Genomic DNA, 72,089 nt, shown 5'->3' with positions numbered 1-72,089 from the left:
CAAATGTATGCCACTCACTGTGATATCAGAAGATCACCTACACTTGCCACAAAGAAAACAGGAAGCACATTTGGGATGCCTTTTCAGAACAGATGCTTTTACGCCTGCCCATCAGGAGCCCATGACGATGGTTTGAACGTTTGAGCCTTATGGCCAATAACTGCAAGCGGCACCGGTTCCAGTAAAAGCGTCAAACATTCGGCCCGAATGGGGAGCCTCAGGATCCGCTATTCAGCGCATGCGCCGCAGCCTTTCTCTTTTAGTTTAGTTCTCATTTTAGTGCTTCTGGTGTCGTTTAAGCCATTAATAGACTTATTTATATGGACATATTAATGGTGCTTGCTTTCTAATTTTTTATCAAATATATTTATTTCGTTTTTAACAGCACTTGTCACTTTATAGATTTATTATCATTTTATACACTTATTTGTTTGCACAGGATCATTATGGACTCTATTTTTATTTTGGTATTATGTGAATACTATTAGATCCAGCTGCAATTTTTTAGTACTTTGTTTACAATTTGCACATGTATACATTTTATTTTTATTGCTGTTAGTGTACATTTAGTTCATGAGGATTTTCTATAGTACTTCATATAAGCACTTGTTTGCTATTTTTAGTTTTTGTATATGAGATTTACCACTATTTATTTACCACATTCGTAGTTTTCCCTTTTAGGTAGTAGCGCGAAGGCTATTTTTATATTATTTAATTGTTAACTAGGTTAATTGTATATAGGAGTATTTACATATACACGGCCAGTTCTGAAGATTCTTGAACAAAAGTAAGTTTGATCTGCAATATACATTTATTGATGGGTTTGCATAATATATACAAAATCACCTTTGCAAAATAATGTACAGTAAAAGTATAAAGTTAGTTTACCTCTCAGCTTCAGATCTGTTCATACTGAGTACATGTGTGTCCCCAGAACAAAGAGAGGGCACAGCTTTGTAACAATTCATTATATCCTCTCTCCTTTCTGTACAGTGGCTAATATAATGCACCTAATTGGTCACTATACCTAGCAAATGTATACTGAGCACAGCCTAATTGGAGGATTCACAACAAGGCTTCTGTTTACAATCCATGTGAGGTGTGCTAAGGAAGGACGATGGTCAAACCTTGGAAGTAGAAAACTATTTACAGTAACAGAGGTTGCTGGTTGCCAAATGGTTTGATGCCAAAACACTTGCTTAATGGGCCAATTCTGAAACTTCTCTCATATGTAAAAAATTACTTACAACCCCCAAAATTTTAATTTTTTTTACAGAGGCCGTAGAGAAAAAAAATAGCATTTTTTTATGTCATGCACTGTTTTTAAAATGCAAGATAGGAGGCCCCAAAGTCAGGTCGCAAAATGTCATGCACTTTTCTGCATCAGAGATACATGGCCTCAAAGTCAACTGTGACCATCTGCGGCAATGTAATTTGGTCATTAGGGCTGGGTGTTATGGTAAGTGGTTATCCGTTAGGGTTATTGTTTAGGATTAAGGGTTGGATTAGGGTTAGGGTTGTTTAGGGTTAGGGTTAGTGTAAGGGATATGGTTAGCTGTTAGGGGTAGGGTTAGTGTTAGGGGTTAGGGTTAGTGTTAGTGTTAGGGTTAGGATGAATGGTTAGGGTTAGGATTCTGGATATTTTAATAAGGCATTAAAAAATATTATACTACCATATACAGCAGCAAATAATTAAAATATATTAATCAGTACATATTTCACGATAAAAATATATTAATAAATTGGCCAAATAAATTTAAAACAATTATTAAAAATCTAATTAACATAGATTTGCTTTTAAATAAAACAATTTAAACCTAGAAAAAAATTAATAAAAACATATATTAACCACTTGCCGACCGCCGCACGACGATATACGTCGTCAGAATGGCACGGGCAGGCATATGGGCGTATATATACGTCCCTGCCTTCCCGCGGGTGGGGGGCCCGATCGGGCCCCCCCCGGTGCCTGCGGTGGTCGGTATTCGTTCGGGAGCGATCCGGGATGAGGGGGCGGCCATTCATTCATGGCCACGCCCTCGCGATCGCTCCCGACGAATAGAAATGCTCCGTGACATCACTTCCTCTCCTGTAATGTAAACACAGGAGAGGAAGTGATGTAATCTCTCCTCCGTGTCGGTATTTTTCATTCCGGCACCGAGGAGAGAGGATCGGTGAGTTGCACCAACACGACACTACACAGTAGAACATGCCAGGCACACTCACACCCCCTTTCACCCCCCGATCACCCCCCCAATTACCCCCCCCCCCCCCAGTCACAGTGACACCAATTGCATTTTTTATTTTTTTATTTTTTTTTGCATTGGTGTCATTTGTGACTGTAATAACTGTTAGGGCAGTTAGGGTTAGCCCCCTTTAGTTCTAATGTACCCCCCTAACCCCCCCAATAAAGGTTTAACCCCGTGATCACCCCCCGTCGCCAGTGTCACTAAGGCTGGGTTCACATTGCAGCGGTTTATGAGAACGAATGTGATTCGCACCGCACTGCAGTGCAAATCACATCCGATCTCTGTGCGATTCGAGTTCAGCCATACAGATAGTATGGCTGAATTCGCGCCGCACCCGCCGCAAATTCGCACGGGACCCTTTTTTTGGTCCGCAGCAGAATCGGATCGCATGGGTGTTCACACCATGCGATCCGAGTTTGCAGATCGCACTGCGATATGCGAACTGATATGGGGGTGTCATTAACATTTGACTGACACTCCCAGCAGTTCGCATAGGACAGTGTGAACTGCCACCGGGAGGCATGTGATGCGGGAACCCGCCGCGGATTCGTGGCATTCCCGCATCGCTCCAGTGTGAACCCAGCCTAATAAGCGCTGTATTAGTGTCACAGGTGACGCTAGTTAGGCAGGTAGGTATTTAGGTTCGCCGCAACTTTTTATAGCGCCAGGGACCCCCATATACTACCGCATAAAGCCCCCTGATTGCCCCCTAGTTAACCCTTTCACCAGTGATCACCATATAACTGTTACAGGTGACACTGGTTGGTTAGTTATTTTTTTATAGTTTCAGGGCACCCGCCATTTATTACCTAATAAAGGTTTGTGACTGTAATAACTGTTAGGGCAGTTAGGGTTAGCCCCCTTTAGTTCTAAGGTACCCCCCTAACCCCCCAATAAAGGTTTAACCCCGTGATCACCCCCCGTCGCCAGTGTCACTAAGGCTGGGTTCACATTGCAGCGGTTTATGAGAACGGATGTGATTCGCACCGCACTGCAGTGCAAATCACATCCGATCTCTGTGCGATTCGAGTTCAGCCATACAGATAGTATGGCTGAATTCGCGTTGCACCCGCCGCACCCGCCGCAAACTCGCACGGGACCCTTTTTTTGGTCCGCAGCAGAATCGGATCGCATGGGTGTTCACACCATGCGATCCGAGTTTGCAGATCGCACTGCGATATGCGAACTGATCTGGGGGTGTCATTAACATTTCACTGACACTCCCAGCAGTTCGCATAGGGCAGTGTGAACTGCCGCCGGGAGGCATGTGATGCGGGAACCCGCCACGGATTCGTGGCGTTCCCGCATCGCTCCAGTGTGAACCCAGCCTAATAAGCGATCATTTTTCTGATCGCTGTATTAGTGTCACAGGTGACGCTAGTTAGGCAGGTAGGTATTTAGGTTCGCCGCAGCTTTTTATAGCGCCAGGGACCCCCATATACTACCGCATAAAGCCCCCTGATTGCCCCCTAGTTAACCCTTTCACCAGTGATCACCATATAACTGTTACAGGTGACGCTGGTTGGTTAGTTATTTTTTTTATAGTTTCAGGGCACCCATTTATTACCTAGTCTCACTAGTGTACCCCTAAATTTAGGGGTGTCTACTTTCCAAAATGGGGTCATTTGGGGGGGTTTGTGCCATCTTGGCATTTTATGGCCTTCAAAACTGTAACGCCCTTAGAAAGCCTGAAGGCGGTGCTTGGTTTTCGGGGCCCCGTACGCGGCTAGGCTCCCAAAAAGTCCCACATATGTGGTATCCCCGTACTCAGGAGAAGCAGCAGAATTTATTTTGGGGTGTCATTTCACATATGCCCATGGCATGCGTGAGCAATATATCATTTAGTGACAACTTTGTGAAAAAAAATTAAAAAAAATTAAAGTTTGTAATTTTCCCGCAACTTGTGGCAAAATATAAAATATTCCATGGACTTAACATGCCTCTCAGCAAATAGCTTGGGGTGTCTACTTTCTAAAATGGGGTCATTTGTGGGGGTTTTGTGCCATCTTGGCATTTTATGGCCTTCAAAACTGTAATAGGTAGTGAGAAGTGAAATCAAAAATTTACGCCCTTAGAAAGCCTGAAGGCGGTGCTTGGTTTTCGGGGCCCCGTACGCGGCTAGGCTCCCAAAAAGTCCCACATATGTGGTATCCTCGTACTCAGGAGAAGCATAAAATATTCAATGGGCTCAACATGCCACTTATCAATTTCCTTAGGGGGTCTACTTTCCAAAATGGGGTCATTTGGGGGGGTTTTGTACTGCCCTGCCATTTTAGCACCTCAAGAAATGAGATAGGCAGTCGTAAAACTAAAAGCTGCGTAAATTCCAGAAAACGTACCTTAGTTTGTAGATGTGACAACTTTTGCGCAAACCAATAAATATACAGTTATTGAATTTTTTTTTACCAAAGACATGTGGCTGAATACATTTTGGCCTAAATGTATGACTAAAATTGAGTTTATTGGATTCTTCTAATAACAAAAAGTAGAAAATATCATTTTTTTTCAAAATTTGCGGTCTTTTTACGTTTATATCGCAAAAAATAAAAATCGCAGAGGCAATCAAATACCATCAAAAGAAAGCTCTATTTGTGGGAAGAAAAAGACGCAAATTTTGTTTGGGTACAACATTGCATGACCGCGCAATTACCAGTTAAAGCAGCGCTGTGCCAAATTGTAAAAAGACCTCTGGTCATTGACCAGCAAAATGGTCCGGTCTGAAAGTGGTTAAGATTAAAAAATAAATAATGAACTATTTTAATATTGTTTTATATTAGAAATAATGAAAACATGTTAAAAATTGCCACAAGAAAATTTTAGATATTTTAAAAAATTGGATAATTTCCTATAAATAGACATTATTTTTTTTAAATAAAGAACAGAGAAAAAAAATTAATCTGTACATCTATAGATAAATATATTTTATAAATATATACACATACCTGATCGTTACCAACAGACGTTCCTCTGGTGACACACTGTTTCTCATATTGGTGTCCACGAATGTCAGACCAGGTCGTACTTTTTCTAAGAGCAGAGCAAATGTGACAATGGACATCCGGCTAAAATTAAAAAACTTGTCGGGGTAGGTACGCAGCTGCACATACATGTTTGTGAAATATCCAACGGACATTCGCTGTCCCATCAACGGATGGGTCCAATATCAATGAGCTCTGACTCTGGACCTCTCAAAAAAATTTGCGACAACGTTGCTGTCTCATCAAGAGCAACATCAGGAGCATTTCCTGACATATATTCAATATGGGATCCATTTCAAAATATATACCACAGAAAGAGAGGCAAATGCAAGTGTACAACTTCTCTCTATGCTGCTGCTGCTCACTCTGATCAAAATGGCAGAAATAGTTAAAAAAAACATGCTTTGAGAGCTTGGGGAGGGTCTACATGATGTTATCTTTATAAACGCTTATAAACGCAAACGCGGCTAAACGTGGCTAAACACGGCATGCAAACGCAGCAAAACGCGCGTTTCTAAACGCGCGTTTCAGCTTTTTTTGAGCAGAGTTTTCACCTGCTTCTCGTGTGCATAAAGCCTTAATAAATTTAAAAAATAAATATCTAAAAAAATTTTGTCAAAAAGTTTAAATTTGAAAGATAATGTTATGCTGAATAAATAGAAAACCCAACATGCCATGCTTTAAAATTGCACATGCTTGTGGAATGATGCCAAACTACACAACTTAAAAATCTCCATAGGTGACACTTTAAACATTTCTACAGGTTACCAGTTTAGAGTTACAGAGGAGGAGATCTAGTGCTAGAATTATTGCTCTTGCTCTGATGTTCACAATAAGCAACACATCACATGTTTAGTTTGAACACCGTTTATATATGTGGGCATGACCTACATATGCATTCACCAATGCTCACGAGCACAGGGGCATGGGAGCGCTTACATTTTTTTTATTTTATTTTTTTACACCATTCCTTTAAAAACATTTTTTGATGAGTTTTATTCCTATCAAAAGAAATGTAAACTTTGTGATAGAAATAAGCAGTGACAGGTCCTCTTTATGAAAACATCTGAGGTAAATAAGACCCCCACATCTCTCCTCTACAATATAAAACCAAAAAAAAAAAATGAATCTAATGCTTTAAAAAAAAAAAAAGAAGCCTTTTACATTGAGTCGGAACCAGAAGTGACATCAGGACGTTGCTCTGGTCCTCTTAGACCATAAAGATGAGCAAGGGCCATCTTTCCTCCCCTCATCTCTGTGATCAGCCACAGCAACTTTCCCAGGGATAATCATCCAGGTAAGACCGAAAACCCCTCTTACCGCTTCTGAAAGTGGTTACATTAAATTTAAAATTAACTACAAAACCACTTTTGCAATTCAATGCACAGTAAAAGTATGAAGTTAGTTTTTACCTCTCAGCTTCAAGTCTGTTCATACAGAGCTACGAATAGTTTGATGCTAAATCACACTTAATGGTTTGAATATATTCCCATCTAACTAAAATATATATTTCTAATTACAATATTATTTACATCTGTTAATGGAGAAGTCACAAACTCATTATCTAAAAAAAGACAACCTAAATACCCTCAGGTAAAAACTGATTGCTGGGGTTTGTTGGCTGCTGGGATCCAAGTCCTGACAAATGTGGTTAAAAAGCTTCCTGTGAATGATGCCTGGAGCACACTGTGGTTTAAAAAAAAGAATTCCTTTCATGGATCAGAAGCATGTAGGGGATTCTGCCACCATCTGGAACTTGGGCAAAGATATTTTTTGCAGCCCCTCCTCAAAGTGACACATTTTGGGCTAGCTCTGGGATGGTAACAGCAGTTCAAACATTTTTATCTTGTATACATGATCTAATAGAGTGGGCATCCAACAGTGTTCCTTTCCTTTGATGGCCCAATCTGAGCTTTTTGTGCAGGCATTTGAACATAAAAGACCCCCAGCCAACAGAAATTGTCTACATCAGAGTACCCAACCCACACAATCACCCCACCCACGTACAAACATCAGGGCTGAAATGTTCTCCTTGACGTTTGCCCCATTTCCTTCTTCCTCTTAGTGCCAGCACCTAAACCCTCCTCTTTCTCATATTTCTATTTTGACACCTACTGCATCATTGCTGTCACGTATGTTGTGGTAGAGCCTGACTAGCAGAGGCAGGACTCTTGTACAGTCCCAGTTCAAGGACCACTGAGGTTGTAGCAGCGACTGCACGGTGTACGGTGAGGTAGGAGTGCCTGCGATCTTCTTTTTAGTCGGTAGATAAGAGAAGCAGATTTCAGTAGTAGTAGAGGGTGCTGATTTGCTGTGGATGCCGGCACGTTGTGGATGCAGGTATGCTGAAGCTATTGGAAGCTGTGGAGACTGATGCAGAGTCAGCCAAGTCATTCACGGGAGATCAGACACATCAGAGTCAGCAAGCAAAGAATGGTCAAAGTCCAGGCAGAGGTCTGGCAACAGAGAATCAAGTAGATACAGATAATTCAAGGTAAAAGGAAGCTGGGGTCAGGATTGGTGAGAATCGAAATGGTCAAGATAAGATCACTAATTGGCACCGGATACAGGGGAAAGCTGCAGATCAGACAGTGATGCCCTAGGGCAGCTATCATACTTTTATGTGCCAATTGGCGCCAACAACAATTATTAGGCATGCCTCTGGTGAGTATTCCTGCGCATGCACACATCTGTGCACCTATGCCTATTCTGGTGGGTAGCCCTGGGATCGCCTCTCTACATGTGCCTACGTGACTGTCTGCTTGCTGGGTGTTCCTAACAATTGCATTTTACATTCTGGTTGAGGGCAGGGATGGCATTCTAAACAAAATAATGGCAGCTTGGGGTTGGCTGCCTGGGGGCAAAAAAAAATGTCCACTGGCTACCTGCCACTGTGGTATAACATAAACTATAAACTTGTGGAATTGGATGATTCCATGAACTACAGTGGGAGGAGTTTTTCCAAGATGACATTAAGACACTAGGCATGAAAGTTATGTTGGGAAATGTTTGCATTCTGCCCCAGCAGCAGATAGGTTACAAAAGCTCTGTTAGTAGTTTGTCGAGTTATGGGGAGATTAGCAGAAGAAGAGAAAGAAAAGACCATTGCTTTGCTTTGTCGGCAACTTCACCACCTCTGAGTTAGATTTATACACTTGCAAGATTTTTGCCCTCTTTTCATGAGAGACATTTTTCTGTCATATTGCCTTTATTTCCCATTTTACATTTACTTGAAAAAAAATATGTGGACAGCATACACATGTATTTGCTTTTGCACTTCCTCTTTTTACAACTCGTAAAATAATTGCATGTCTATAATAACACATGCGGAGTTTCTTATGAACATTCTGGAATCTATCAATCGATACATATTGGCAAAAACCATAAAAAGGTGTCAATTTATGCTAAGTTGCAAGTAAAACATGGTAATGGTTTTAGAACGGAATATTTGCTTCTTTTTGGGCATTTCATTTATGATGTATTCTGGTTCGATCCAATTCGTGATGTATCTCATGCTAATTTACTTACTTGCCTTATAATCGAATGCATTCAATGTAAAAGATCAGAACAATTTCCTTATTTTATTGTTCTTATTCATATATGTTACAATAAAGCTTTGCTTAACAAAGCATAGCAAGCACTGGTAGGATGAATTTTTTTTTTTCACATAAAAGGCGAGTTTGGTAAAGCTTGCATTAGGACGCTGGGCATAGGGAAGATTGGGGAACATTTTTTTCATCCACTCCAGCTATAGATACTGTATGTTAAAACAAGACAATTTAAAAACACTCAAGAAATGTATACTATGCTTCACTGGTACCAAGGGAAATCTGACAATCCTTGCAATCTCTGTATATACCCAGAGACCATAAAATCATGTAAAACAGAAACACAAAACAGAACGCACCAGATCAAGCTGACAAAAAAATCCTAAATATAAAGAAAATTAAAAAAAATGCCTAGGATCAATCATCACTATAAACACAAAATTACACACACTAGGCCTTTTTGCCCTCTCATTTCTCTCCTTTTAATTTTGGTCCACTATATTTTTGTAGCCACATCTCTAAGCTCCTTTAGGAGATTTATAGGCTGCTTATACTAATACCCCACCCCCCCCCCCCCCATTTGATTTTCCTTGATATTTATAGAAGCTCTAAAACCAGCTCAGTTCTAATATAATTAACTGAGTTCTATACAAATACTAGATGACTCATTTTATTTAAGTTGTTCAGCAAGGATGCTGATTGAATTTTTAGACAAACAGGATACGTTTACATACTGTATCTATATGCAGGGCCAATCCTGGGCGGGTGCACCGCAGAGGTAGGGGTGGCAAAATGTCGCAGTGCTCCACTCCCTCCTCCTGCTCTCCGTGTGTGGGTAGGGGTGCTAGTGTAGGCACACCAGCCCAGTGTCAGGCTGACTGCTGCCTGCTGGAACTCGCGAGTCAGCAACAAACCCTCAGCCCCTACTGAAGCCCATCCAATCTACCATCCCAGCTTCTGTGTCTGGCCACGGCTCCTCTCCCATGGTTGCCTAGCAGGGGGACTCTGCAGACAGTGGAGTGGTAGGTGAAGGTATCATAGCACCCAAGATGGAGGGGGAAAAAAAGAGAGTGGGCGGGAAGTAGGAGAAGGAGGCGGCGGAGAGGACCAGAGGGGAGCCCATCACCAAGGAGAACAAGAAGTTCTACAAACTCCAGATCTGGGACCACTGAGACCACTGCCTGTGGAAGGGAATTCCACATCCTTGCCACTGTTACTGTAAAGAACCCTCTACATAGTTTAAGATTAAACCTCTTTTCTTCTAATTTTAATGCATGGCCATGTTTCTTTTTAAATTCCCTTCCTCAAAAAAAGTTTTATCCCTATTGTGGGGTCAACAGTACAGTATTTATGAAATTAAATCATATCCCCTCTCAAGCATCTCTTCTCCAGAGAGAATAAGTTCAGTGCTCACAACCTTTCCTCATAACTAATATCCTCCAGACCCTTTATTAGCTTTGTTGCCCTTCTTTGTACTTGCTACATTTCAAGTACATCCTTCCTGAAGACTGGTGCCCATATCATTTTATTTCTGGAGTTGATCCCCTTTTTAATGAATGCCAATATTCTGTCTGTTTTGTTAGCAGCAGCTTGACATTGCGTGCCATTGCTGAGCCTATCATCTTACTAGGACTCCCTCCCTGTTCCTTTTCCATCCTAGATTCCCCCAGAGGTTCTCCCCCACTTAGTAGATTTCATTCATATTTTTGCCATCCAAATGCATTATTTTACATTTTCTACAATAAACCTAAATTGCCATGTAGTTGCCCACTCCATTAATTTGTTCAGATCTTTTTGCAAGGTTTGCACATCCTGCGGAAAAGTTATTGCCCTGCTTAGCTTAGTATTGTCCACAAATACAGAGCTTGAACTGTTTACCCCATCTTCCAGGTCGTTTATGAACTAAATAAATAGGATTTTTCCCAACACAGAACCATGGGGGACTCCACTACCCACCCCTGACCATTCCGAGTACTCCCCATTTATCACCACCCTGTGAACACACCTTGTAGCCAGTTTTCTTTTTTGTTTTCAAAAAAGGTTTTATTAAAGCTATTAACAGAAATACAAAGTCAGCAAAAGGAATCATATTTCAACATAAGCATAAGTAGTTGGATGACAAGGTTACAGAAAGGTGATAAACAAATAGCAAAACCCTGCAGGACAAACCACCGATTACTGATTAACTGTATGGGTCTTACATCCAACAACAGGTCATAAAATATAAGGAGACTGACATGTTCAATGAGCCGACCATCATAACCAAAATACAAAAGAAGGATCATGACAAAGAGAGAGGGGAAAGAGAACAGAGAGAAACAAAGGGAAAAGAGGAAAAATGCAAACAGAGAAGAAAAGCAATATGAAAAACCTAAGGTGCGATCATTTCAGTAAGCGAAATAGGAACCATGGGTTCCACTTAAGGTCATAAATGCGTTCCGTGTCATGCAAAGTGTGAAAGATCTTTTCAGACAGCATCACCTGGTCAATACGTGAGGGAACCTGTGCTAATGGTATCGACGGGGATTTCCAGTGAAGTGCAATAGTCCACAGTACAGCGACACACATAGAGTGCACTAACCTTACAAAGTGTTTAGGAGTGTCAAGGGGGGTCTGGAAGAGAAGACAGTGGTGATAAGAGAGGGACAGTGCTCGGCCAGCGAACCCGTCCATCAATCTAAAGACCTCCTGCCAGATAGGGCGAATTAAATCACAGTCCCAAAAAATGTGAACAAAAGTGCCAGGGTGGTTGCATCCTCTAAAACAGTTGGGGGATGTAAGGGGATAAATCTGGCGCAAACGTACCGGGATGTAGTACCACCTGGTGAGAACTTTGATGGCCGTCTCTCTAACAGTAAGGGACCTGGTGCATTTGCGCATGTTGTTCCAACCTTCCTCCCAATCCACCACACCTGTCTCTAGAGCCAACTCCTCCTCCCAACGCGTTCTATAATGCAGAGGCTGACACTCCGAATGTCCCTCCAGGGCCCTATATAGCAGAGAGATCAATCCTCTTTGTCGTGGGAAATTAAAACATACGTCTTCAAAGATAGTAAGCTGTGCCTGGGGACGGAGTCCATAACGGGAGAGAAAGAAGTGGCGGATCTGTAGGTATCTAAAGCGTTCAGAATCCGGGAGTTGGTGCTGGGCCTGCAGTGTCGAAAAAGGAACAAAGCCAGAGCCCGTCACAAAGTCCTTCAACTGGGTAAGCCCACAATGGACCCACACACCAAAAGATTCAGGATGGAGATAAGCTAGAGGGAACCTAGGGTCACCCAGGAAGGAAGCACCCATAGAGCGACCCAGGGCAAGGTCGTATTTCTGCTTGAAGCGGTGCCATAGTAGGAGGCAATCCGCCACTATAGTATTACGGGTGGTTAAAGTCGAGTGAGGACGATTAGTTGACCACATAAGTCCAGGGAGATAGAATGGAGTGATCGAGTCACTCTCAAACCTCACCCAGGGGACCCTAGAATTAGGGATCGACCACTGTGCTTGTTGAGTAAATCTGCAGGAAAGGTAGTACAACCAAATTTGAGGTACCCCCAAACCACCATTTTTCATAGATCTGTAGAGTACTTCCCTCGCAAACCTGGGAGATCTATTGTTCCAAATAAACCTGTTGAAATGGGACTGAAGGTCAAGGAGAAAACTTTTGGAGAGCTTAACCGGTAGAGAGCGAAATAGATACAGTAACCTGGGAAGGATAACCATTTTGAGGGCTGTGATGCGTCCTATAAAGGGGATACGTAAAGAGAGCCAGCTTTTTAGGGTGTTTTTAAGTTTGCTAATCAGTGGGGGATAATTGACCCCAAAGAGGTCCCTGAAATTCCCGGGCAGTCCCACTCCCAAGTAGGGAATATGGGAGGCAGCCCAAGTAAAGGAGTAGTTTTGTTTAATAAGGGCCAAATCATTGAGGGTAAAGCCTATAGGGAGGGCTACAGATTTGGAAACATTAATGGAAAGGCCAGAGACTTTTGCAAAGTGAGACAGTGTCAAAAAAAGATTGGGAAGGGAGACATGAGGGTTAGTAATAAACATCAAAACATCATCAGCATACATGCAAAATTTGTACATTTCGTTTCCCTTAGTGTAACCAGTAATATCAGGATGTCTCAGGAGGGCAATAGCAAGGGGCTCTAGGGCCAAAGCAAAGATTAAAGGGGAAAGGGGGCACCCCTGTCTAGTGCCTTTACCTATGGGGAAGAATTCTGAACTACAGCCAGGCAACTTCATGCGAGTCATAGGATTGTTGTAGAGGGCTTGGAATCCCATCAGAAAGCTGCCCCGAAAGCCCATGAGTGGCAAAAGTGTGTCTAAATAGTTCCAAGTAACACTGTCAAACGCCTTCTTTATGTCTAAACTCAACAGGAGGAGCCTACGGGAGAACAGGTTGGCATCTTGAATAACGTTGGAGGCTAGGCGGATATTGTCCGTTGTGGGCTCTCCAGGTGTCCGTGAGTTGCAGGTCCCGCAGGCCTCTAGAGAGCGATTTCGGGAAAGCTCTAGAAGTGGTCGATGTCGATGAACTGTCTAGAGTGGCGTTGGCTACTGAATTAAAATCGCCACCCATGATCAAGTGAGGAGAGTGGTATTGTGCTATTTTCTCAAAAAATGACCCAAAGAAAGTAGCTGAGCCCTCATTGGGTGCGTAAATACTGGCAATAGTAAGTTCTCTGTTGTGGACAATGCCCTGAACAATAACATAACGACTTTCGGGGTCCCTAAATACATGCTTAACCTCCATCGGGAGGGAGGAGTGGAGGAGTATGGCGGCCCCCCTGGTCTTGGACGAGTGGAGCGAGTAAAAGGCCTGAGGAAAATCCTTATGGAAAAATTTAGGGTGAGAGGAGCGGGAGAAATGGGTTTCTTGGAGTAGAAGGATTTTAGCTCCAAGACCTTTATAAAAGGAAAAGGCTTTACGCCTCTTGGAAGGTGAATTAAATCCCTTAACATTGTGGGAGACACATGTTATTGCCATGGAAAATGAGAAATAACAACTATAGGTAAGAGATCAAATATGGTGACAGAGGGGGAGAGGGAGACTCTCGGGGAATACTCGTCCAACTGGAGCCGGAAAAACAGGGGGACCCTCACATCGTCAGCAGGGTAACAGAAAAATAAGATACAGTACAATAACAACAAGTGTAGCATGAGAACGCTAATCCTGAGCATAGAAGGAGCCTGAGTAACTGAAGGAGCATAGGACATGGAAAATGATCGACCTAAAAGGGAGAAAACCAAAAAACATAAAAGAAGAAAGTAAACCTTAGAGAGGAAAAGCCCAGAGCCTGATATAGGCCTGGGATACCACATTAATGCTAAGCGTGGCAGCGTGTGGGAAAGAATAGCCACACTAAAATAACATTCAAATACCGAGACAACAAGGTCTCACGACCAGTAGGGTTGCGCAGTGGTAGGGGGAACCCACCAGAGAAGCAACCAACCACTGGAAAAGGGAGCCATACAACAGCTCCTAGGGACTTGTAAATAACCAGTGGGTTGGGTAGGAAAACCTGGGAAACACATTGCCCTTCTCCCCAGCACGCTCCACCAACCCCCGAAAAGACGGAGGCGCGGAGCGAGCGGGAGACAAGAGGGGAAAAACAGTATAAAACCAGAAACCTGAACACACTCTACCCTCAAAAATGTAAACAAGAGCAGTTTATAAACAGCCACTGGACATTATAGCAAACCGCAGTCTGAGCCTTCAGATGAAGGAAAGAAAAATAGCATCATCGAGGACTATCTTCCACCCGATCCTCAGCACCATATCTGATTCTGCGCCTGTCCCGTCTGGTCGGGGGAGTTTGCCAAATAGGAGTAGCTCTGGGAGTGGAGGGCAGTCTGCGAACCATAGAGGCATCCAAAAGTCCAAGCTTCACCAGGATCTCCTGACCCTCCAGGACTGAGGTGGCAGAGTATGTCGAACCGTTATGAGGAATCACAAGACGAAACGGGAACCCCCATCGGTACCTGATGCGGGCTGATTGCAAGACTGTGGTTATCTCCTTTAGGTTCCTTCTCCGCTCCAAAGTCGCCGGTGCGATATCCGGGAAAATTTGGATTACTTTGTCATCGAGAGTGATCCTCTGTTTGTTACGAGCTGCTCTCAAAATTTCCTCCTTGACCAGAAAGTCCTTCATACAGAGGATGACATCCCTGGGTGGTTTATCCTCCGGGGGTTTGGGACGCAAAGCCCTATGTATCCGATCACACTTGAACATATTGGCTTCATGGTCAGGGAGCAAGGATTTAAAAGACCTAATCACCACCAGAATGAGCTCAGATTCGGACTCCGGGATGCCACGGATGCGCAGATTATTCTATTTCTGTTATCGAGGTCTTCGATCTGAGACTGTAGTAGCTGGACCGTGGAGGATAGGGCCTCATGTTCTCTGCTGAGGTCATTGTGAGCTATTGCCAACTCATCATGTTTAGTCTCTAGCCTCTCAGTCCTTGCGCCCAGAGCCGAGATTTCTTGTGAAAGTGCATGAGAAGTCTTTTGAAGTTCTGATTGAAACTTGGAAGCCAATCTATTGTACATGGATTCCAGACTGTCCTCTAGATCTGCTTTTGAGAGGGCACTAGGACTTCTTCTGTCCAACAATGGAGCAGGTGAGGTTGGACCCAATAAGCGCGGTGGGGAGGCCGGGTCGGGGGAGAGGCGCCCTCCAACTGCCCCCTCACGCTCCATGCTAGATTGTTCTTGAGAGCGTAGAAGGTACTGTGTGAGGGTCTTTTGGGCGGTGCTCCGTGCCTTCTTTTTTTTAGCCGGCATACACCAAGGCACTGCGGGTTAGGAGATGAGGTGAGAAAAAAAAGGGGGAGTGAAACGTGGAGCAAGTGTACCTCAGGGATAGGCTGAAGTCCCGAGTGGAGCTAATCTGGGGCCTCAAAAACACATTTTGAAACTAGTTGCTTGTGCTGCTACATTGAGAGGAGGTGGTGTATTGAAGCAGAGGCAGCTAGAGTAGTGTCAATAGTCAATCTGTGGGCTTGCTGGGGGCTGCTGTGCCTCAGACTGATATAGAAGCCCGGTAGCAAACAGTTCCAATGTGACAAGTGAAAGGGGGACACCACCCAGAATAAACAATCAATGGGGGGTTAGGGCTCCAGGTAGTAGCCAACACCAGGGGGGGGAAAGGCCGTGTCGTACTCACTGCGAGTCCAGGGGGAAATGTAGCAATTGCCGAGGCAGGGATCCCAGCGATCCACAATCTCCAGAGGTGAAAACTTGTAGTGTCCAGGAAGTGGTGAGAAGCGGTGGCAGGAAAGATTCAGCAGGCCCCAAACAGCGCCAGCCGCCAGTCCGATCTGCCCGTGGGCTAATTATTGCAGGGGGGGCAGGGGAGGCCCCCACTAGCTCCAGAGCAGCCCCACTTCGCCCCAGAGAGCGGAACCCGGAAGGGGTGTCCCACCTGCGGCAGAGACAGGGACCAAATATGTGGATGGAAGGCTGAGGCCTGCTCCGGGTGTAGCAAGATGGCCGCCGGTCGGTGCTATGGACTGCCAGGCCCCAATCCTCCAGGCGCTCCCACTCCCCCTCGCACTGCCCTCCGATCCAGGGCAGGGAAGCAACACTGTGTGGAAGATGGGATAGAGGACCCCCTCCGGATGCGGTGGATGCCCGAGTGCCTCGGGACCGAGATAGGCCGCAAGATGGCGGCGGAGCGCTACTCGCGTGGTCGGCAGCCCCCGGACGGACCGGAGCTCGTGGATAGCCCGGAGATGCTCCAAAAAGCCCCCGGATGACAGCGGGCAGCTCCAGCAGGTCTTGTGGGTGGAGGAGAGCCCGTCCAGCGGCGTTAGGAGGACGGATTGCGGTGGATACGAATAGGCCGCAGCGGAGCTCTCCCTGGACGCGTCCGTCTGCTTCAACTTCCTGCCACGCCCCCCGTAGCCAGTTTTCAATCCATGTACTCACCCTATGATCCCTGCCAATGGATCTTATTTTGTATAAACGTTCATGGGGAACTGTATCAAATGCTTTTGCAAAATCCAGAAACATCACGTCTACGGGCCTCCCTTTATCTAGATGGCAATTCACCTCCTCATAAGGTTAATAGATTGGTTTGGCAAGAACAATTCTTCATGAATCCATGCTGATTACTGCTAATAATACTGTTCTTATTATTAAAATGTTGTATATAGTTCCTTATCCCCTCCAAGAGCTTGCATACTATTAATGTTAGGTTAACTGGTCTGTAATTCCCAGGGCTTTATTTACATTGCAGTCTCTGCGCTCCCTGTGCATTCACCTGTGTGTTCAGTGCATTTCATGGAAACAAGGGGCACGGCCACTGAAGAGAGGGCACCAGCGCCACCTGCCAAAAGTCCCACTTCCTGGACCATCCATCTCCTTTGATAGACATCACACTGGTCCAATGCTGGATGTGTGACATCTATCAAAGGAGCAGGTCCAGGAGGTGGGACAGCTGCCTCCAGGTAATTATTTCAAATCCATGCTGTGTGACAGCGGGAGCTCCCCATTCTGTGTGAGTCAGTGGTTCTCCTTTCTCTAATCCCCATACACTGACGAGGCTGCATTGATGGGCACTGGCGAGGCTGCGTTTGGTGTATAGATCTTTTGTATAATTTCCACAGTCTTCTCCTGTATTATGTCTGCAGTCTCTGACAATCTTCTGTATCATATCTGCAGTCTCTGACCACCTCCTGTATTATGTCTGGGGGCTCTTTCTAACAGAAGCCCTCTCTTTGTCCATTAGAGAGAACTCCCCTCCAGGTCCCACTAGAGTACTCTCTTCCTGTATTTTTCTTATTGTTAAGCAATCATGGGAGGATCTCAGGGTAACAAAGACTCCTTAGGGGAGCATCTCTGTGTTTGGGTTGTTGCCATAGAAACATGTGTAAAGGAGAGGAGTTAGTAAGATGACCACGCCCAAGTAGGGGGCACCAGAAATATTTCTACACCCAGGCGTCTGTGACCCTAGGATCGGCCCTGTTTATATGTAAGGTATGATAATGAAACCATTCTACTACAAGCTAATGAATGTTAAAAATGTTATTCCTTGCAGGTTAGCTTAACACTCAGGTAGTTTATCAATTAACTACTTCAGCCCCAGAAGAATTTACCCCCTTCCTGACCAGAGCACTTTTTGCGATTCGGCACTGCGCCACTTTAACCGTCAATTGCGCGGTTTGAGATGTTTTACCCAAACAAAATTGACAACCTTTTTTCCCACAAATAGAGCTTTCTTTTGGTAGTATTTGACCACCTCTGCGGTTTTTATTTTTTTTGCGCAATAAACAAAAAAGAATTATTATTTTTTACTATAATAAATATCCCCCAAAAATATATAAAACATTTTTTTCCTCAGTTTAGGCCAATATTTATTGCTCTACATATTTTTAGTAAAAAAAAAAAATCACACTAAGCATATGTTGATTGGTTTGTGCAAAAGTTATAGCGTTTACAAAATAGGGGATAGATTTAGAGCATTTTTATTATTATTTTTTTTTTTTTACTAGTAATGGAGATCTGCAGCGATCGACGATTTTTAACGTGACTGGGTCATTATGGAGGACACATTGGATAATTTTGACAAATTTTTTGGGACCATTGGCATTATTACAGCAATCAATGCTATAAAATTGCATTGATTACTGTAAAAACGTCACTGGCAGTGAAGCGGTTAACACTAGGGGGTGAGAGATGATTCTTACTGAAGGGGAGGGGACTGTCTAGAGGAAATGATGGATCGTTGTTCCTAGCTTATAGGAACACACGATCTGTCACTCCTCTCAGAACAGAACAGGGAAGTGTGTGTTTACACACACTTGTCCCTGTTCTGTGTCTCCTGCACACAATCGCTCGTGGCCACTGTGCAGGGGGCATGCGCGCCTGCTATCCCGACCCCGCAAGCCAATGTATAGCTATGACGGCTCACGCAGTGGAGCCAACCTGCCGATTGGCGGTTGGTTTGGGAAGCAATTAAAAACACACAGTAGGAATATCACAAGCCATCTTCGATGGGGTCTAGATAATAATAAAAAAAACAGTCTAATACCAGCAAATGTGTTAGAGAAAAGTTAGCTGCACCTACGGAAAAAGAGAACTCGGTAAAGTGATAAATATAATACCAGTAGCCAAAGACTCATTGGGTAACCTTACTACTAGTGATGGACGAACTTCCGATGAGACGTTTCGCGAACCACGAACGTGGCCAAAAGTTCGCGAACCGCCATTGCCCTGCAGTCTTCTGCTCAGGTGAAGGGTCTTAGCCCTTGTACACGCGGTCGGAGAATCTGTCGGAATGTGTCCTATCGGACCGTGTTGTCGGATAATCCGACTGTGTGTGGTATGCATCGGACTGATTCCGTCTGAATATCCGTCGCACCCAATTTTCCAACTTGTTGGAAATATTTCCCGACAATCTGGTCCGATCGGACATACTCCGATCATGTGTAGAGAATTTTGATCGGACCAAGTGCCACGCATGCTCAGATCAAATTCCTACATCAAAGCTAATGGCTACTAGCCTGAATGTAGTCCCATCGTATCGAAATTACATCATCACATTCTGAAAGATCGGAATTTTCGACAACTTTTTCCAACCGTGTGTATGCAACAGTTTCGGACAAGATCCGACGGACAAAATCCGACGGACAAAATCCGACGGACAAAATCCGACGGATTTGGTTGTCAAAATCTCCGACCGTGTGTACAGGGGCTTAGAAGGGGAGACCTGAAAGAAAAAGTAGTATTATATGTGGATGACCTACTGTTATTCCTTGGCGATACACAGGATTCCCTTCAGAAAGCTATAGACATTATTAACAAATTTGGCCAAATTTCCTGACTTAAGATCCAGATGCCAGTAGATCCTCTGGGAAGCCCCTTGCCTGAGGAGGTGACCCGGATCCAAGAAGTTATTACATTTAAATACCTAGGAATAAACGTATCCAGAGACCCTCAACAGTTCACAGCAGATAATATAATCCCGTTACTGAATAAATTTAGGAGGAAGACAAAAGTGTGGAAACGCCTGCCATTATCAGTGGCAGGTCGCTTTAATTTAATCAAAATGATATGGATGCCGCAGCTTCTCTATGTATTGCATAACTTCCCAATTTGGTTATATAAAATGTGGTTTCAAAAGATAGACATGGTGTTCAGGGTACTGATTTGGAAGGGTGTGTCGGCAAGAATTCGATTGACTACTTTGCAGTTACAAAAACAGGAAGGAGGAGTAGCGCTCCCACACCCCTTTAGCTACTTCCTCGTGTCAGAACTCCAGCATATGGGGGGGGGGTGTAATTTAGAAGGGGGAGAGGCAGCGAGAAAAATGCTCCTACAAAATACACCACATAACTCAATAGTAGAAGCTCTGGAGGCAGGATCCTTTCCATTAGGACTCCCTACTTTGTGTTTAATGACGAGAGTGTGGGACACAGCGAAGGCCATATTAAAATACAGAGGATTTTATGAGTATACCCCCTTATGGAAGAATAGCAAATTGGGAGAACTGCAGAAGATGGGGACAGTAAGAGAAAGGGAGAGATGTGGAATAAAATTTATTGCTCAGCTATACCAAGATGGTTCCCTGAAAACCTTTCAGGAACTATTTTGCTCTACCAAATAAATCCTTCTATAAGTATCTGCAGGTCAGGCACACACTGGAGGAGCAGTTTAGAGGAAGGACCTTAGAATGGAGCGCAATCCCAGTTCTTCAAAAAATAATTAATGCAGAAACAGGAAAAGGTTTAATTTCAAAAATATACCCACATAAAAACAAGGGGAGAGTGGGAGGGATAGAGATCCCTATGTACAAGAGGAAGTGGGAGAAAGATGTGGGAGATATCTCCGAAATACAATGGAATTGAAATCTTGAACTGGCTCCGTTGGTATCACTCTCTCAGAGGATGCCACATCTGTTCTTATTATATAGAACTTATTATACTCCTCGTAAACTTTTTCAATTTGGCCGACAGCCGGATGCAAGCTGCCCCCGGTGTGGGGACATGGAGGGAGACATGATTCATATGTTTTGGAGATGCCTGAAATTGATCCGCTACTGGATTTTAAGTGAATCTGGGATCAACAACGACAAGCATTCTTTTTTTAATCTGTGAAATTATGACAATTCAGGAGCGCATGAAGGCCACGGAGGAGAGGCAAGGTCAGGCCAGGCAATGAAGGGGGTGCAGGAGATGATCAGTGCCACAGTCAGGGCAGCACAGTCCTGTGCCAGTGTGCCAACCTGTACTTGAGCCCCTCTCTCTGCCCGGCCCTTATCCCCACCTATGCAGGGCTCCACTGCCATGGTGCTGGCACTGCCTGCTGATTGGCTTCTCCGCTGCTATCTCCCTCACTGTCTGAAACCAGCACCGCGATAGAGACTGAGCACTGACACCAGCACTGTGATAGAGAGCACTGAGACCACACCAGCACCGAGATAGAGAGAGAGCACTGACACCAGCACTGTGATAGAGAGCACTGCCACCAGCACCGAGATAGAGAGCAATGACACCAGCACAGTGATATAGAGCACTGACACCAGCACCGTGATAGAGAGCACTGAGACCACATCAGCACCGAGATAGAGAGCACTGACACCACACCAGCACCGAGATAGGGAGAGAGCACTGACACCAGCACCGAGATAGAGAGAGAGCACTGACACCAGCACCATGATAGAGAGCACTGACACCACACCAGCACCGTGATAGAGAGCACTGACACCACACCAGCACTGTGATAGAGAGCACTGAGACCACACCAGCACTGAGATAGAGAGCACTGACACCACACCAGCACCGAGATAGGGAGAGAGCACTGACACCAGCACCGAGATAGAGAGAGAGCACTGACACCAGCACCATGATAGAGAGCACTGACACCACACCAGCACCGTGATAGAGAGCACTGACACCACACCAGCACTGTGATAGAGAGCACTGACACCACACCAGCACTGTGATAGAGAGCACTGACACCACACCAGCACAGAGATAGAGACCACTGACACGAGCACTGATACCAGCAACTCACTGTGGGACCCAAAAATATGACACCGCTCAACCTCTTCAAACAGGAGGGTGCCCGTACGTATATAATATGGTGTGCTTTTTTTGTACAAGGAAGTCAGCCAAAGGTAGAAAAAAGGTCCGTGTGCTAGATTATATAAATCGTTTATAGAGTTATGCATATACATGGTCTACTGGTCACATGTGTTGAATTCCTCCGAGATCCATGCCTCGTTAATTTTTATAAATGTGAGGTAGTCAACACTGTTGTGAACTAGGTGAGTATGCTTATCAGTCACGATCCCCCCTGCTGCGCTGAACGTCCTTTCGGACAGGACACTGGACGAGGGGCAAGCCAACAGTTCCATTGCAAATTGTGCAAGCTCTGGCCAGAGGTCAAGCCTGCCCACCCAGTAGTCCAGGGGTGTTGTGATTAAAATGGTATTTCTATATACCTGACAAAGAGTATTGTTCAGGGGTTGTCTGGTTTATTATGGGTGGGTCTACAATGTATATGCACCATTATCAGCCAATTATTGCATAGAACATGGGTGTGGTTAATACAGAGGTGTACATTACGTATCATTAATTACCGTATTTATCGGGGTATAACATGCACCGGCGTATAACACGCACCCCAAGTTTAGGAGGGCATTTTAAGGAAAAAAGTTTTAGGAGGGAAGTTTAAGGAAAAAAAACTTACATTTAAATGCAGCCTTATCAGAGTGCATCTGCAGCCTTGTCCATCATTGCAGAATGATCAGTGTCATTTGCAGCTTGCCCAGCGCTGTTTGCAGCCTTGCAGAGTGTCATTTGCAGCTTGCCAGTGTCATTCCCAGCTTGCCCAGCGCCGTTTTCAGCCTTGCCCATGTTTAAATACCCCGCCGCCGAGACAGACCGAGCGAGCGCCGCCGAAAAAGACTGAGCGCCGCCGAAAAAGACCGAGCCGACTGCTCGGCTCCGCTCGTAGTCCCGCCTCCCTGCTGTTTCTGGAGCGAGCGCTGCCGAAAAAGACCGAGACGACTCTACTGTGTATTCGGCTTGGCTCGGCTCGCAGTCCCGCCCAGTATGGGCGGGACTGCGCTCTGTCTTTTTTGGCGGCGCTCAGTATTTTAGACTCACAGACAGTGGGGATTGGCGTATAACACGCACCCACGACTTTCCCCCGATTGTTAAGGGGGAAAAGTGCATGTTATACGCCGATAAATACGGTATGTCATTTGCTTTCATGAGTCACAGTCATGAGTCTTGTGGCCCAGACATATTGTGAAAAAGTTTCTTTATTTAGACAGTACAAAATAAAACTGCTTATGCAAGCTATATTTTCTTATATGTATGCTTTATAGGAAAACCACTACAGTCTACAAATACAGAGCTTAAACTAACAGGTTAACCCAAGTTAATATTATATGAACTAATAAAGATGGAGTCACTCGGTTCAGCCATATCACAACAAGGGGTACATCACTTCTCAGAGCGTCCACATCGGCCGTTAACCTGATGTAGTCAGACACATGTCGGTCTAGGCGTTCCCTGATGCTGGATCCGGATGACACCTGTTGATGGGTCGGCTGAAACAATGATCTCATATCAGAAATGACCAACATATCTTCAAACCACCCTCTTCCTGCAGGCGCTGTTGGATTGGTACCCGCAACTTCTCTGGGAGTGGGAATTCCTCTGCCAGCACATGCAAAAGCAGAATGCAGCATTTCTCTAAGCAAGGCCTGGAAGTGCTCCATTCTGACAGCCCTCTGTGATGGTGGTAACATTTCCACCATTTTGTGTTTGTACCGGGGGTCTAAGTAGGTTGCCACCCAGTACTGGTCCTTGACCTTTATGCTTTTTATACGGGGGTCCCTGTTAAAACACTGGAGCATGAAGGCCCCCATTTGCACTAAACTGGAAGCGGTGTGGTGGCCTGGCTCCTGCTCATCATGCAAGATGATTTCGTCCTCCTCGTTCTGCTCCCCCCATCCACGGACAACAGGGATCCCAGAAAGGTTTAAAGCCTGCTCTTATTGGTCCTCCTCATCCGCCCCAGCACCATCCTCCCCTGACTCCTCTTCAGACTCCTGTTGTTGACTTGTCTCAGATAGAGTAGCCCCCCCTGGGAATTCATCCAGAATTGCGACTTGCTCATCTTCCCGCTCCTGCTCCTCCACGGCTTGATCAATGACACAATGCAATGCACACTCCATAAAGAAGGCATAAGGTACGATGTCACTGATGGCACCATGGCTGCGACTGACCAGTTTGGTGATCTCATCAAATGGCCGCAGAAGTCTGCATGCGTCGCGCATGAGCAGCCATTGGCGCGGTGAAAAAAAACCAAGCTCCCCAGAACCTGTTCTGCCGCAGAGTTCATACAGGTAGTCATTAACTGCACGTTTCTGCTGGAGCAGCCTATCATACATATAGAAGGTTGAGTACCATCGCATCGGGCGATCGCAAATAAGACGTCTGACCGGCAGATTGTGTCGCCCCTGAATGTCAGCAAGGCGAGCCATGGCCGTGTAAGATCTTCTGAAATGGGCCAAGATTTTCCTTGCCTGCCACAAGATGTCCTGGACCCCAGGGTATGAGAGAACGAATCGTTGCACGACCAAGTTTAAGATATGTGCCATGCATGGTACGTGTGTAATTTTGCCCTGTTTCAATGCGCTAAGCAGATTGGTACCGTTGTCACACACCACTTTACCAACTGTCAAATTGAGCGGTGTTAGCCACTGATCTGCCTGTGAACGCAAAGCTGAAAGGAGTGCAGGGCCAGTGTGGCTCTTGGCTTCCAGGCACAGCAGATGCAGCACAGCATGGCAACGTCTCACCTGGCATGTCGAATTGGTTCTTGGGATCTTGGGCGGGGAAGCGGAAGAGACGCTAGCAGAGGAAAAGGTGGAGTCAGCCGAGGAGGAGAGGGAGGAGGATTGAGTAGGAGGAGGAGAAGAAGACCCAGGCCTGCCTGAAATCCGTGGCGGTAAAACCAAATCTACATGGGTGTCACGGGTTACATGCTTGACGGCTGTCAGAAGGTTCACCCAGTGGGCAGTAAAAGTGATATACCTTCCCTGCCCGTGTTTGCTAGACCACGTGTCAGTGGTCAGATGTATCTTGGCACCGACACTGTGTGCCAGAGATACATTCACTTGCCGCTGAACATGGCCATATGGCTCTGGGATTCAGAATAACCTAAGCAGCGCTCTCATCAGTTTAACAAATTGACATGGTTGACTTATATATGTTCTATCTATGTGAAAACATATATAAGTCAACCATGTCAATTTGTTAAACTGATGGGAGCACTGCTTAGGTTATTCTGAATTTTTTACTTTTTTATAAGTTTTCTAAAAAATCTTTATAATCTTGTTATTTGTTTTTATACCCAATTTTGAAGTAGCTGCTTTTTCAGGTGCAAACCAACTATTATTATAATTCTATGTTGAACGTTCTGAATCTTTTAGCGCTGAGGCGAGAGAAATAGAGGAAGCGCAATTTCGATTTTTTTCTCCCTTATTGCTTATATAGCACTGGGATGCCCTTCTGTGAGAAATACTTTCTTCCTGGGACCTTCCATTGTGGTGTTCCAATGGCCACAAATTTTCCAAAGGCCTCCGAGTCTACCAGTTTATATGGCAGTAGTTTGCGGGCTATCAGTTCTGACAAGCCAGTGGTCAACCGTTGGGCAAGAGGTTTATCCGGCATCATCATTTTTTTACGCTGGAACATTTGGCCCACGGAAGCCTGCCAATTTCCAGAAAAACGTGAGGACGGCATGATGGAAGGTGGAGTGGAGGACAATTCTGAGGAGAGAGGAGAAGGAGAAGTAGAAAAGGCTGGACTGTGAGAGCCTGGAGTGTGGCTTTGTGGGTTCCATTGCTCCCACTGGTCTCGGTGATGGCAGCTCATGTGCCTTCTTAAGACGGTCGTCCCTAGGTGAGTGTTGGGCTTACCGCGACTTATGCGTTGCCTGCAAAGGCTGCAGATGGCAACACTATTGTCAGCAGCGGACAGGTTAAAAAAAGGCCACACTGCAGAGCCATGTGCCAGCGCCCTGGGAGAGCCAGATGTGAACATACATGGTTGATGCCTTGCTCCTGATACATTAGCAGTCTGCTTTGTCCCTCCTGTGCAATCTAAGTTCTGCCTGCTTCTCCTCCCTATCTGCTGGTTCATATCCCCCTCTGAACTCCCATCCTCTTCCTCTCTTGTGGGCACCGACGTGACATCACTAGATATGTCATCATTGAAGTCACCTTCCCCACCACTATAATTAGAGATCTCAGAGTAGGCAGCAACACCAGGGACCAACCTCCTTGGGCTGATCTGGGTACTGTCGTCAGACTGCTGAGTGGCGGTTGTTTCTACCTCCTCTTCCTGATCCAATGCCAAGAATGGCTGCGCATCAGCAATGTCTTGTGATGGATCGGAAAATAATTCCTGTGACTCAAGCAGAAGGTATATGGTGGAGGTGTTGGCGGTAGTGTCTTTGGGGGTGCACACAGCAGAGAGTGAAGAAGAGGGTGCAGTTCGAGAGGATGAGGAGGGTGCAGAAGAGTAAGGCTGAGTGAGCCACTCAACCAAGTCTGGTGCGTCCTTTGACGTAATCGAACACACCTTCTGCAATTTGCCACTTTGGCTCAAGCCTGTTGCTCCTGCCCTACCCCTACCCCTACCATCCCTGCGGAAGGGCCTGCCTCTTCCTCTGCCTGTCATTTTTTAAATAACCCTGTGACAAAAGTCTCTTGAGAAGTGCATACAGTTAGGGCCATAAATATTTGGACAGTGACACAATTTTCGCAAGTTGGGCTCTGCATGCCACCGCATTGGATTTGAAATGAAACCTCTACAACAGAATTCAAGTGCAGATTGTAACGTTTAATTTGAAGGGTTGAACAAAAATACCTGATAGAAAATGTAGGAATTGTACACATTTCTTTACAAACACTCCACATTTTAGGAGCTCAAAAGTAATTGGACAAATAAACATAACCCAAACAAAATATTTATTTATTCAATATTTTGTTGCAAATCGTTTGGAGGCAATCACTGCCTTAAGTCTGGATTCTGGAACCCATGGACATCACCAAACGCTGGGTTTCCTCCTTCTTAATGCTTTGCCAGGCCTTTCCAGCCGCAGCCTTCAGGTCTTGCTTGTTTGTGGATCTTTCCGTCTTAAGTCTGGATTTGAGCAAGTGAAATGCATGCTCAATTGGGTTAAGATCTGGTGATTGACTTGGCCATTGCAGAATGTTCCACTTTTTTGCACTCATGAACTCCTGGGTAGCTTTGGCTGTATGCTTGGGGTCATTGTCCATCTGTACTATGAAGCGCCGTCCGATAAACTTTGCACCATTTGGCTGAATCTGGGCTGAAAGTATATCCCGGTACACTTCAGAATTCATCCGGCTACTCTTGTCTGCTGTTATGTCATCAATAAACACAAGTGACCCAGTGCCATTGAAAGCCATGCATGCCCATGCCATCACGTTGCCTCCACCATGTTTTACAGAGGATGTGGTGTGCCTTGGATCATGTGCCATTCCCTTTCTTCTCCAAACTTTTTTCTTCCCATCATTCTGGTACAGGTTGATCTTTGTCTCATCTGTTCATAGAATACTTTTCCAGAACTGAGCTGGCTTCTTGAGGTGTTTTTGGGCAAATTTAACTCTGGCCTGTCTATTTTTGGAATTGATGAATGGTTTGCATCTACATGTGAACCCTTTGTATTTACTTTCATGGAGTCTTCTTCTCTTTACTGTTGACTTAGAGACAGATACACCTACTTCCCTGAGAGTGTTCTGGACTTCAGTTGATGTTGTGAACGGGTTCTTCTTCACCAAAGAAAGTATGCAGCGATCATCCACCACTGTTGTCTTCCGTGGACGCCCAGCCCTTTTTGAGTTCCCAAGCTCACCAGTCAATTCCTTTTTTCTCAGAATGTACCCGACTGTTGATTTTGCTACTCCAAGCATGTCTGCTATCTCTGATGGATTTTTTCATTTTTTTCAGCCTCAGGATGTTCTGCTTCACCTCAATTGAGAGTTCCTTTGACCGCATGTTGTCTGGTCACAGCAACAGCTTCCAAATGCAAAACCACACACCTGGAATCAACCCCAGACCTTTTAACTACTTCATTGATTACAGGTTAACGAGGGAGACGCCTTCAGAGTTAATTGCAGCCCTTAGAGTCCATTGTCCAATTACTTTTGGTCCCTTGAAAAAGAGGAGGCTATGCATTACAGAGCTATGATTCCTAAACCCTTTCTCCGATTTGGATGTGGAAACTCATATTGCAGCTGGGAGTGTGCACTTTCAGCCCATATTATATATATAATTGTATTTCTGAACATGTTTTTGTAAACAGCTAAAATAACAAAACTTGTGTCACTGTCCAAATATTTATGGCCCTAACTGTATATGTGAAAGAAGGTATATAACACCCTGCTTCAATCTGTCGTTTTGGGGGGCCACTGGTCTATCATACCAGTTATAATACTTTTTTCTAATTGCATTTGACACTCTTTGTAGCATCGCTGCAGAACCGCCCAGCAGTCACAATGCTGCACAGTGGAAATGCACTATACTATGCTTTCTATATTTGAAAGTATTTTATAAGTGTATTACACCCCTATAAACTGCACACCAAATAGTACACCTATACCAGTCCTTAAAAGGACCTTTGTGGACCTAATAGTAGCTAGCTAGTAGCTAGTTAATTGCAGACTGTCCCTGCTCCAAATACCAAACTGTCCCTACACTGAGAAACGACAGCTGCAGAATCGGTCAGCACTGCATGCAGTGCACTATAATATGCTTTCTATATTTGAAAGAAAGTATAGTATACGTGTATTACAACCCTATATACTGTACACCTATACCAGTCCTTAAAAGGACCTTTGTGGACCTAGTAGCTAGTGAATTGCAGACTGTCCCTGCTCCAAAAAGCAAACTGTCCCTACACTGGGAAACGACAGCTGCAGAATCGGTCCGCAGCACTGCATGCAGAGCACTATAATATGTTTTCTATATTTGAAGGAAAGTATATTATACGTGTATTACAACCCTATATACTGTACACCTATACCAGTCCTTAACAGGACCTTTGTGGACCTATTAGTAGCTAGCTAGTAGCTAGTGAATTGCAGACTGTCCCTGCTACAGAAACCAAACTGTCCCTACACTGAGAAACAGCAGCTGCAGAATCGGTCAGCACTGCATGCAGTGCAATATAATATTTAAAAGAAAGTATATTATACGTGTATTACAACCCTATATACTGTACACCTATACCAGTCCTTAACCACTTAAGGACCGCCGCATGCCAATGTACGTCATCACAATGGCATGTACAGGCACAAGCACGTACATGTACGTGCTTGCCTTCCAGCGGGTGGAGAGTCCGATGGGACCCCCTCCCGCTGGATGCGGAGGTCCGTTTCGCTTCAGGAGTGATCCGGGATGAGGGGATGGCCGTTGGTTTCTGGCCATCCCATCCCATCTGGCCATCAATATCTGATCTGATCAGATCTATACTAGCGTCCCCAGCAGTTTAGGGTTCCAAAAAAATGCATTGTTAGAGGGATCAGCCCAGATACCTGCTGGCACCTGCATTTTGCCCCTCCGCCCAGCCCACCCAAGTGCAGTATCGATCGATCACTCTCACTTACAAAACACTAAACACATAACTGCTGCGTTCGCAGAGTCAGGCCTGATCCCTGAGATCGCTAACAGTTTTTTTTGTAGCGTTTTATATTTAAATCCGGAAGTCAGTGCTTGGTTTTCGGGGTCCCGTACGTGGCTAGACTCCCAAAAAGTCCCCCACATGTGGTATCCCCGTACTCGGGAGAAGCAGCAGAATTTATTTTGGGGTGTAATTTCACTTATGCCCTTAGCATGTGTGAGCAATATATCATTTAGTGACAACTTTGTGCAAAAAAAATAAAATTGTAATATTCCTGCAACTTGTGGCAAAATATAAAATATTTCATGGACTCAACATGCCTCTCAGTAAATAGCTTGGGGTGTCTACTTTACAAAATGGGGTCATTTGTGGGGGTTTTGTGCTATTTTGGCATTTTATGGCCTTCGAAACTGTGATAGGTAGTGAGGAGTGAAATCAAAAATTTGCACCCTTAGAAATCCTGAAGGCAGTGATTGGATTTCGGGGTGCCTTACGCGGCTAGACTCCCAAAAAGTCCCACATATGTGGTATCGCCTTACTCAGGAGAAGCAGCAGAATATATTTTGGGGTGCAATTCCACATATAACTATGGCATGTGTGAGCAATATATCATTTAGTAACAACTTTTTGTAAACTTTTTTTTTTTTTGTGTCATTATTCAATCACTTGGGACAAAAAAAATATATTCAATGGGCTCAACATGCCCCTCAGCAATTTCCTTGGGGTGTCTACTTTCCAAAATGGGGTCATTTGGGGGGGTTTTGTGTTATTTTGGCATTTTATGGCCTTCGAAACTGTGATAGGTAGTGAGGAGTGAAATCAAAAATTTGCACCCTTAGAAATCCTGAAGGCAGTGATTGGATTTCGGGGTGCCTTACGCGGCTAGACTCCCAAAAAGTCCCACATATGTGGTATCGCCTTACTCAGGAGAAGCAGCAGAATATATTTTGGGGTGCAATTCCACATATAACTATGGCATGTGTGAGCAATATATCATTTAGTGACAACTTTTTGTAAACTTATTTTTTTTTTTGTGTCATTATTCAATCACTTGGGACAAAAAAAACACCCTCAACAGCATATCTAGCCCATTAATTCAAGCCCTTTTCTTAAAACCATCAACAGCACTGAAAATGCCATGTCACCTCTCATTTTTGCAATTTGCACTGAACCCCTTGCAGCCATCAGAGATATTACCAACTGTCAGAACTTTTGGGGTTACAAGAATTTATATATATATATATATATATATATATATATATATATATATATATATATATATATATATATGTGTGTGTGTGTGTGTGTGTGTGTATAGGCATTTCTATCATGTATATTTTTCATGGATGCTTTGAGCAGAACCAAAGCCATCTTGTAAAATGGAGTTTCTTTTTAGAGGTTAATTTGACATTGTTTTTCTGTCTTACAATGAAACCATGTCTGTACCAAGATCTCACGATCTGGACGCAGGCTGGACGGGACGCAGGCTGGACGGGACGCAGGCTGGACGGACACAGGCAGGCTGGACACAGGTAGGCTGCACGGACACACACACACACACACACACACACACACACACACGGATGCATGGACACACACACACACACACACACACACACACACACGGATGCATGGACACACACACACACACACACGGATGCATGGACACACACACAGGGATGGATGGACCCACAGGGATGGACGGACACACAGGGATGGACGGGCATGTCTCACCCTCGGCTTATACACGAGTCAATAATTTTTTCGGGGGTAAATTGGGGGCCTCGGCTTATATTCGGGTCGGCCTATACTCGAGTATATACGGTAGAATGTTTCTGGAGTTTTCAATAAAGTGTATCTTCAATATGTAAAAAAAAGGCTTCTACATTGTCAATCTGAAGCATTTTATGTAAACTTTGTTTCATAGCTTAATTTTATTTTTAAGCTATTGTAAATATGATTTTTAGGATCCAGTATTTTTTGGGGAATGCAAGGCTCTGCAGGGAATACTAGATAAGCAAGCACAGAGGCTTTCAGTTACTATGGCAAACTAAGCATATGTCTGCTTCTAATGAAATTTAGCTGAATAGCCTTGTGCAGTACAATATCAAAAAGTATCAGCATAACAACAAAACAGTTCTAAAAAAGGCTTCCTATTTCACATATGAAAATTTAGGAATCTGACAAATATTGAAGTCCCTGACTTAGATGATCTTCCCCACTTGTGTCATCAAACCCTCCTTTTTACATTCTAAAATGTAGGAGGAGGTTGGTTTACTGGGACTTTGTTTTAAAGACAAATCCTGTTAATTTGCAGTTCCTGTATATTTTTACTCAAATTCACTAGGCAGCTTTATTTTAATCAAAATGCTTTGCATGGCCTTTCAACCATTGCAAGCAGGCTTGCAAGGGGGCTTTTGCATGAGCTAGTCCCCTCACTCATAGGACATAACAATAGTCCTCCCCCTTCCCGTGTTTAAAGTGGTAGTAAATTCAGCTGCACAAAATCTCAGAAATTGTAAACATTTACACACACACACACACACACACACACTACTTATCCCCATAGCACGTTTCTTAAATTTTTTCTGATTTCTTCAGCCCATGTTCTGATTTTTTGGAGGGTTACTTTACAGTAGCTTGCTTATTTTAATCACTATTCTTATTCAAAAATTTCTAAGAGGGGACCCCAACCCTTCCTTAGTGTTTCACAATATAGTAATACTCAAAACAGGCAATGATCATTTAGATTTAAAAAGCCAGGAGACAGCAGCATTAGGCATGTCAAAGAACTTAGTTGATGTAGGCACAAAACCTACTCCTAAATTTTGACTCTGAAAAAAGCTTTTGAGAGATCCAGCTCACATATATAAACTTCCACCCTCAACAGCATATCTAGCCCATTAATTCAAGCCCTTTTCTTAAAACCATCAACAGCACTGAAAATGCCATGTCACCTCTCATTTTTGCAATTTGCACTGAACCCCTTGCAGCCATCAGAGATATTACCAACTGTCAGAACTTTTGGGGTTACAAGAATTTATATATATATATATATATATATATATATATATATATATATATATATATATATATATGTGTGTGTGTGTGTGTGTGTGTGTATAGGCATTTCTATCATGTATATTTTTCATGGATGCTTTGAGCAGAACCAAAGCCATCTTGTAAAATGGAGTTTCTTTTTAGAGGTTAATTTGACATTGTTTTTCTGTCTTACAATGAAACCATGTCTGTACCAAGATCTCACGATCTGGAGTCAGGCTCAGAGACCAATAGCTATAGCAGCAGAGCAGATATTCACACAGGTCACCCTGGCTGATGGCAGGGGTTCACCTGAGGTGCGGGGTCTAAGCACTAACCGGTATTCACCAGAGCTCCCAAAGGTGGAGATGGGCTTGGCTGCGTGTTAGTGCCAGGTCGCGGTCCTCAGGATAGCCCCACCAGGAGGTGAGCAAGCCGGGGGTCTGGTAGCAGATATAGCAGGTAGAGATCAAGCAGGAGCGTAGTTGAGAAACAAGCCAAAAGTCGGTAACCAATAGTTGCAGGTTGGGATTCAGCAGAAGCGTAGTCCAGGAGCAAGCCAAATGTCGGTAACGAAAGGTAGCAAGGATACGGTCGGCAGCAGGAGAGATAGAAGCAAGATATTGGCTGGTAAAGGCACAATATTCTGGCAAGGAGGAAGTGCAGAGACATGGCTTATATAGGAAGTTCATGGGAGGAGCAAAGGGTTCAAGGTTCAAGGCAAACAAGATTCAAGACATGATCACTAAAGGAATTGTCCATGGAGCTGTCCAGCATTCCAGGTGGCTCAGCAAGCAGAGCCACCGCCAGACACACCAGAGGTCCCAGGTTCAAGCCCAGGTCCTAACAGTACTCCCCTCCTCCCAGGACGTCCCCTGGACGTCTTAGGGCCAGGTTTCTGAGGAAACCTCTGGTGGAATTCCCTTGTTAATCTAGGGGCATGAACATTCTCCTCAGGCTCCCAAGAATTTTCTTCTGGCCCATATCCTTCCCATTGAACCAAATATTGCAATTTGTTCCTAGAGATCCTGGAGTCAAGAATTTTTCCCACCACAAATTCTTCTTCACCCTGTACCTCGACAGGTGGGGGAGGAGGATGAATTCTTCCAGAAAAAGTATTTTCATGAAATGGTTTGAGTAGTGATATATGAAACACAGGGTGAATCTTCATATTGTCAGGAAGTTTTAGGCGAAAAGTGACCGGGTTGATTTGAGCAGAAATCTCAAAAGGTCCCATAAACTTTTGACCCAACTTAGCACATGGAACTTGAACTTTTAAATTTTTGGTAGATAACCAAACTTTCTCACCTACTTGAAAAGTGGGAATTGACCTTCGATGTCTGTCAGCAGCCCTCTTGTAATATTCCTGCGCCTCCTTCAATGTATCAGTCAATTTCTCCTGGATCTCATGTAATGAAGTTAGTCTGTTGGTAACAGCAGGAATTGAAGTTGAGATGGGGAGATCAGGAATAAAAACTGGATGATACCCCGTGTTTAAGAAAAATGGGCTTTGGGATGTGGAACTATGTTTAGAGTTATTATAAGCAAACTCTGCCGTAGGAAGGTAGTCCACCCAGTCATCCTGAAGATAACTCACGAAGCATCGAAGGTATTGCTCCAGAGTTTGATTGGTCCTCTCGGTCTGACCATTAGACTGCGGATGAAAAGCCGAGGACAGATTAACTGTTACACCCAAAGCTGAGCAAAAACTTCTCCAAAATTTTGAGGTAAACTGTACCCCTCTGTCAGACACCACATCATCAGGAATTCCATGAAGTTTAAAAACTTCTCTAACCATTACCTCAGCAGTATGTTCGGCGGAGGGTAGCCCTTTAACTGGAATAAAATGAGCCATCTTAGTGAGACGGTCAACGACTACCAGAATGGTGGTCATCCCTTTTGAAAGAGGAAGGTCAACCACAAAGTCCATAGAAATTGACCCCCATGGTCTTGATGGAACAGGTAGTGGTAGAAGTGTTAGACATGAAGCCACATAACTCTTAACATCTTTCTTGTACCCAGGCCACCAAAAGGAACGTGATAAGAGTTCTTCTGTTTTAGAAACCCCAAAATGACCAGCAAGCTTAGAGTCATGTACCAACCTGAGGGCTTCTACCCGAACTGATTCAGGTACATAGAGGCAATGCGCTTGAGTCCAAAAACCATTGTTGTACTTGAGGTTAATGTCCTTAGGAGGATTATTAAGAAGTGGGTCATTCTCATACCCCTCCTTGAGAAGATTAAGAAATGTCTTTGAACTCATGGCCCCTAGAAAGTTCTTTTGAGGCAGGATTGTACATTCAGAGGTGCTTTCCTGGAGAGGCCCAGACAACATCCGTGATAGGGCATCAGCCTTACCATTCCTTGACCCAGGGCGGTATGAAATAACAAAATTAAACCTGGAAAAGAAAAGGGTCCAACGTGCTTGTCTAGATGACAACCTTTTAGCAGACCTAATAAATTCTAAATTTTTATGATCGGTGAGAACGGTTACAGGGTGCTTAGCTCCTTCCAGCAGATGCCTCCACTCAGAAAATGCTTCCTTAATTGCCAGCAGCTCCTTGTTTCCAATGTCATAATTCATCTCGGCTGAAGACATCAGTCGAGAGAAATAAGCACAAGGATGAAGCTGCATTTTTTCTCCCATTCGCTGAGAAAGGATAGCTCCTACAGCAGAATTAGAAGCATCAACTTCTACGATGAAAGGTAGTTCTGGATCTGGATGTACCAGGATTGGTGCAGAAGTGAAGAGAGTTTTCAGTTTACTAAAGGCAGCCTGTGCCTCAGGAGACCACAAAAAGGGCACCCCTTTCTTTGTCAACTGTGTGATTGGAGCAATTACCCTAGAGAAATTCCTTATAAATCTTCTGTAAAAGTTGGCAAAACCAACAAATCGCTGTATCTCTTTAACATTCTTAGGGGCGGGCCAATCCACCACAGCTTTGATCTTATCGGGATCCATGCTTACCCCTTCAGAAGAGATTATGTATCCCAAGAACTGAATCTGAGTTTGTTCAAACTCGCATTTCTCTAATTTTATGTAAAGTTGATTTCGCCTTAATCTCTCGAAAACAATACAGACATGCTTGCGGTGTTCTTCCAAGGTATCAGAGAAAATGAGAATGTCATCCAAATATGCTATTACAAACTGATCAAGCAAATCTCGAAAGACATCATTAATAAAATGTTGAAAAGTTGCAGGAGCATTGCAAAGCCCAAAGGGCATGACCAAAGACTCAAAATGTCCATATCTGGTTCTGAAAGCAGTTTTCCATTCATCACTGGAACGAATGCGGACAAGGTTGTATGCCCCCCGTAAATCTAATTTGGTAAAGAGCTTGGCAGAGCGGAGTCTCTCAAGCATTTCTGGAATCAGTGGGAGTGGATAGCGATTCTTAATTGTGATCTTATTTAAATCTCTGTAGTCGATACACGGACGCAGGGTGGAGTCCTTTTTCGTCACGAAGAATAAGGCTGCGCCAGCAGGAGAGGTTGAGTGTCTGATAAAACCCTTCTCAAGATTCTCATTAATCCACTCCCTGAGCACTTTCAGTTCAGGTTCTGATAAAGAATAAAGGCGACCAAATGGTATTTCTGCCCCTGGAAGCAATTCAATGGGACAATCATAAGAGCGATGAGGAGGCAGCTGATCTGCGTTCTTTTTATCACAAACGTCCCGAAACTCAAGATATTGTGGAGGTAGCTTGTCATATGACTGGATAGTTGCCAAAACTGCTTGTAAATCTTGGGTTGGTGGAGGGCTTATTTGATAAGATTATTTGCAATGTTTCTTGCAATGGTCAGATGTAAAGCTTAAAGAACGTGTCTCCCAGTTGATGGAGGGATTATGGATAGAGAACCAAGGAATGCCCAGGATAATAGGGAACTTGGGTGATGTAATCAGCTCAAAGCTGATAGTCTCCTGATGGTCAGTTTCGATTAGGAGTGTAAGTGGGATTGTCTCGTGGGTAACAGGGCCTGAAGTCAAAGGTGAGCCATCCACAGTTTCCATATCAATTGGGGCAAGTTTATTTCTTATTTGAATGTTATTACTTTGGGCAAATTCGATGTCGATGAAGTTTCCCCCTGCCCCTGAGTCCAGCATAGCAGAGCAAGGTATTTCATTGCTTTCAACAATAAGCTTTATAGGGATGACAAAATGAGTTGATAAAGAATTAACTTTATTTGCTTCCTGAATCAAAGGAGAGATGGACTGAGAAATTGAGTTTATTTGTTCAGATACTGTAACATCCATTGCTGCAATTGTTCTTTTAAATTTATTGGGACAATTAACTGCGTAATGTCCAGAGTCTCCACAATAAAGACATAAGTTTTCTGAACGTCGTCTTTCTTTCTCCTGAGTAGTAATAGATCTTTTAATAGCATCCACCTGCATAGGTTCAGGAGTGTCAGAATCAGGAAAAACTCTTGGAACCTTAGGAGGATACTGAGTAGTAGAAAAACGCATGCCACCATTACTGCCTAGGATTCCCAGTCTCTCCTTTCTCCTTTCAGTAAGTCTCTGATCAATTCGAATACATAATTTAATAAAAGCTTCAAGGTCATCAGGACTTTCTACTCTGGCAAGCTCATCTTTTACTTGTTCCGAGAGTCCTTGACGGAACTGACTCTTCTGTGCTGCTGGATTCCAATTGGTATCTGAGATCCAACGTCGGAATTCAGTTGTGTACTCTGCAACAGAGCGTCTTCCCTGACGTAAATTGTGCAATTTTGCCTCAGCAGTAGCACAGCGGTTAGGATCATCGAAAACTTGGTTCATCGCAGTCACAAAAGAATCAAAATTATCCAGGATGACATCATCTTTCTCCACATAAGGGGAGGCCCAGGCTAAGGCTTCCTCAGTCAGGAGGTTGATAATAAACAGCACCTTTTTCCTGTCAAAAGTGAATGCAGCAGGTTGCATCTGAAAGTATATACGACATTGATTAAGGAATCCTCTATAATGGCGGCGGTCTCCGCTAAACTTGAGTGGTAGGGGCATTCGTGCATTAATTTCTATGGCAGCAGTATCTCGGGCATGAAAATCCCGCAATTGTTTGTGTAGATCAAGGATTTCCTCTTGTAGACCTTTCATTTCAATTTGTAACTCAGAAAATTTTTCCTGGTAGTCAACACCAAATGCCTGTAACTCAGCGATTTGAACCCTGAGAGGAGCCACGGCAGCTGCTACAACGGCCTCCATGTTTTTGGCCAGAATATTCTGTCACGATCTGGAGTCAGGCTCAGAGACCAATAGCTATAGCAGCAGAGCAGATATTCACACAGGTCACCCTGGCTGATGGCAGGGGTTCACCTGAGGTGCGGGGTCTAAGCACTAACCGGTATTCACCAGAGCTCCCAAAGGTGGAGATGGGCTTGGCTGCGTGTTAGTGCCAGGTCGCGGTCCTCAGGATAGCCCCACCAGGAGGTGAGCAAGCCGGGGGTCTGGTAGCAGATATAGCAGGTAGAGATCAAGCAGGAGCGTAGTTGAGAAACAAGCCAAAAGTCGGTAACCAATAGTTGCAGGTTGGGATTCAGCAGAAGCGTAGTCCAGGAGCAAGCCAAATGTCGGTAACGAAAGGTAGCAAGGATACGGTCGGCAGCAGGAGAGATAGAAGCAAGATATTGGCTGGTAAAGGCACAATATTCTGGCAAGGAGGAAGTGCAGAGACATGGCTTATATAGGAAGTTCATGGGAGGAGCAAAGGGTTCAAGGTTCAAGGCAAACAAGATTCAAGACATGATCACTAAAGGAATTGTCCAAGGAGCTGTCCAGCATTCCAGGTGGCTCAGCAAGCAGAGCCACCGCCAGACACACCAGAGGGGCAGAGTTGTGACTAAAATGGTATTTCTACATACCTGACAAAGACCAGCTAGATATAATTACGGCAATTACCACACTCAGAGGCGGCTCTAGGCTTTGTGAGGCCTTAGGCAAAACTTAGACATGAGGCCCCACTCATAATAATAAAAATAATTCAAGCAATAAAAATTAATACATTGCATTGTACAGTGTACAATGAACTGATGGCAATTCCCCCATGGCCAGTCCTCAAGAATTCCAGCATGTCATTGGATCATATCACACCAGGATATGCACTGCAACACAAGCTCCCTCTGTATAGTGAACGACACTTACTAGACAGCTCTACGTTATGCCTAAATTTCACATACCTAACAAAGGCCATAGATCCATCATCTATTTGCATAAACCTATGCCCCATACCTGCTGTGGAGCCAATACATTTACAATGGTCAATGAATCTGAACACAGAAAAGCACCTGCTGAATTTCTTTGTACTGCAGTGTCAGGAAAAGACAAAGTAGTGTAAAAAAAAAAGAAAAAGCTGGGGCCGACTGGCAACTTTTGGCCCAGGAGACAGAGAGAGAGAGACACAGAGAGAGAGACACAGAGAAAAGGGGAGCAAAAGACAAAGAGAGAGAGGAGTGGAGAGAGAGAAAGGGGGGAGAGAGAAAGAGAGGGGGAGATGGGAGAGAAAGGGGGAGAAGAGAAGACAGAGGCTAAGAGGGGGGAAAGAGAGGAGCAGGGGGGAGAGAAGAGAGGAGGAGGGAAAGAGGGGGAGAGAGAGGAGAAAGGGGGGACAGAGAGGAGGAGGGGGGAAAGAGGAAGAGAAGGGGGGAAAGGAGAGAGGGGGGGGGGGACAGAGAGGGGTGGGAGGGGAGAGAGAGGGATGAGGGTGAAGAGAGGGGAGAGAAAGGAGCGGGAAGAGAGGGGAGAGAAAGGGGGGGGAAGAGAGGAGATGGGGGTGGGGAAGAGAGAGGGGGTAAGAGAGAGAAGGAGAGAGGGGGAGAGAGAGGAGAGAGGGGGAGAGAGAGGGGGAGAGAGAGGGGGAGAGAGAGAGAAGGAGAGGGGGAGAGAGAGAGAAGGAGAGGGGGAGAGAGAAGGAGTGAGGGGGAGAGAGAGAGAGAGAGAAGGAGAGAGAGAAGGAGAGGGGGAGAGAGAGAAGGAGAGGGGGGGAGAGAGAGAAGGAGAGGGGGGAGAGAGAGAAGGAGCGAGGGGGGGAGAGAGAGAAGGAGCGAGGGGGGGAGAGAGATAAGGAGCGAAGGGGGGAAAGAGAGAGAGAAGGAGCGAGGGGGGAAAGAGAGAGAGAAGGAGCGAGGGGGGAAAGAGAGAGAGAAGGAGCGAGGGGGGGAAAGAGAGAGAGAAGGAGCGAGGGGGAGAGAGAAAGAGAAGGAGTGAGGGGGAGAGCGAGGAGAGGGGGAGAGCGAGGAGAGGGGGGAGGAAGGGAGAAGAGAGGAGAGAAAGGGGGTAGGAGAGAAGATAGATGGGAGAGAGAGGAGGGGGGAGAGAGAGGAGGGGGGAGAGAGAGGAGAGGGGGGTCGAGATTGGGGAGAGAGAGGGGGAGGAAGGGAGAAGAGAGGGGGAAGAGAGGAGAGAAAGGGGGTAGGAGAGAAGATAGATGGGGAGAGAGATGGGGACAGCGGGAGGGGGAGAGATGAGGGGGGAAAGATAAGAGGGGCAGGGGGGGAAAGATAAGAGGGGCAGGGGGGGAGGGATGAGGATGAAGAGAGGAGGGGGGGAAAGAGAGGAGAGGGGGAGAAGAGAGGAGAGGGGGGAGGAAGAGAGGAAAGGGGGGGGAGAGAGGAGGGGGGGGAAGAAGAGAGCGAGAGGGGGAGGAAGAGAGGAGAGGGGGCAAGAAGAGAGGAGAGGGGGAAGAAGAGAGGAGAGGGGGGGAAGAGAGGAGAGGGCAAGAGAGAAGGAGAGGGGGGAGAGAAGGAGAGGGGGGAGAAAAGGAGAGAGAGGGAGAGAGAGAAGGAGAGAGGAGAGAGGGGGAGAGAGAGAGAAGGAGAGAGGGGGAGATAGAGAATGAGAGATGGGGAGAGAGAGGAGAGGGGGAGAGAGAGGAGAGGGGGGAGAGAGGGGGAAGAGAGGAGAGAAAGGGGGTAGGAGAGAAGATAGATGGGGAGAGAGAGGAGAGGGGGGAGAGAGGGGGAAGAGAGGAGAGAAAGGGGGTAGGAGAGAAGATAGATGGGGAGAGAGAGGAGAGGGGGGAGAGAGGGGGAAGAGAGGAAAGAAAGGGGGTAGGAGAGAAGATAGATGGGGAGAGAGAGGAGAGGGGGAGAGAGAGAGAGAGAGAGAGAGAGAGAGAGGGAGGAAGGGAGAAGAGAGGGGGAAGAGAGGAGAGAAAGGGGGTAGGAGAGAAGATAGATGAGAGAAATGGGTACAGAGAGGATGAAGAGAAAGGGGGAGGAAGAGAGGAGAGGGGGGAGGAAGAGAGCGAGAGGGGGGAGGAAGAGAGCGAGAGGGGGGAGGAAGAGAGGAGGGGAGAGAGGGGGGAGAGAGAGAAGGAGAGAGGGGGAGAGAGTGAGAAGGAGAGAGGGGGAGAGAGAGAGAAGGAGAGAGGGGGAGAGAGAGAGAAGGAGAGAGGGGGAGAGAGAGAAGGAGAGAGGGGGAGAGAGAGGAGGAGAGGGGGGAGAGAGAGAAGGAGAGAGGGGGAGAGAGAGAGAGAAGGAGAGAGGGGGAGAGAGAGAGAAGGAGATAAGGGGAGAGAGAGGAGAGAGGGGGAGAGAGAGAGAGGGGGAGAGAGAAGGAGAGAGGGGGAGAGAGAGAGAGAGAGAGAAGGAGAGAGAGAGAGAGAGAGAAGGAGAGAGGGGGAGATAGAGAATGAGAGATGGGGAGAGAGAATGAGAGATGGGGAGAGAGAGGAGAGGGGGGAGAGAGGAGAGAAAGGGGGTAGGAGAGAAGATAGATGGGGAGAGAGATGGGGACAGAGAAGAGGGGCAGGGGGGGAGGGATGAGGATGAAGAGAAAGGGGGGAAGAGAGGAGGGGGGAGAGAGGAGAGGGGGGAGGAAGAGCGCGAGAGGGGGGAGGAAGAGAGCGAGAGGGGGAGGAAGAGAGCGAGAGGGGGAGGGAAGAGAGGAGAGGGGGAGGGAAGAGAGGAGAGGGGGGAGAAGAGAGGAGAGGGGGGAAGAGAGAGGAGAGGGGGGAAGAGAGAGCGAGGCTGAGAGAGGGGGAGAGAGAGGGGGAGAGAGAGAGAGAAGGAGATAGGGGGAGAGAGAGAGAGAAGGAGATAGGGGGGAGAGAGAGAAGGAGAGAGGGGAGAGAGAGAAGGAGAGAGGGGAGAGAGAGAAGGAGAGAGGGGGAGAGAGAGAAGGAGAGAGGGAGAGAGAGAGAGAAGGAGAGAGGGGGAGAGAGAGAAGGGAAGATAGAGAAGGAGAGAGGGGGAGATAGAGAGCGAGAGGGGGGAGGAAGAGAGCGAGAGGGGGGAGGAAGAGAGCGAGAGGTGGGAGGAAGAGAGCGAGAGGGGGAGGAAGAGAGCGAGAGGGGGAGGAAGAGAGCGAGAGGGGAGGAGGAAGAGAGGAGAGGGGGGGAGGAAGAGAGGAGAGGGGGGAGGAAGAGAGGAGAGGGGGGAGGAAGAGAGGAGAGGGGGGGAGGAAGAGAGGAGAGGGGGGGAAGAGAGGAGAGGAGGGGAAGAGAGGAGAGAGGGGGAGATAGAGAAGTAGAGAGGGGGAGATAGAGAAGTAGAGAGGGGGGAGAGAGAGAAGTAGAGAGGGGGAGAGAGAGGAGAGGGGAGAGAGAGAGAGAAAGGGGGTAGGAGAGAAGATAGATGGGAAGAGGGATGGGGGCAGAGGGAGGGGTAGAGATGAGGGGGGAAAGGGAGAGAGGGGGTGGGAGGGGAGTGAGAGGGATGAGTATGAAGAGAGAGGGGAGAGGGGGAGAGAGGAGGGGAGAGGGGGAGAGAGCAGAGGAGGGGCGGAAGAGGGGAGAGAGAGAGAGAGGGGGGAGAGAGGGGGAAAGATTGGGGGGAGAGAGAGAGAGAGAAAGGGGGAGGAGGGGAGAAGAGAGGGGGAAGAGAGGAGAGAAAGGGGGTAGGAGAGAAGAAGATAGATGGGGAGAGAGATGGGGACAGATGGGAGGGGGGGAAGAGAAGAGGGATGAGGATGAAGAGAGAGGGGGAGAGAGGAGAGGAGGGGCAGAAGAGGGGGGAGAGAGGAGGGGCGGAAGAGGGGGGAGAGGAGAGGAAGGGTGGAAGAGGGAGAGAGAGGAGAAGAGAGAGAGAGAAGAGGGGGAGAAAGGGGAGGAGGGAGAGGGGGAGAGAGAGAGGGGGGTGAAGAAGGGAGAGAGGGGAGGATGGAGAGGGGCAGAAGGGGGGAGTGAGGGATGAAGAGGGGGAGAGAGTGGAGCAGGGAGAGGGGCGGAAGGGGGGAGAGAGAAGTGGGAGAGGAGGGAGGTCACATGGAAGAGGAGTGGTTTGCTGGGTGGTGAACAGAGGGGTCATGTATCAGTGTGCAGAAAAACGGATCGTCCATGTCATTGGACTCACCCCAATCCCCGAATTCATCAGACTACCAGCACTCACAGCAGCCTCTGCATTGCTGGGGTGAATCCCCAACACACGTGGGGGGCGGGGCTTCACTGAGCAGTCAACCCTGCACTCTACAGCTCATTGATCTCCGGAACGAGCAGTGAGAGGAATTTACCTCCGCTGGCCACGCCCACTTGTCAGCGCTCCAGCACACCTATCTGCAGGATGTGCAGAAGACAGAGCATTTTCCGCGGGCGATGTGTGAGCTGATGATTCCAGCATCCTCGGACCTGTACTGGACAGGCTGACACTGCTCACCTCCCCTGTGTGTCTGTGATCAATGGTGCGGCTTTTTTTTCAGGAGTTATAGCGGCATGGGGGCCACTGACTCACCCCGTACAGCCCAAGCCTGTGAAAGAGATGAGAAGGCGGCGGGGGAGGGTGTTAGCAGTTAGCAGTGCAGAGTCCCGTGTTCTAGATCGATCCCGCCCATACGTGGGCAGCGCAATCCTTTCCGATGCTGGGCTCTACTCCTCTCCCATTGTCAGGCAAATTAGACGGTTGCGAGGCCCCTGTGAGTGCGAGGCCTTAGGCAACTGCCTAATTTGCCTAATTAGAGAGCCGCCTCTGACCACACTTACGAAACCCGCTCAGCACTGCAGTACTAAGGAGACAGCATTTTTCTGAACGCAAGAAGCAATGAGTCAAAGTTGATGTTCAAAGCTTATCTGGTTTAATTCTGGGCGGGTATATAACTTATATACGCTATTATTAGCCAATCATTGCATAGAACATGGGTGTGGTTAATACAGACGTGTACATTACATCATTACTAGGGATGACCGAACTGTTCGCCCAGCGGTCGGTTTGCGGCGAATTTTGCGCGTTCGCGATTCGCCCGATCGGCGGACTATTGCCGCTGTTCGCCCAGGGGACATATGTGTTTACAGTGTGAAAGAACTTTGACCCATGATGACACATCCATCATGGGGTACAGGACAGCCAATTGAGATATTTCAGCACATGGACAATTGGACATTCCCCCTACCTTATAAAAAGACCTGATCTGGTGGCCATTTTACATTCTGTCTTATGTCAGTGTAGGGACAGGACGCTGTGTGGAGCAGGGAGAGACTGTAGTGACACAAATCACTAGCTATTAGGTCCACAAAAGTCATTTTAAGGACTGGTATAGGTGTAGTACAGTATATAGGGTTCAGTGCACTGCTGTGCTTGTGATTGCAGCTGTCTTTTGTCAGTGTAGGGACAGGACGCTGTGTGCAGCAGGGACAGTCAGTTTAATCACTAGCTAGCTATTACTATTAGGTCCACAAAGGTCCTTTTAAGGACTGGTATAGGTGTACAATATATAGGGTTGTTGTGCACTGCTGCTGACTGCTGCCCTATTCTGCAGCAGTCTTGTATCAGTGTAGGGACTGAGGGACAGTCTGCAAATCACTAGCTACTAGGTCCACAAAGATCCTTTTAAGGACTGGTATAGGTGTACAATATATAGGGTGCTGGTGCAATCCTGTGCTGGTGATTGCAGCTGTCTTTTGTCAGTGTAGGGACAGGACGCTGTTTGGAGCAGGGACAGTCAGTTTAATCACTAGTTAGCTATTACTACTAGGTCCACAAAGGTCCTTTTAAGGACTGGTATAGGTGTACAATATATAGGGTGCTGGTGCACTGCTGTGCTGGTGATTGCAGCTGTCTTTCGTCAGTTTAGGGACGGGACGCTGTGTGGAGCAGGGACAGTCAGTTTAATCACTAGCTAGCTATTACTACTAGGTCCACAAGGTCTTTTTAAGGACTGGTATAGGTGTACAATATATAGCATTGCTGAGCTGCAGATTACTGCTCGTTTCTGCAGCTGTCTTTTATCAGTGTAGGGACTGAGGGACAGTCTGCAAATCACTAGCTACTAGGTCCACAAAGGTCCTTGTAAGGACTGGTATAGGTGTACTATTTGGTGTGCAGTATATAGGTGTGTAATACAAGTATAAAATACTTGCACATATAGAAAGCATAGTATAGTGCATTTCCACTCTGCAGCATTGTGACTGCTGAGCAATTCTGCAGCGATACTACAAAGAGTGACAAACACAATAAAAAAAAAAGTATTATAACTGGTGTGATAGACCAGTGGCCCCCAAAAACGACAGATTGAAGCGGGGTGTTATATACCTTCTTCCACATACATACTGCACTTCTCTAGAGACTTTTGTCACAGGGTCATTTAAAAAATGACAGGCAGAGAAAAAGGCAGGCCCTTCTGCAGGGGTGGTAGGGGTAGGGCAGGAGCAACAGGCTTGAGCCAAAGTGGAAAATTGCAGAAGGTGCGTCAAAGGACGCACCAGACTTGGTTGAGTGGCTCGCTCAGCCTTACTCTTCTACACCCTCCTCATCCTCTCGATCTGCACCCTCTTCTTCACTCTCTGCTGTGTGCACCCCCAAAGACACTACCACCAACACCACCACCACCACCATATACCTTCCGCTTGAGTCACAGGAATTATTTTCCGATCCATATCAAGACATTTCCGATGCGCAGCCACTCTTGGCATTGGATCAGGAAGAGGAGGTAGCAACAACCACCACTCAGCAGTCTGATGACAGTACCCAGTGCCCAAGGAGGAGGTTGGTCACCGCTGTTGCTGCCTACTCCGCGATCTCTAATTATAGTGGTGGGGAAGGTGACGTTGATGATGACGCGTCTAGTGATGTCACGTGGGTGCCCACAAGAAAGGAAGAGGAGGGGAGTTCAGAGGGAGATATCGACCAGCAGATAGGGAGGAGAAGCAGGAAGAACTTACATTGCACAGGAGGGACAAAGCAGACTGCTAATGTATCAGGAGCGAGGCATCAACCATGTACGGTCACATCTGGCGCTCCCAGGACGCCGGCACATGGCTTCGCAAGGGGGGGCTTTCTTTAACGTGTCCGCTGCTGACAATAATGTTGCCATCTGCAATCTTTGCAGTCAACGCATAAGTCGCGGTAAGCCCAACACTCACCTAGGGACGACCGCCTTAAGAAGGCACATGAGCTGCCATCACCAAGCCCAGTGGGAGCAATGGAACACACAAAGCCACACTCCAGGCTCTCACCATCCAGCCTCATCTTCTACTTCTCCTTCTCCTCTCTCATCACAATTGTCCTCCACTCCACCTTCCATCATGCCATCCTCACGTTTTTCTGCAAAAAGGATGGCTTCCGTGGGCCAAATGTTTGAGAGTAAAAAAATGATGACGCCGGATAACCCTCTTGACCAGCGGTTGGCGGCTGGCTTGTCAGAACTGATAGCCCGCCAACTACTGCCATATAAACTGGTAGACTCGGAGGCCTTTGGAAAATTTGTGGCCATTGGAACACCACAATGGAAGGTCCCAGGAAGGAAGTATTTCTCACAGAAGGGCATCCCAGAGCTATATGGCCATGTTCAGCGGCAAGTGAATGTATCTCTGGCACACAGTGTCAGTGCCAAGATACATCTGACCACAGACACGTGATCTAGCAAACACGGGCAGGGAAGGTATATCACTTTTACTGCCCACTGGGTGAACCTTCTGACAGCCGTCAAGCATGTAACCCGTGGCACCCATGTAGATTTGGTTTTACCGCCACGGATTGCATGCAGGCTGGCTCTTCTTCTCCTCCTCCTACTCCACCCTCCCCCCTCTCCTCCTCAGCTGACTCCTCCTTTTCCGCTGCTAACGTCTCTTCCGCTGCGCCGTCCAAGCTCCCCAGAACCTATTCAACATGCCAGGTGAGACGTTGCCATGCTGTGCTGCGTCTGTTTTGCCTGGAAGCCAAGAGCCACATTGGCCCTGCACTCCTTTCAGCTTTGCGTTCACAGGCAGATCAGTGGCTAACACCGCTCAATTTGACAGTTGGTAAAGTGGTGTGTGACAACGGTGCCAATCTGCTTAGCGCATTGAAACAGGGCAAAATTACGCATTTGCCATGCATGGCACACGTCTTAAACTTGGTCGTGCAGCGATTCATTGTCAAATACCCTGGGGTCCAGGACATCTTGCGGCAGGCAAGGAAAATCTCGGCTCATTTCAGAAGATCTTACACGGCCATGGCTCGCCTTGCTGACATTCAGAGGCAACACAATCTGCTGGTCAGACGTCTTATTTTCGATTGCCCGACGCGATGGAACTCAACCTTCTATATGCTTGATGGGCTGCTCCAGCAGAAACGTGCAGTTAACATCTACCTGTATGAACTCTGCGGCAGAACAGGTTCTGGGGAGCTTGTTTTTTTTTTTTACCTCGCCAGTGGCTGCTCATGCGCGATGCATGCAGACTTCTGCGGCCATTTGATGAGATCACCAAACTGGTCAGTCACAGCCATTGCGCCATCAGTGCCATGGCACCTTATGCTTTCTTTATGTTGCGTGCATTGCGTCGTGTCATTGATCAAGCCATGGAGGAGCAGGAAGATGAGGAAGTCACAATGCTGGATGAATTCTCGGGGGGGCTACTCTATCTGAGACAAGTTAACAACAGGAGTCTGAAGAGGAGTCAGAGGAGGAGGAGCAAGAAGAGCATGCTTTAAACCTTTCTGGGATCCCTGTTGTTGTGCGTGGATGGGGAGAGGAGAACGAGGAGGACCACATTATCCTGGATGATGAGCAGGAGCCAGGCCACCACACCGCTTCCAGTTTAGTGCAAAAGGGGGCCTTCATGCTCCAGTGTTTTAACAGGGACCCCGTATAAAAAAAACATAGGGGTCAAGGACCAGTACTGGGTGGCAACGTACTTAGACCCCTGGTATAAACACAAAATGGTGGAAATGTTACCACCGTCACAGAGGGCTGTCAGAATGCAGCATTTCCAGGCCTTGCTTCGAGAAATGCTGCATTCTGCTTTTGCGTGTGCTGGCAGAGGAGGAATTCCCACTCCCAGAGAAAGAGTTGCGGGTACCAATCCAACAGTGCCTGCAAGAAGAGGCCGATTTGAAGATGTGTTGGTGACTTCTGATATGAGGTCATTCTTTCAGCCGACCCATTGACAGGTCTCACCCGGATCCAGCATCAGGGAATGCCTAGACCAACAGGTGTCCGACTACATCGGGTTAACGGCCGATGTGGACGCTCTGAGGAGTGATGAACCCCTGGACTACTGGGTTGGCAGGCTTGACCTCTGGCCAGAACTTGCCCAATTTGCAATTGAACTGTTGGCTTGCCCCTCGTCCAGTGTTCTGTCCGAAAGGACGTTCAGCACAACAGGGGGGATCGTGACCGATAAGCGCACTCGCCTAGCTCACGACAGTGTTGACTACCTCACATTTATAAAAATGAATGAGGCATGGATCTCAGAGGAATTCAACACATGTGACCAGTAGACCATGTATATCTCTATAAATGATTTATTTAATCAAGCACAAAGACCTTTTTTCTACATTTGGCTCACTTCCTTGTACAAAAAAAGCACACCGTACTATATGCCCTTACCCTCCTGTTTGAAGAGGTTGAGCGGTGTCATATTTTTGGGGCCTAGCAGCGAGTTGCTGGTATCAGTGCAGTTGTCAGTGCTCCCTATCTCTGTGCTGGTGTGGTGTCAGTGCTCTCTCTATCACGGTGCTGGTGTGGTGTCAGTGCTCGATATCACGGTGCTGGTGTCAGTGCTCGATATCACGGTGCTGGTGTCAGTGCATTCTATCACGGTGCTGGTGTCAGTGCATTCTATCACGGTGCTGGTGTCAGTGCACACTATCATGGTGCTGGTGTCAGTATTCTATATCACGGTGCTGGTGTCAGTGCTCTATATCACGGTGCTGGTGTCAGTGCTCTATATCACGGTGCTGGTGTCAGTGCTCTCTATCACGATGCTGGTGTCAGTGCTCTATATCACGATGCTGGTGTCAGTGCACTCTATCACAGTGCTGGTGTCAGTGCTATCTATCTCGGTGCTGGTGTCAGTGCTCTCTATCACGGTGCTGGTGTCAGTGCTCTCTATCACGGTGCTGGTGATCATCTCCTGCACCCCCTTCATAGCCTACCCTGACCTTTCCTCTCCTCCATTGCCTTCATGTGCTCCTGAGTCCTGAATTGTCAAAATTTCACAGAAAAAAGAATGCTTGTAGTTGTCAATCCCAGATTCACTTCATACATGTGTTATGTCAGTGGCCATGTGGTGGGACTATGTGTGCACAGCTAGTAAGTATTTTGTGGCTGAAAATATGACCTGTAGGTTTTTAAAGTTCGCCTGCCATTGAAGTCAATGGGGCCCGCTGCAAACTTTGCGGTTCGCAAATTTTTGCCCGAGTTCGCGGTTCGCGTTTGCGAAACATCCCGTCGGAAGTTCGTCCATCTCTAATCATTACATATTGTTAAATATGCCATCTGCTTTCATGAGTCATAGTCATGAGTCCTGCTTCCCCATATCCCTATGTCATGTCTGGGGTGGTCCACACATATTGAGACTCAATTTCTTTATTTAGACAGTACAGAATAAAACTGCTTATGCAAGCTATATTTTCTTGTATGTATGCTTTATAGGAAACCGCTACAGTCTGTAAATACAGACTTTAAACTAACTAACAGATTAACCCAAGTTAATCTTATATGAACCTATAAAGATGGAGTCACTCCGGTTGAGCCATATCACAACAATCCCCTCTTTAAATCATTAAATCAAATCATGAACATGACTTATTTTTTCTCATTGTGACATACTCATCCCGGTGACCATAGTAAAAGTTAAGATATATTCTATTAGCTGCAGCTGGGTTGGAAGGTCAAGTACCTCGGGAAATCACGCACATAATAAACTTGAAACAGGCATATAAAAGTAATACCATAAGCAAAATCAGTACAACAAACATCACAATATCCCTAATCCAGGATTAATCCAGGATAAATCCAGGATCCAGCGTTGAAACCAAACCCCCCATGTTACCCAGGGGGCACCCAAGCAATTATTTTGCCTTTTCCTCATGTCAATACCCCATTAGGTTCCTGAGGGGAACCATGCCCAGGTCATGTTCTTTTCCAGAAACAATGACCCAGCATAACGGTGTTTGAGGGGGCATCCAGGATGAACACTAGCCTTGAGCAAGTGACATTCCTCACTGTCCCCGAGAATCACCACTATCGGAACCAATGAGGCCAAGTAACACCATCCCCTGGAATCATTCAGAATCCATGGATGGCATGTTCTTCCCCAACAAATGTACGTGCTGTTGCCCAAGGCCAGTGGCTGTCTGCTTAAGGACCTGTTGGGCACCTTCAGAGATTCCTGCAAGGGCAAGCTGTGAAAGTAGTATGGGGGTCAGAGGTATGCATGAAGTGTGGTGTAGGGTACGATCTAAGGTGTCAAACACTGGGGAGTTCCTGTAGACTCCGAATACACATCCCCTCGATGTCCAATGAGGGTGTTTTTGGTGGTGTTATCAGGACATATAACCTTAAGGCCACCCGCCTTTTTTACAGCTTACAGGAAGATGTGTAGATCCTTTCTATGGGGTGAAAAATCAGCTTATATCGGATGGGCAAAGTTAGTTTTACCCAAGGAAAAAGGTGGAATTGGTCTCCAGGACTTACAGCGCTATCTTTGGGCTGTCTACATGACCAGGGTGGTAGACTGGAAAGTTCATGCCCATTGTAAAAGCTGGGTGAACCTTGAGAAACTAATTGCAGAAACTGAACTGGGCTTGATACCTCAATCAGTACCACCTAAGCTTCACACAGATCCCCTTACTGGAGCAACTCTCCAAGCTTTCAATAGGGCATGTAAGGCCCATTCTATGTCAGCCACAGACTGCCCGATTACCCTCATTAGAGGCAACACAGACTTCCCCCCAGGTCTACCGAAATCCTATCTTTCAAAAGAATGGCCCTACACACAGATGCAGGCCAAATACTTATTTTGCAGAGGCAAGTTTCTAAGGCTACACGATCTCATTGCATTGTCCAACACTAATTATTTCCCCTCTTGGTCTTATATGCAACTAAAGCACTTTCTAGATGTGCCAGCGAAAATAGCCAAATTCACAAACCCTCATCTATGTTCGAGCTCTTCACCCCAGAGCCACGTGATCTTGGCCTTATTTGCCTCTATGTTTCGAGAACTGTACTCCTCTCTATGCTCAGATTCATGCATTATGGGAGTCAGCCTTAGACAGGGAGATAGGAGAAGCTAGCTGGGACCGTATTCACAAATGTACACAAAGGCTCTCTCAATGTCAATATGCAGGAAAATGGGTATAAGCTCAAAACTAAATGGTATAAGACCCCACAGGTGCTTCTTAAGATTTTCTTGATGGTGCCAGACTACTGCTGGCAATGTGAAACAGAGTTAGGCACCCTCCTTCGTGTCTGGTGGCCCTGCCCTCTAAACCAGCCATATTGGCATAAGATACATGAAGTGACTACAGCTGTCTCTTCACTCCCACTGGAGTTTTCACCAGGACAATACCTACTACACATATCCAAAATCTCCCCAAAAAAATACTTCAAATTAATAGCTATGCATTTGATAAACTCCGCTAGGCTCTGTATACCAGAACATTGAAGGTCCACTTGGCTGCCTTCACTAAAAGAATGGGCACTACGCATCGATCACATAGCAATGATGGAGGAACGGATTCTCACTTCGGAAGATAAAATCTTGAGCTTCTCAGCTATCTCGGAGGCATATATCACATACAAAAATTCCCAGCCATATTGGAAATTGCGGGATTCCACCCTCTGTCCGCATACCCCCCTCTTATTTTCTGTATTCATCCCCCCTTGTCACCTCCCCTTTCTTCTCTTTTATCCTTTATATTATCTGAGACTTGTAGCAGGATGGGCAGGAAGCTTGGAGCAGACAGTAATGTCTGATCCTGAGCCCCGGGTCCCTAGCCCCAGATAAGAACAATTGGGTAAGGCTGAGCTAATATGTGTATGCTCTGGCAGGTTGTTCTGATAAACTCTTGAAACAGTAGTGAACCAAATTGAGAGGAGACAGACTGAACCAAGGAGCACATATACCCTAGAGCATTGACCACTATTTTTGATGCAAATAGGTTACTTATGGAACTTGAGTGTTTTCTAGATAATTACTGTACTCTGAATCTGTAAATTAATACTTAATACTTGAAACACCTCAAATGGAACCTGTTACCCAATTTGTTACATTGTTACATTGTGTTGTATATTTTTTGAAATATATAATAAAATCTTTATGAAACAAAAAAAATACCACCAAAAGAAAGCTCTATTTGACCTCCATTTTAAGTGATTAAACGCTATCATCTCCTCAATCTCCCTGTTTCTAACTTATCCAAACATAGTACTCCTACTGATTAATAAAAAAGTAAACAATAAATAAACATACTGACAGTCCTTTATTTAAAAAAAAAATGTCCTTCAATGTAAATCTATTGTCATTCACAATGTCCAGGGATCTATATCAATTACTATACATGACATCCACTTAAAAAAAAAAATCCCACTGTCAAATGATATGATACACTACCATTGCTTTCTGCATAACATCTCATAGGGCCCAGCTTCTTAAAAAGAAACAACATGGTGGAGTCTCCTGGGTAACTTCACTGGCTAAATATTGACATGTCCATATTTGGTCAACAACATCATGGGGACACATTAGGAGTGGATCAGTGGGCATCAGAATTTGTTTATTGTGATTAACATGGATCTGCACTGGATCCATCCATGGATATACTAGTCTCCATGTAAATTCATGTATGCTATACTAATACTTTTTAGTATTAAAGGACTAGTCAAAATGGTCAGTTTACTGATTACTTTTTTTTTTATAAATAGAGGTACTATATAACCCTTACTCATTTACATGCAGTGCAGTATCTGGGGACTCAATTATTGTTAAAGCGGAGGTCCACCCTAAAGTGGACCTTCCGCTCATTGGAATCCTCCCCCCCTCCGGCGCCACAATTGGCACCTTTCAGGGGGGAGGGGGGTGCAGGTACCTGTACAGTACAGGTATCTGCACCCACTTCCGGGATAGCTCTCTGCGGAAAGGGGCGTAGATCTACGCCCCTTTCCGAAAGTCCCCCGCTGCCTGCTGGGAAACACACAGATCCCAGAGGCAGCGGGTCCATCCTTATTGCACAGCGCGACTCGCGCATGCGCAGTAGGGAACCGGGAAATTAAGCCGAAAGGCTCCACTTCCTGATTCCCATACCCAAGATGGTGGCAGCAGCACCCGAGAGACGATCGAGAAATCGGCTTCGGGTTCCGACATCGTGGGCGTGCTGGGCGGGTAAGTGTCCTTATTTTAAAAGTCAGCAGCTGCAGTATTTGTAGCTGCTGGCTTAAAAAAAAAAAAAAAACGGCGAAACTCCCGGCGGACTCCCGCTTTAAGGTTGGCTTCCAGATTCTAATAAGCCCCACTAGACCAGGGCTGTGGTAAAGAGTCTCTTGTTCTCATGAATATGGGGAAAGGTGCCTCCCTCTATATTGATAGCATGTGGCCTGGTATAATTTGGAAGGGGTGGGTGCATGCTTTCTTTCCTGGCCAGTGTCATGCTTAGCTCAAAGTCTGGTATGGATTTTAGGGGTCCCATCATGCTTCTTTGCTTTTTTTTTTGCATTGGGTTCCCCCTTAAAACTTCAACCAGACCCAAAATCTCTAATAATATGAGGAGGGGGGGGGGGGGGGGTCCCACACAGAAGTTGAAATACACACTTGGATATGCATCAGATATAACACTCCATTGGAAATAGGGATGAGCTTCGAGTTCGAGTCGAACTCATGTTCTACTCGAACATTGCCTGTTCGCCTGTTCAGCGAACAGTGAACAATTTGGGCTGTTCGCAGCAAATTCGAAAAGCCGGAACACCCTATACAAGTCTATGGGAGAAATCTAAAGTGCTCATTTTAAAGGGTAATATGCAGATTACTGTCCTAAAAAGTGTTTGGGGACCCGGGTCCTGCCCCAGGGGACATGGATCAATGCAAAAAAAAGTTTTAAAAACGGCCGTTTTTTCAGGAGCAGTGATTTTAATAATGATTAAAGTGAAAAAATAAAAGTGTAATTTTCCTTTAAATTTCGTAGCTGGGGGGTATCTATAGTATGCCTGTGAAGGGGCGCATGTTTCTGGTGCTTAGAACTGTCACTGCACAAAGTGTCATTTGTGCAGGAAAAAAAGTCCTTTAAAATCACTTGTGGCTAAATTGTCGGGTCTCCGTAATACAGAGAACACTCAATGAGTGTTCTCTGTATTAGCCGACAATTCATTCATTCATTGATTAAAAAAAAAAAAAAAGCATGGGGGTTCCCTTAAATTAAATTACCAGGCCCTTCAGGTCTGACATGGATATTAAGGGGAACCCCGTGTCACATTTAAAAAAAAAATTGACGTGGGGGTCCCCCCAAATATCCATACCAGACCCTTCAGGTCTGATATGGATATTAAGGGGAACCCTGCATCAAATTTTTAAAAAAAATTGACGTGGGGGTCCCCCTAAAAATCCATATCAGACCCTTTATCCGAGCACGCAACCTGGCAGGCCGCAGGAAAAGAGGGGGGGACGAGAGAGCGCCCCCCCCTCCCTCCTGAACCGTACCAGGCCACATACCCTCAACATTGGGAGGATGCTTTGGGGGTCTGTGACCCCTCAAAGCACCTTGTCCCCATGTTGATAAGGACAAGGGCCTCATCCTCACAACCCTGGCCGTTGGTTGTGAGGGTCTGCGGGCGGGGGGCTTATCAGAATCTGGAAGCCCCCTTTAACAAGGGGACCCCCAGATCCCGCCCCCCCCCTGTTTGAAATGGTAAGGGGGTACCTACCATTTCACAAAGAAAGTGTCAAAATGGTTAAATAAGACAAACACACTTTTGAAAAATTCCTTTATTAAAAATGAAAAAAAAAAAAAAAAAAAGATTCCAGCGGTGCTAATCCACTCTTGCTATCCAGCGACGGATCTCCGGGGTCCAGCGATGGATGATCATATCCAGCGACGGGGGAATCTCTCAGTCCAGCGCTGTCCATACATCCTTCTTCTGTCTCCTCTCCGGAGACACTGCAGAGAGCACAGCGCTGACGTTTCTTATATTGGGAGGGCGGGGCCACCCGTCACCTGACCCCGCCCCTCTGACGCTGGAGAGGGAAGCCAGGGGTTCCCCAGTGACGTGTGGGTGACCCCGCCCCCTCTGATGTAACGGAAACCTGCGTTACATCAGAGGGGGCGGGGTCACCCACACGTCACTGGGGAACCCCTGGCTTCCCTCTGCAGCGTCAGAGGGGCGGGGTCAGGTGACGGGTGGCCCCGCCCTCCCAATATAAGAAACGTCAGCGCTGTGCTCTCTGCAGTGTCTCCGGAGAGGAGACACAAGAAGGATGTATGGACAGCGCTGGACTGAGAGATTCCCCCGTCGCTGGATATGATCATCCATCGCTGGACCCCGGAGATCCGTCGCTGGATAGCAAGAGTGGATTAGCACCGCTGGAATCTTTTTTTTTTTTTTTTTCATTTTTAATAAAGGAATTTTTCAAAAGTGTGTTTGTTTTATTTAACCATTTTGACACTTTCTTTGTGAAATGGTAGGGGTACTTTTGTACCCCCTTAGCATTTCAAACAGGGGGGGGCCGGGATCTGGGGGTCCCCTTGTTAAAGGGGGCTTCCAGATTCTGATAAGCCCCCTGCCCGCAGACCCTCACAACCAACGGCCAGGGTTGTGAGGATGAGGCCCTTGTCCTTATCAACATGGGGACAAGGTGCTTTGAGGGGTCACAGACCCCCAAAGCATCCTCCCAATGTTGAGGGTATGTGGCCTGGTACGGTTCAGGAGGGAGGGGGGCCGCTCTCTCGTCCCCCCTCTTTTCCTGCGGCCTGCCAGGTTGCGTGCTCGGATAAAGGGTCTGATATGGATTTTTAGGGGGACCCCCACGTCAATTTTTTTTTTAAATTTGATGCGGGGTTCCCCTTAATATCCATATCAGGCCGCGTACACACGCGGGGACTGTTCGCTCAACTTTGTCCGCTGAACAGTGTTTCGGCGGACAGTCCGCTCGTGTGTGGGCTTTCAGCGGACAGTTTCAGCGGACAGTCTGACGAACAAAGTTTTTTGGAAATTCCGAAAAACTGTCCGCTGAAACTTGGTTTGAGCGGACAGTCCACCCGTGTGTAGGCTTGTTCGTCAAACTAAGTCTCGCGCATGCTCAGAAAGAATTTACACGCCGAAGGTTGCATTGCAGTGTATAGGACGTCGTTTTCTAGTCCCGTCGTACGTGCCGTTCACGTCATCGCGCACGGTTTCAGCGGACTGTTCGTTCGTCGTGTGTGGGCAAGTCCGTCCATCCTAATTTTGAGCGGACTGTCCGCTGAAACTGTTTGACGGACAAAGTTGAGCGAACAGTCCCCGCGTGTGTACGCGGCCTCAGACCTGAAGGGTCTGGTATGGATATTTGGGGGGACCCCCACGTCAATTTTTTTTTTAATTTGACACGGGGTTCCCCTTAATATCCATGTCAGACCTGAAGGGCCTGGTAATTGAATTTAGGGGAAACCCCACGCTTTTTTTTTTTTTTTTTTTTTTAATCAATGAATGAATGAATTGTCGGCTAATACAGAGAACACTCATTGAGTGTTCTCTGTATTACGGAGACCCGACAATTTAGCCGCAAGTGATTTTAAAAGACTTTTTTTCCTGCACAAATGACACTTTGTGCAGCGACAGTTCTAAGCACCAGAAACATGCGCCCCTTCACAGGCATACTATAGATACCCCCCAGCTACGAAATTTAAAGGAATATTACACTTTTATTGTTTCACTTTAATCATTATTAAAATCACTGCTCCTGAAAAAACGGCCGTTTTTAAAACTTTTTTTGCATTGATCCATGTCCCCTGGGGCAGGACCCGGGTCCCCAAACACTTTTTAGGACAGTAACTTGCATATTACCCTTTAAAATGAGCACTTTAGATTGTAAACGTTCGAGTCCCATAGACTTTAATAGGGTTCTAAAGTTCACACGAAGTTTAGGTCTGTTCGCAGGTTCTGGTGCGAACCGAACAGGGGGGTGTTCGGCTCATCCCTAATTGGAAATAACTCTTGCATCCATATATTAGCTTCCAGCTACTGATATAAGTTGAACGTATATTATTATTCCTGGTTTTCATATCATGGGACTGTTTGCACATCCCTTCTGCTGATAATATCACAGTAGCCAATATCTGTCTGTACACAATCTACAAGTTCAAGGATGAATGATAATGCAAACCAATTGTGCAATGTCCTATCTATGAGTCTATGATTGATTATATAATTGTTGATATGTTATATGTATAATAAAGGTTTTTTTTCTTTTATGCTGCATTGTTCTAGATTTTTGGGATAGATGTTTACAGAGACCCAGTTCTGTGATGGTTTAGTCTTGAGGCCATAACTAGTTCTTTTATTTTTGATTATTCATGATTATTTGCTAGGTGATCCCAACCATACTGAATTTATATGATGGCCCATGTATTGGAGCCAAGTGATTTTGGGACCTGGAGGGAGTTTTATAAGTGTTGAGTTTTAGACAATACTTTTTTCCTTCTCTATTTTTGCATTTATTTTGCTTGTGACAATTATAGAGTATACTGTAATGTACCACATGCAGAATAAACACACCAAAAAAAATATCTTTATATAAGTGTATCTGTAAAAAGTCCCTTTGTTCAGAATCTGTATATATATTTTTAATTTTGTCTTTGCACATTTTATCTATCATCATACCTCAAGAAAGAGTTTTAGAACGCCAAAGGCTTGTATCTTTTAAATACTTTTAGTTAACCAGTAAAAAAAAAAAAAAGAAGAAGAAGATCTATGCTTTTTGCCTTCTCTCCCTGAATATGAAGATAGTGATATTTTCCTTTCAGTAGGCTGCAGACTGTACTTGGACTGTGGTAGTAGAATTTTACATAGACTTTGTGACATACAGGATTGTTAGGCAAGCCAGCAAATGCAGTCTGCTGGCATTAGTTTCTTGTCAAAGAATATGTTGCTTCACATGCCTTAACCAATAGGGATTATTACACAGACATACCATTTGATGGGGATTTCACTTTAAAGGTTGCAAAGGTTTTTCAGACTGGAGTCTTTTGCTTAATTTGAAGAAATGTAAACTGGGCAGGCTTTGTTGGGGCACCCACATATGTAGGGAAAGAATTGACTCCCTCCACCTATTTGACAATAATTAAGATATTGAGTCACATCCCACAGTTATTACAGTGATACAACTTGAGAATCTTTTGTTTGCTGACATTTGTGTCTTTCTTAGTGTCGGTCATCTTTTATATATGTTGTGGAGCGGATCCCAAGGAAGCAAATATATCGTAAAATGTTGATTATATACACCATTGGGTTGATTTACTATAGCTGGAGCGTGCAAAATTAGTCCCACTTCTGCAGAGAAACCAATCAGCTTCTAACCTCAGCTTGTTCAAATAAGCTTTGGCAATAAAACCTGGAAGCTGATTGGTTTCTATGCAGAAATGGGACTGATTTTGTACTCTCTAGCTTAAGTAAATAAACCCCCATGTGTTGCTAATCATAGTCTGTGGGAGCAACAACAAAACATATATATAGCTAAGGACTTTTTTAGAGCACATTTATAAAGAATGTAGTAATGCTTGAAACACCTTGAATTTTTAATGTGTACTTTTAGTCTACGTTGGACTGAGCAGTAATTTGTTCTATCTATGTCAATAAGGGATGGTACTCAGAAGAGATTTCATGTGAAATATGTACCCAGCCTTTGTTTCTCTTTTGACACGACCCTAATGATTGTGCAGCTAATTTTTACATTTCTTACTACAGACCAGTTTTACATGCTAGTATTGTCAAATGGCACATTTTAGATATACTGAAAGTGGATTTTGATTTAGCTTTTTACTGTTACCTCACTTTTTATGTACCCTTACAGTGAAAACCCAGCATTAGAGATGAGCTGAACACCCCCGGTTCGGTTCGCGGCAGAACATGCGAACAGGCAAAAAATGTGTGAGAACATGTGAACACCGTTAAAGCGGAGGTCCACCCTAAAGTGGACCTTCCGCTCATCGGAACCCTCCCCCCCTCCGGCGCCACAATTGGCACCTTTCAGGGGGGAGGGGGGTGCAGATACCTGTACAGTACAGGTATCTGCACCCACTTCCGGGATAGCTCTCTGCGGAAAGGGGCGTAGATTACGTCCCTTTCTGCAAGTGCCCGCCCCTTTCCGCAAGTGCCCCGCTGCCTGCTGGGAAACACACAGATCCCAGAGGCAGCAGGGACCGTCCTTATTGCGCAGCGCGACTTGCGCATGCGCAGTAGGGAACTGGGAAATGAAGCCGAAAGGCTCCATTTCCTGATTCCCATACCCAAGATGGCGGCGGCAGCACCCGAGAGACGATCTAGAGATCGGCTTCGGGTGCCGACATCGCGGGCGCGCTGAACAGGTAAGTGTCACTATTTTAAAAGTCAGCAGCTGCAGTATTTGTAGCTGCTGGCTTTAAAAAAAAAAAAAAAAACGTGAAGTCCCAGCGGACTCCCGCTTTAAAGTCTATGGGACAGGAACCTGAAAAATCAAAAGTGCCCATTTTAAAGGCTAATATGCAAGTTATTGTCATAAAAAAGTGTTTGGGGACCCGGGTCCTGACCCAGGGGACATGTATCAATGCAAAAAAAAGTTTAAAAAATTGCAGTTTTTTTCAGGAGCAGTGATTTTAATAATGCTTAACCACTTCAGCCCCGGACCATTTTGCTGGCTAAAGACCAGACCCCTTTTTGTGATTCGGTACTGCGTCGCTTTAACTGACAATTGCGCGGCCATGCGACGTGGTTCCCAAACAAAATTGACGTCCTTTTTTTCCCACAAATAGAGCTTTCTTTTGGTGGTATTTGATCACCCCTGCGGTTTTTATTTTTTGCGCTATAAACAAAAATAGAGCGACAATTTTGAAAAAAAACGCATAATGTTTTACTTATTGTTATAATAAATATCCCCCCCCAAAAAAAAAAATATATATATATATATATATATATATATATATATATATATATATATATATACATAAAATGTCCCTCAGTTTAGGCCGATACGTATTCTTCTACATATTTTTGGTTAAAAAAAATCGCAATAAGCGATTATTGATTGGTTTGCGCAAAAGTTATAGCATTTACAAAATAGGGGATAGTTTTATGGCATTTTTATTAATATTTTTTTTTTTACTAGTAATGGCGGCGATCAGCGATTTTTATTGTGACTGCCACATTATGGTGGACACATCGGACATTTTTGACACATTTTTGGGACCATTGTCATTTATACAGCAATCACTGCTATATAAATGCAGTGATTCCTGTGTAAATGACACTGGCAGTGAAGGGGTTAACCAGTGGGTGGCAGTGTAGGGGGTTAAGTCTTCCTAGGGGTGTGTTACTAACTGTTGGGGGCTGGGCTTTCATTTAGTGAACACTGATCTCTGCTCCAATCACATGGAGCAGAGATCAGCGTCACTAGTTGCTAGGCAGAACAGGGAGATTCTGTTTACAACGGCATCTCTCCGTTCAGCCGTTCCACGTGAGACGATCGCGGGTATGCCCGTGGCGATCGAGTCCGCAGGACCCACGACTGGACTCACAGGGGTCCCGACCAGCATGCAAGCATGCCGCCACCGGCGCGCTCGCGATGGCAGGGCGGCATTAAAGATTGGACGTACCTGTATGCCAATATGCCTGCCCATTCTGCAGATGTACATCGGTGTGCGCTGGTTGGGAACTGGTTAAATTGAAACAATAAAAGTGAAATATTCCTTTAAATATCATGCCTTGGGGGTGACTATAGCATCCCTGTAAAAAATGTTCCCATGTTTAGAACAGTCCCTGCACAAAATGACATTTCTAAAGGAATAAAAGTAATTTAAAGCTGCTTGCGGCTGTAATGTAATGTCGCGTCCCGGTAATATAGATGAAAATCATTGAGGAAAACAGCATGTGTCCCCCCCACAGCCCATTACCAGGCCTTTTGGATCTGGTATGGATATCAAGGGGAATCCCGCACCCGAATTAAAAAAAAGGAATGGGGCCCCCAGGCCCTATATACTCTGAACAGCAGTATACAGGCGTTCCCTGTGTTGCAAACAAGATAGGGAATGTAGGTTTGTTCTTAAGTTGAATCTGTCTTTAATTTGGAACAGGTACATTTTTAAAGTGTAGCTCCAGCCAAAACAAATCTATTTTAAGCTTTTGGATAACATAGGGAATGGTTATCACCCCTGTAACATTAGTTTTTCTGTCTGAGCCCCTGTTCAGAAGATTTCATCTCACTTTTTTTCCCAATGACAATTGGATTTTGAAAATTTTGGGTTATTAGGGAAACAATGATTGGCGATAAGGCATCAGTGGAGACATCTTTTTCCCATATTAACTCTCACAGGATAGAATTTCCCTTCCTAGGGGTAGATTTCCTCTCACTTCCTGTTGTCTCCCTCCGTTTGTAAGTAGGGGTTGTTTGTAAGTCAGATGTTGGAAAATAGGGGTCTGCCTGTATATACTATATGGTCTGCCCTATACATTCTGCAGAAAATTTGGCCTTAGGTGTTGGTGGTACCAGAACACTGTAAGCCCTCACAGTTACTCACAGTTACTCTTGGTGGGCGCTGGAATGGGCCCTGCTGTGAAATATTATATAAAGAATTGTAATTACATGCCCCTGTTGAACAGGGGCAGAAAAATTGGGCCTTAGGCAGTGGTGGTGTTGGTGCCACAACACTGTGAAGCTTCACAGATACTCTTGTTGAGTGCAGGAACAGGCCCTGCTGTGAAATATTAGATCAAAAATTGTAATTACGTGCCCCTGTTCAACAGGGGCAGAAAAATTGGGCCTTAGGCAGTGAATCAAAAATATTCTTAGAAGCTATCATGAAGATTGAGGAGGAATAGGATAGCCACTCAGCATAATAGGATAGTCACTGAGCATATGCAGTCTTCAAGGGATCCCACATCCATAGAATAATCAATTGGTTACATCAGCATCAGGTGCTTGGTTATGTAAGGGCTTACCTAGATTGGAGTCCATGGTGCAGAGATGTACGATTCCCTTTAAAATTCTTGAGCATCACAACAAACGGTTCAGGACATGCAGGTTCCAGGGTTGGGCATACTGTGCCTTTAAACAAGCAGACTTCTTGCTGCAACTCAGCAATGGTCTGGCCCAGGCTGGCGACTTGCAGAGCGAGGGAGGTGAGCATCCTGTACATCTCTTCGGACTCCATGTTGATCAGTTCATGTAAGGGCTTACCTAGGTTGGAGTCCGTGGCGCAGAGATGTATGCTCACCCTTGCAAATACACACAGCCAACTGTAACAAAGAGATAAGCTACCTGGGATGTGAATCTGTTCATGGGGGCTAGAAAGGAATAGCTAAGGGATAGTTAGGGATTCCAGAAGTCAGGATAATGATAAACAAAGCCAGGGTCTGAAGCTGGGGTCAGTCTTGGAACACTGGGACTCTGCAACAGAATACAGGAACACTTGGCAAACATGAGAAAATGAACTGACAAAGCCCTCAGAGTGAGACAGGGTTTTAAACCCCGCTAATTAGGTAACCTGCCTCAGCTGATCCAGGAGTGACAGGTACAAACAGCGTATCACCCACAGTACTTCATGCTAAACTGGCATGGCTGGAAAGCAGGCTGAATAGAACTGAGGTGGGGCTCAGAGGTAAAGGAACAAGAACAGACAGTCATGAGTTAAATACCATGCAGAGCCACTTGGGGTGTGACCACTCCTGGCCGTCTGCAAGGCATGGTAGGGGCCGTGACAGGTAGTTGGTGATCCAAGACTGATTCATTGTTATAAATGTGAGCTGATCAATTGTCTGTGGACAGGTGCACTCTCTGATTGTTTACAAAGCCTCCAGAAGCACTGAATGTGTGTTCAGAAAGAATCCTGGATGCAGGACAGGCCATTTGCTCAATTGAATATTGAGCAAGCTCTTGCCAGTGGTCCATCCTTAAGACCCAGTAACCCAGTGGATGTTCTGTTGGAACGGTCTCCAAGTCTGATCTTGCCCCTAGATATTCCTCCACCATGTAATTCAGACACTGGCGATGGTTGCTGGAACCGATCAGACCTTGGCGCTGAGGACTGTAGAATTGTCAGCTGGCCACCTTCTCGACCACTCTTTCTGTGACTGAAAGAAGCCTCAGCAACATGTTGTCCAGCACCGGGAAGTTGTAACCTCCCAGGCTCTGGAAACACATCGCACAAACCTTTCTGAAAGGCATCCCAAAGATGTTTCATCTTCTGCTCCCTCTGCAAAGGCTGGATAAGTTCTGCAACCTCACCCTTGTAACCTGGATCAAGAAGGTTTCCCAGCCAGTAATGATCCCTCTCCTTGATACCACGAATCCTAGGGTCCTTTCACAGGCTTTGCAGGATCAGGGAGGCCATGCAGCATAAGTTTGCAGAGGAATTCAATCCTGAGTCCTCTGGGTCTCTAAGGATCACATGATCCTCAACCACCTCCTCCCAGCAACGTACAACTCAATGAGTTTCTGAGGACTGCAAATGATCCCTTGAAGACTGCTGCTGATGCTGAGTGTTATCCTCCACTTCCATGCTGACATAATCCTCCTCCTCCTCTTCTTCTACCTGTGTGATCAACGGGCCCGCAGGAATACTATCTTAGGAGGTAAGGAAGATCTCCTCTTCCTCCCGCTGTTCTGCCTCAAGTGTCCTGTCCATTATTCCACGAAGCATGTGCTCCAACCAGAAGACAATAGGGATAGTATCATTGATGCATGCACTGTCATTGCTCACCATCCTCATAGCCTCCTCAAATGGTGACAGGACAGTGCTTGCATCCTTGACCAGTAGCCACTGGCATGGTGAAAAAAGCCAAGCTCCCCTGACCCTGTCCTGGTTCCATACTCACACAGGTACTCATTGAATTCCCTCTGCTGCGTGTGCAGCCACTGCAGCATTTCCAACATTGAGTTCCACCTGGTGGGCATGTCACAAATGAGGCAGTTCTTGGGCAGGTTGCATTCCCTTTGAAAGTCAGCCAACAGAGCAGTGGAATTATATGACTGGCGGAAATACCCAGACTTTCCTGGCCTGCCTCAGGAGATCCTGTAAGCCTGGGTACCTGCTCAAAAACTGCTGCACCACCAAACTCAGGATGTGAGCCAAACAGGAAACATGGGTCAAGTGTCCCTGTTGGAGGATGGAGAGGAGGTTAGGGCCATTGTCAAATACAACAATTCCTGTCTGAAGCTGGTGTGACATCAACCACCTCTGAGCCTGCCCCTGCAGAGCTGACAGAATATCTGCCCCATGGTGGCTCCTGTCCCATAAGCAGACCAACTCAAGCACCGCATGGCATCTTTTTGCCTGAGTGCTTGCGTAGCCCCTTGAGCGCTTACGGAGCATTGGTGGTTCAGAGGACAAATCTGCAGAGGAAGAGGCCATAGAGGAAGAATAAGAGGAGGGAGTGGAGGAAAGAGCTGTGGCAGAATCACCACTAGCATTTTGGAGGCATTGTCGTTGAACAAGCTCCAACAATGCTGAAATCTATCCTGCATCCTTCCCAGCTGCCAGCAGAGTTACCCAGTGCACCGTGAACGAAAGGTAATGTCCCTGTCCATGCCTGCCCATCAAATCAAAAAAGGTGATTTTCTTTGGGTTTGCAATGAGGGTGAACTTTAAATTAAAAGTATTGTTGTTAAGAGTTTCAATGAAATTGGTCAACATTACCGGTGTTCCTGTCCAGATTACAAAAATGTCATCTATATATCGCATCCATGACATCACATGGTCGGTATATCCAGACAATAGTTCATCTGAGAACACATAGCGCTCCCACCCCACCAGGTACAGGTTCACGTAGGCAGGTGCACAGCATGTACCTATAGCGACCCCCTGCACCTGGAGGTAGTGGGAGCCTTTAAAACTGAACCAATTATATGTCAAAATGAATTTAAGAAGGGTTAGGACAAACTAATTTTATTTCCATTTTGTGTGTGGTTCTTCATGAAGGAAAGTGCGTACCATCCCGACGCCCTTCTCATGAGGGATGCTGGAGTGTAAAGCCTCCACATCCAATGTCACGAAAAAGGTGTCGGGAGGGACCACCAAACCCTCAATTTTCTTCAAAAGGTCAAGTGTATCTCTGGTATATGATGAAAGGCTGATTACGTGCTCATTGATGGCTAGAAACTGTGTGTCAGGTCACCTTGAGGCGAGGTGACAGATGCACACCGTAGGGATCAGGGGTGCACCGCAAGGTTGTGGACCCTACGGCTGACTGCTGCAGACGGGGGACAGATCCCACTGGGGTTAGAGCGTAAGATTCCCTGAGGCGAGGAGTCTAAGAGCCAGCAGGTGTTCACCAGCGTCTCTAGTGGTGAGGATGGACTTGGCTGCAACTGGCTCCAGGTCGCGACCCCCAGGGTCCCCCAGCTCACACGCACAGTAGGCAACAGGAGGATAGGGATGGTGAGGGACAAAGCCAAGGTCGGGGCCACAAGCAGACGGGAATAGTCGGAGACACGCCAAAGGGTCAGGATCACAGGCAAACAGGGATAGTCTAGGACACGCCAAAGTCGGTAACGGGAAACAACAGAATCGCACACGGCAGGTAACAGGAAGCTAACACACAAAGGAATACACAATGGTTGATCAGTACTGATGGCCTGCAGTGCACAGGTTAATATAGGGCTCCCTGATAGGGCCTGGGGTGGAGCCATGCTTAGAGGAGAGGTTATAAAAACCACCAGGTGGAAGTGGCTGGCCTCTTAGTCTGAACACATGAGGGGAGGTAAGCAAACACAGGAAGATCACTGCATAACCATGACACTGTGTTTTGAATGAGGTCACATTTGAAGGGGAAATTTGTTTATACCTATTTCTATTAGCTAAGATGTCATAACACATTGTTTCATATTGTTGTTTCATCATTAGGACAATGTTTCCTCCTTTGTCAGATGCTTTGATCACTAGGTCAGGATGGTTACTCAATTTTTTAATGGCCTGCTTTTGAGAATTTGTTAAATTGGTGTCATGAGGTGTAATCTGCATTTGTTAAATGTCACTCACTACACTGATCAAAAAAGTCCAAACATATGGGTTGGTAGTCAGGTCTGGGAAGCTTTGTGATTTTGGTTTAAAGTTCTTAGTCCTATCCTCTAGTTTACATCCCTGAGGAGACATTGTTGAAAAGTATTGGTTAGAGGGTCTTTCCTGTACAGTGCAAGTCTCACTCGGATCTGTCTCATTCTCTTCTAGAAGGAGCATCAAGTCTCGAAGAGCTCTAAAATCTGCCATTGTGTAGTGCTTGATGCTCTCAGAGAATTCTCGTTCTTGTCTATTTCTAACGACGTCTGGGTCAAACATGTATCTATGCGTTAGACTACGTGCAAACTTGTAAGCATCCTTAATAAGTTTGTATTTGTCCAGATTTGTAGAAGGACAAAAACTCAGACCCAGCTTCAAGACTTCCAATTCAATATCTGTAAACTGATAGGGAGTTAAATTTACCACATCAAGTCTTAGGTTGGATACAGGCAGGGCTCTGCCATCTGAAAACTTGATGCCATGGGGCCTTCCTGTGTTAAATGGGAATCCAATGTCGTCTGTCTAGTACATGTTTGAATCAAAGTCGTTGACACGGGCTGAGAATTTAGCGGAGCATAGTGTACAAGCTGGGAACTAGCCAATATCGAGTTGGGTAGAGATGGACCTATGGGTAAGGAGATCATTGAAGAGGACCTTGGTGGTATATTAGAGGTAGGCTGTTGTATCTGACTAGTCAAAGGTGAAAATTCTGTTATAGATGTTGTTCTCCCAGGATCAGTAGTTGATGTTTTTGGAAATGGGGGTTGGACATTAAGGATTTGTGCCGCCTGTTGTGCCATCCATACCCATATATTTGTTTTGTGTTTTTATACCTCCACCATGATTGGTTGGTGGGTGGTTTCTTTCCCGCTGTCTTCCGACGTCTGAACTGGCCCCCGGGACCGCCTGCTCCTGCCCACGGCATTCCAGGGGGCTGACGTCAGTCGATGGGGAGTGGCTGGGCTAGTGAACGTCACTTCCGCTGTATGCGGAGTGACGTCACTACCGGGACGGCTGTGCATAAGACGGACGCGGTGGGTCGGCGTCTTCTCACAGCAGCCCGGTTGTCGAGGCGAGGAGCTCATTGAGGGGTCCTTCTGTTCCCCCTCTCCCTCAAGGACACCCTAAACTCTTGACTGGAGTTAGTGGAAAGACACTCTGGAATTTCTGATTGGATAAGTGGAAGGTAATTGCGGACCTATATCTGGGGTGTTTATCCCTTCCCCCTTTTTTTTTTTCTCACGATTTAATTGTTCACAAATTTTTACACAACACTGGCATTTATAAATTTATAGTAAACCAATATGATTTAATTTATATAATAAATTAATGAATAATAAATAAAAAATATTTGAATAATAATATAAAATAAACATGTAACTATAATATAACACACTAACTATTTTATCTCATTCTATATGCTACACTGATAAATAATGATTCATTAGATACTTGGACAACTATAATTTTTAATTTTCAATTCTCATATAAGGATAGATCAAATTAATTAACCTAGCAAACTATACACATGATTATAGATGAACACTCTACACTTAGTAGTACAAATTTAAGTTCAAGCTTATAGAAATAGACAATTTATTATTTATGAACAAATTGTATATATATAGAAGAAATATTAAAAACTATTTTGTTTCTTTTTTTCTTCTTTCTTTTCTTTTGTTTACACAGATTACGGCTTATACCGCTCTCTCTTCCTGCCTTATATATATACACTTGGAGTTCTTTGCTCACTTGTGGGCTCCTCTATATACGATATTTTGACTACAATACCATGTACCATTCTACTTTTGTAGAGACTTTTTTTGTTCCTCTCTTTTGGTTTATCCAAAGGGAATGTAAGTAATTATTTAATTTAAATATATATATATATATATAAATCAATTTTAATAAAAAAACTTTTTTTTTCCTTCTTCTTTCCTAAGTATGATTTATTTATTTATTTCTACATTCCAAAATGACACACCCGTTCCCATGTTGTCCCAATTCGTAAATAGTCCTACAAAAGAGTTTTTTTTTTCTCTCTTCCCTCCCTTCCCGTGTGTTAACCTTGGGAGCAAGTTTATTACCCTTATTTTGTATTTGTAATTATTTGGGAATTAATTGTATATTCTTTATGTCTAATTTTATTTTATTACAAATTATTTTAATGATATATTTTTTCTATTTTTAGAAAAATGATAAGCTCCTGATGAAGCGTTACAATGAACGCAAAACATGTAGAGCATCTAAATATGTTTGAGCTGACTTAATTGTTATCCTGTCCATACAAATTGTTTTCTGTATTGATGGTTAATCTTTTCTTAATGTTCCTATGTTGGATAATTATAAGAATATATACAGAATATGATGTACCTCTAATACGCTAGACAGGATAAGAAATATTGAGATCTGGTGTGTTTTTCTTTTTTTAGAAAAATAAAAATTGTTTTAAATTTACCTACTTCCCCCCTTTTTTTCTTTATACTTATATCTATGCCTAAAAAGTCCAGTATGGTCAACAATTTTTGTTGAGGTTTTGTGTTTTTTTTTTAAAAAAAAGGAAATTATCGGGACGTGGCTCGTGGATTTTTTTGTAATGTATCCCCAGGACCACCCTGTGGCAGATACACACCAAATTTAATGTAAAACACTGGCTTATTTTTGGGGAAGCATGGTAATTTGGATAAAATCTTAGGAGCAAAGAACATGGAGGAAAAATGGGTATGCTTTAAGAGCATATTAAATAAGGGTATTAGCCAGTGCTCCCCAATGGGAAATACATTTAAAAGTGCTAATAAAAGTCCTGGGTGGCTTAACTCCAACATAAAAATATGTATAAAAGTAAAGGAGAAGGCCTTCAAAAAAATACAAGGCAAATGGATCATCATCAGCATTCCAACTTTACAAAGAACGCAACAAGAATTTTAAGGGTGCAATCAGGGCGGCTAAGATACAGCACATAGCGGAGAAGAGTAAAAAAAAACAATAAATTATTTAAGTACATAAATAGTAAGAAAGGGAGGTCAGATCATATTGGTCCCATAAAGAATGATGAAGGGAATGCGGTTACCAAGATTGGAGAGATGGCGAAGGTATTGAATTTATTCTTCTCAGTCTTCACGAGGAATCGGGGGACTTCAGTAACCAAAACTGCAATGTTTATCCTCATGACATGTCACAGGAAGCACCCTCATGGCTAACAAACAACAGAATTAGAAATAGACTTAAACAACTTAATGTTAATAAGTCACCAGGACCAGATGGCTTGCACCTGAGGGTCCTTAAGGAACTTAGTCAAGTAATGGCCAGACCATTGCTCCTAATTTTTTGCAAAACAGTCTACTGACGGGAATGGTACCAGCTGACTGGAGAAAAGTCAATGTAGTGCCAATATTTAAAAAAGGGCCAAGTTAGATTCCTGGGAATTACAGATCAGTTAGCCTAACATCAATTGTATGCAAGCTCTTGAAGGGTATGATAAGGGACTAAATACAAAATTTTATTAATGACAACAATATCATTAGCAGTAATCAGCTTGGGTTCATGAAGAATCGTTCTTGCCAAACCAATTTATAACCTTCTATGAGGAGATGAGCTGACATCTAGATAAAGGAAGGCCCATAGATGTGGTGTATCTGGATTTTGCAAAAACATTTGATATGGTTCCCCATAAACTTTTACTGTACAAAAGTATGATCCATTGGCATGGGCCATAGATTGAGTACATGGATTGAAAACTGGCTACAGGGGCGAGTTCAGAGGGTAGTGATAAATGGAGAGTACTCGGAATGGTCCAGGGTAGAAAGTGGAATCCCCCACGGTTCTGTCCTGGGACCAATCCTATTTAATTTATTCATAAACGACCTGGAGGATGGGATAAACAGCTCTGTATTTTTGATGATACTACGCTAAGCAGGGCAATAACTTCCCCGCAGGATGTGGAAACCTTGCAAGAAGATCTGAACAAATTAATGGGACAGGCAACAAATGACAAATTAGGTTTAATGTAGAAAAATGTAAAATAATGCATTTGGGTGGCAAAAATATGAATGTAATCCACTCACTAGGGGATGAACCTTTGGTGGAATCTAGGATGGAAAAGGACCTGGGGTCCTAGTAGATGACAGGCTCAGCAATGGCATGTAATGCCAAGCTGCTGCAAGCAAAGCAAACAGAATATTGACATGCATTAAAAAGGGGATTAACTCCAGAGATAAAACAATAATTCTCCAACTCTACAAGACTCTGGTCCGGCCACACCGCTGTCCAGTTCTGGTCCCCAGTCCTCAGGAAGGATCACACACATAGTTTGGACTTGATGGACTTGTGTCTTTCTTCAACCTCGCCTACTGTGTAACTGTGTCTCTGTGGTCTGGGGATGAGGGGGTAATTCCAGTAGGCAGTCAGAGGTAAGTTGCCATAAAAGAACATTATCATATTCCTATCCCGCATCCCAGAAAATTCCAATGTTATGCTAATTCCTGTGTATTTAATGTTGAATATGTTAGGGCAGCTGGTTGGGGGATAGAATCTTTAAAGGTGACATACCGAAATCAGGAAACTAGCCTTCCTACGATTTAAAAGCACCGTTCTCTCCTCATAACTCCATAGAAACCTACAGATCTCTGGGGGATACCCCCATGAGGAGGGAAGCAGGAGACGGTCAACCTTTTTTTTTGCAGAGGCAGTAGCACTGTCTCCCATATCACTCACACTTTCCTATAGGTCCCTTCCCACACATCCATGGACATCTCCCTTCCTTACTATCAAAAACCCCTAAGCATGTGCACACATAACCTCACCCTGCCCCCCCCCACTCTTTAGGTTACATTCCACTTACCCTCATACATTCGATCCCCCCCCCCTTTTTTTCCCCTCTTCATAACTAGTGAACCTAATAGGTTACCAGTAACTACATAGCACATTTTCATCCTACCTGATCCTCTTCCTACACTTCGAGAACACCTACGCACACATAAAGATGACCTAGATGGTGAAGAAAGAAACTGACTGATTGAACTCACAATATTGGCATTGGTTTCTACATACGGGTGACACACCCACTTCTACAGTCCCTACCTTTGGATGACACAACGGTTACAATAAGTTACCACAACATTATGGACTTCATGTAAGTAACAGAACCATTATAATTGAAATGCTTTGATGTCTTGATACTGTAAATCAAAGTCTATATAGGCACCTAGGACCGCTCCCTGTACCTTAATCTGTTATCCAGGCTATTTCACTTATTGTGTATGTTCAATTATTTTGTACAATAACACATGTTAACATGTTTGTTTGACTAAGAAAATAAAAACCTTTGAAAAAAAAAATCTTTAAAGGTGATCTGATGAGTTAAAGTGTGATGGGGTTGGGGACCAATCTGATGTATGGAGCCCCTTCCGACTATGTTTGGAGTTGAATGTCACTTGCAGATATGTTACTGTAAGAGAGTGCGTTTTTCTCTCACAATGCTCAGATGCATGCCCCATTAACTAAATTTTCCATAATTCCCTGGATATACCCAGGGAGTACAGATTCCTCTGCTTCTCTCCCCCAGTAGCTCAGAGAGGCCACACCTAATGATGCAGAGTTAACTAAGCAAATGATCTGAAGTCAAATGTGAGGCTGTCAGCGAAGACGCATGCATGTGCACAGGCGCATGGTTCCTGTTAACCCTGTTTGTGTGCTTATTGGCACCAGGTGTGCTATTTAAAATGCACTAGTGCCTTTTGTCAGTGCCTTTTGGTCTATTACATTTCTGAAGCATCTCCTCATCTGTTCGTGTATCATTCATCTATTGTCGACTCAATCTGCTCCTGACTTTGCCTGAACTCTGCCTGCACAGACCCCTAGCTTGCCCCTGTACTACGCTACCTTATCCTTCTGTTTATCTGACTTGTTGTTACTGAACCTGGCCTCACTTATGACTACATTTTTGCCTGCCATCTGTGTCTGACTTGCCTGCCAGTTGCCGACCTGAACTGTCTGACCTTGCCTTGGATCTTCTTCTTCCAGCTCAGGATCCAGCCATAGCTGTGCCTGTAATCAGCTCCTGCTCTTCTGCTTATGTGCTACCACCCAGCTGCTCCTGCACATCCAGACACACATCGGCACTCTTCAGCAGAAGTCTTATCAGGCACTAGTGCCCCTCTGTGCTCTTGCATTCCCTGTGTAAAGAAAATTTGTAAATTCTGTATATAATTGTATTTTATTTTGTATATTTGCCTATGTATTGCACACTGCACTCACTGTACACATGACA

Source organism: Lithobates pipiens, unplaced genomic scaffold (genome assembly GCF_037356315.1).
Source record: "Lithobates pipiens isolate NorthernLeopardFrog02 unplaced genomic scaffold, aLitPip1_a1.2 Scaffold_25, whole genome shotgun sequence".
Classification (NCBI taxonomy): domain Eukaryota; kingdom Metazoa; phylum Chordata; class Amphibia; order Anura; family Ranidae; genus Lithobates; species Lithobates pipiens.
This window is presented reverse-complemented; position numbering follows the sequence as displayed.